Source organism: Phoca vitulina, unplaced genomic scaffold (assembly GCF_004348235.1).
Source record: "Phoca vitulina isolate PV1807 unplaced genomic scaffold, GSC_HSeal_1.0 scaffold23, whole genome shotgun sequence".
Classification (NCBI taxonomy): domain Eukaryota; kingdom Metazoa; phylum Chordata; class Mammalia; order Carnivora; family Phocidae; genus Phoca; species Phoca vitulina.
The window spans coordinates 16,578,040-16,644,284 of record NW_022589726.1 but is presented as its reverse complement, the minus strand read 5'-3'; the positions used below and the strand labels follow the sequence as shown (position 1 = coordinate 16,644,284).

Here is a 66,245-nt window from a genome sequence, read left to right as displayed (position 1 = left end):
TGAATTTTGTTTATTTTGCAAATTCCTCTTTTGAGATCATTTCAAATTTATGGAAGAATTGTCAGGAGAGTAAAGAGAGCTCTGGTACACCTGTCCCATTGGATTTTCAAGTGTTAATATTTTGCTTTATTACACTGCCTTTTTTTTTTTTCTTCAGAAACTTTTGAGAGTAATTTGCAGATGTACGCCCCACTTACCTAAAAACAATGATTTTCACAACCACAGTACAATGATCAAAATTAGGAAATTTAAGATTGATGCAATATTATTATCCAACCTACAGACTTAACTATGATTTCATTATTTTCTTAATAAGGTGTAGAATCACAAAGTGCACATCGTTTTTATGTCTCTTGTCTCCTTTAAGCTGGAGCTGCTCCTCAGCTTTCCTTTCTCTTTCATGGTGCTGACCTTTAAAGAGCACAGTCCTCCTATTTTGTAGACTGTCTCTCACTTTGGTTTGCTTGCAGTTTCACGGAGTTTGATGTGGGTTGGACGATTTAGTCAGGATTCTGTGTGTGCTCTTGTGTCCTCATATCAGGGAGCATGTGGTAGTTCATTTTTCCCATTACTGGTAACATAAGATCCTACTTTCCTTCTCTTTATTTTCACTGTAAAATTACAATTTTTTAAAATTACGAAGCATTTCTAAAGATTTCAGGACTATGTAAATACCCTATTCCTTATTGAACTTTCAATTCTCACCTGCTAGTTTTAGCATTTCATTTTCTTAACAGTGGAGAGTCAAAAATACATTAACACTGGATCGAGTGGGGCAAGATATAATCAGAGCCCTGTTTAGAAATCTCACTCTGGAAGCTGTGTCTATGCACGTGTGTTTGTAGGTGTGTGTGTGATTTCACCGTCTCTAACTCCTGGGCACTGTGTCCTCCTTCTGCCTGGAATTCTGGTACTGGAGTCCAGGAAACCTTTTAACGCTTGAGTCTAGCACATAACAATCTTGGTAGATTGGAGGGCAAAAACGACACCTTTCTTCCAGGCCAATGCAGCGGGGTCTCAGAGCATGCGCCTTGGTTGTATTTGGTTCCCTCGAGGAGGTACCTTTATTCAAGGTCCGGCCAGCACAGCCGTAGCGCAGGGGCCTGTGGGCCTGCAGCCCTGGGTTGGATTTGGGGAACACTGGGAGAGGACAGACACATCTCAAGCTCTCACTAGCCTCTCACCTCTTCTAGGTGTTTCGCTGTCCATCCCCTCACTGAAGCCGATGGCAATCCTTCAAGGCAGGCAATCTTATCCCCAATGTACAGATGAAGGAAATGAGCTCCAGCCGTCTCAGGAGGAGGCCAGGATGTCACGCCTGGTCTGCCGGATTCTGAGACCCATGTCATTGCTGCGGCTTTGTAGCCCCGTTCACGGTGGGGGCTATACTAAGAGCAACCCTGGTCATTGCCTCGGTAACTGACGTTACTGGTTCTTCACAGACATTTTCCTCTCATTCTCACCACTTTGTGGGAAATACAGAGCAGATGTCTTTTGTCTCATTCTATAGAGGAGGATAGTGCCCACACAGCTAGGGGCAAACCCAAGCTTTTTGATGTTCAGCCAAAAGCTCTTTCCAATTAGAGCCTGTGCCTTCTTCTGAGCAGGTTGGGGAGAATTTTGGAGAGCGACAGAGAGGACATGGGGAATCAGAGCTATACGAGGGGAGGATGTCAGGGGGTAAGGAGACCTGTGAGGTCAGGATGCCTCTCCTGGCTTCCTAGACATGGACTGTGGAGCCGCCCAGTGGTGCCCTCAGGCTTCAGGATGCAGGACACACCTGAGCCCCTTTTGGCTCCTTTTGCCAGAGCCCAGGAGATTGGCAGGGACCCTGGAGAAGCCCACTCTTGGGTGCAGGGCAGATGCTGAGCAGCTGAGCAAGCAGGACAGGCCGGCAGGGAGGGCCATCTCCTCTAGCTAACTCTGTTGTCCTGAGGTGAGCAGAGCCTCCCTCCTTTCCTCCTTTGGGAGGAGGAAGCTGGCTTCTCTCCCTTCTTACTCCCAGTGGCTCAGCTCTCCAGGCCCTGGAGGGAAGTCTTTGCCTGGGAAAAGGAGAGCTGAAAGCGTCATGGAACTGAAAGAAAAAGAAGAACCAGGCCTCTCCCCTGTTTGGGTTTGTGTTTTTCTAAGATGAGAGGACAGAACGGTTTTGCAGGTCCTTGCAGGGGACGGAAAAGGCTAAAAGCCACAGGGAAACTTGCCTGCGAGAGTAAAGAAAAAGATCCCTAATACAGTTCTATGTCTTTCCACTCCCTCACATACCAGGCTGAAATGTGATTTGTACTGGCTGAGGCTTGAAATTAAGGAAGAGTTCTGTGAATCCTTGAAGTTTCATGTCACTTCATGAGATGGATAAACCTCTTGGCTCCATCATGGACACAGAGGGAAAGGGGCAATGACAGCTGTTGGAGAGTGTGGCTCACAGGGAGACAGCGATGAAGAGAATGGGCTGTCTGCATTTGAACCCCTGCTTGGTCCTGCGCCAGCCACCTGCATTTGGGCCAGTGGTGTAGCCTGGAAGCCTTTGTCTTCTCGCATAACACAGGATGGTAATAGTGCCCACCTTCAAGTGCTGTAGCAGCGAAATGAGAGGGCACGTCACCCAGGACGCACTACGTGAGCAGAGAACTTCGCAGTTGTTATCACGCTTCTTAGTTCTAGTGACAAAAGCATTGGGTTGAGGGTGAGGAATACAGGCTTTTCTTTCTTTTTAAATTTATTTATTCATTTAGAGAGAGAAGAAAGAGGGAGAGAGAGAGAGAGAGGAGGGGCAGAGGGAGAGAATCCCAAGCAGACTCAATGCTCAGTGTAGAGGCTGACGTGAGACTTGATCCCACAACCCTCAGATCGTGACCTGAGCTGAAATCAAGAGTCGGGCACTCAACGGACTAAGCCACCCAGGAGCCCTTTTTCTGTTTCTTTAATGTATAATGTTCGTATCCTGGCAAATAACATCTTATTCTTTCCCCTACAAGTCCTCTATGCAGAAAGGCAGTATCACCTGAGATCCAAGTTCTATTTCCAATTGTGATACTAACTCACAACTGATGTTAGTTTGTTGCTAGTTAGCAGCATCTCGTCTAGAGTCAGGCAGGCCTGATTTCAATCACCCCTTCCATATTTACTAGCTGAGTGACTGAGGACATCCTATTTGACTTCTCTGAGCCTCAGTTTCCTCAATTGTTAAGTGGGGATTATAATACAAATACCTTGTCAAGCTTTATAAGAACTACTTAATAAAGTATAAACTGCTTAACCCAGAGCCCAGCACAAAGTTAGCTCCCTAGAAATAAAATTAGCAGCTGGTCGATTTTTGGTATGAACGAAATCCACTAAGAAGTATTCTTTTAATCACATTTCTTTGGCCAAAGGCAAAAAGGAGATAATGAGTGTGCAAATTTAAAATCCTTATTCTGCTTTCCCCATTTAGACTGACCCACTGGAAAAGTATGTAAGATTTGTCCAGAATTCAGCCATAACCTGCTCCAACACCCTCTCTCCCATCCCCTCCAAGGTAACCAACAAGGCCATCCATCAACCCTCAGTCTCACCTTTGTCATGCAGAGTGGACTAGCCCCTAGCTACCAAGTCCGGGCCCCCTAAACACACCAACACACACACACATCCCACACACCACATACATAATTTCTCAAAAGCCAAATTAAAGTTGCCATCCATCCACTGACAGAAGCCTATTCCCTATTCCCTTCTCCCAGGGGAATCCTCACTCCCTCTTGACATAACCCCCCCCCCCCCAACAGGCACAAAATGGTCACCGTCCCACCTCTCCTCCCCTTCTCTATTGCTCCGTAATTATATTCTCCGCCTCCCAGTGTCATGCTAATACAGGCCCCTGGCACAGCTGCCCAGATTAAATTAGAGCCCAAACCAGCAGGCTGACTAATTCTATTTTCTGGCCCCGGATTCTCTTCCCCCACCTTTGGGGTACAGGGCCAGTGAAGAGTAAATGAGCACTGCCAATATTTGCTGAGGATATTTGACTCCTCTTGCCTGGGTGGTTTTGTCTTCCCCAACCAATCTGGGCCCCTCGAATTAGATTAAACTAGAATGAAAGAAGACTGTTTTACTCAAAGGGACCTTCCTAAATCCCATCCACTCTGCCGCCTGGCTCCTCTGTGCCTGGCCACCATCATCAGGCTGAGGGAAGAAGAACGGCATGGAACTATTCGTTCTCAAGAATGAGATTCTGCTGTTATCTCTACTGGTCCTTCCATTCTTCCCAACTCCAAGGTCTTTCTTGCAAATACTCATTGTCACTTGTCCTGCCATATTGTTGCTGAATTCTTTTAGTTCTGTTGCATGAGGAAAAGAATGCTACTCCCCTTAGGGAGTCCTGTTTCATAACCTCTCTCCATTGCTTTTCTTCCCTTATTCATGCTTGCAACATAATAAATGTTGCGATTTGCCCAGGACACAGTTTACCTGGGCTTCATGTTTTATTCCACTAACACGCTTTTTAGTGAGATGGATGTTAAAGAAGTAAAGACATAATTTCTGTTTTCAAGAAGAGAAGGACCTCATAATTGGTCTAAATATATGTAGATGTGCAGATAGGTCTTTCAAGAGATCTGTACAGTGTGCAGTGCTGGTGCAAGAGGCTTGGGATAGGAGTCAGAAAAGGCATCATTAAAGAGGTCTCTCGAGGGAAGCTTTGAAAATTTGCACAGAAACTACAACAGGATGAGAAGAAGCAAGCAGGTATAGAGCAGTTTTGCGACCTGCAAGCGTACTGGATAAGACAAAAAGGAGTAGCCAGGAGGGTGAGTCTTGGGAAGTAGAGGAATGTTTTATTTCTAGATCTTTCTGGGCCCTGAATTCATGTCTTCTTCACTCAGGGAGAACAACTCTGTTTCTCAAAGACCTGAGCTGCTCTAGTTAGGGCACCTGCCTTTGTATTAACTTTCCTCTTCAAATTTGCATGCAATAATCCCTCCCGCCATAACTATCCCATTCTTTTTTTTTTTTCTAAAGATTTTATTTATTTATTTGACAGAGAGAGACAAGAGAGGACGAGTAGGGAGAGTGGCAGAGGGAGAGGGAGAAGCAGGCTCCCCGCTAATCAGGGAGCCCAATTTGGGGTTTGATCCTAAGACCATGGCATCATGTCCTGAGCCGAAGGCAGTCGCTTAACCGACTGAGCCACCCAGGTGCCCCAACTATCCCATTCTTGATGACTAGCTCCTTTGGCTATGCATTTAAGGAAGAAGCTAAGATTTCCAAAGATTTGAATGGGAAAATTCTGGCAGCAGGGTTGCTAAAAATAAAAAGAAAACAAAACAAATACCTTGGACTGACCTTCCACATCTTCTCATATAGTCACCAATCTCCTTTTCCTCTTCATTCATTTACATGCTGATTCAGCACATATGTTTTTAGTCCTTTTCTGTATCAAGCACTATTCTAGAGATGGTAAGTAAGGGAATCTTTCCCTTGAGGAATTCAGTCTAGAGGAAGATAGACTCAGATAAATAAAAAGAGGATATTGTGAAAGTGTGGAGGAAGAACATCATATTTGTTTTCTAGGGCTGCCATAACCAAGTACCAAAACCTGGGTGGCTTAACACAACAGATTTTTATTGTCTTAAGGTGCTGGAGGCCAGAAGTCCAATATCAAGATGTCGGTCAGGCCATGCTCCCCCTGATGCCAGGAGGGGAATCCATTTTTCCTCTTCTTACCTTTGGTGGTTTGCTAGCAATCATTGGCATTCCTTGGTCTATACATGCATCACTTCCATACTCTGTGTTCACATGACATTCTCCCTGTGTGTCTCTGTCTTCAGATGGTCTTCTTATAAGGACACCAGTCATATTGGGTAGGGGCCCACCTGCTTCCAGTATGAGCTCATATTAACTAATTACTTATTCTCTAAGAAGATCACATTCTGAGGGGGTTAAGATGTCAACGCATCTTTTTTTGAAGGGAGCACAGTCAGCTTGCATCAGGTACCTAACTCCTCCTAGGTGTATCAAGAAGTTTCCTAGAGGTGGGAGTGATTGAACTGTTTTGATTCTGGACAATCAGATAAGATTCTGCCAAATGGGTGATTTGGGGGAAGATATTCTTTTGGAAGAAGTAACATTGGAAGACACATGAAGCCATCGAAACGGCATGAACAAACCAGGAAAGGAGACACAAAGCAGTGAATGGTGGGCATGAGAAGTGTGCTTGGGTCACAGAGTGATGGGCACTAAGAAGTGCACACTTTATCCTGGTGCCAGCAAGACGCTGTGTCTTACTTATGGACTTGGACTTACTGCTCTGACCACAGAAAAATGGGAGCCTGAACTGCTAGTAAGTGGGATATGGGAGAAGTGATGGATGGCTCTTCCTCAGTGGTTGAAATGGCCCTCCTAGCACGGGCATCATTTTTCTAGACCTCCCAATGAGATATCAATTCCACAGGAAAGAGACTCTGTCCTGTTCATCACCATATTCCCAGGTCTTTGCACAGCAGCTGATACAGCGTGCATGCTGGATTTAGATGGCTTGAATGAATAGGTAGATAGCAAGGTATATTAAGTGCATCCAAAACCCTTAGCAGGTCCTGTTGGCCAAGTAAACCACCTCGGCTCATGCCATTTACTGATCCTGGTGTCCACTTCACTCCTCTCTGCTATCTTTAAAGTTGCTTCAGGGAAGGTCTTGCGGATTGTAAGGAAAGACTCAGAAATCTTTCAAAATCCAGGTTTACTACCAGGCTACCAGGGGGAAGTAAAGCAGCATGACAGCACATGACAGTGGCCCAATTATTCTGAGTCCCAGGAATGCCAGGATACTGATGCACAGGGAGGGAGACTGGGACAATTAAGGACAAAGTTGAGCTCTCTTTCCTCACCTTCTGTGTGAACCTAAGTTTGCACTTCCCGGGAGAGGATCTGATTAGGTCTTCTCACCAACATCTGAAATGACATTTTCCTACTGGGGTGTTGGCCCAGGCCTCTTCAGAGGGGCTCAGCGTCCCTCACATATAACCTACCCAAGGTCTGCCTCTGACCGCTGGTCCATTCAGCTTCATTTTTAGATGAAGGCTGAATTATAACTTTAAGGAGGATGAACCACTATTCCCAGAAAGGCACAGGAGCCAAGCAGACACTTGTTTTTAATACCCTTCCTTAGAAGAAGCAATTGACTGTATCAGAATGATCTGGGTCTGCAAGTCCCCAACCCCTGAGGATTCACTACCTCCTCAGCATGTACCTTGTACGGGCTTCTTCTCATTTTATATGCTGCCTTTCATACTCTTCTTCACACATGAGCCTTATTTATTTTCCCAACCTCTCTGGGCAATCAAAAGATTATGAACTTTTCAGTCAGGCAAATGTGGGTTGGAGTCCTGTTGTGACACTTAATAGGTATGCACTGTCATTTGGTTATTTACTTTCCTCTTAATTCATAGTCTTTATTTGCAAAAGAGGAAATAATGTTTGTTCACAATTTCTTTTGAATATTCTTTCAGTCAGAGTTCTCCAGAGAAACAAACCAAGAGGAGATCTGTCATCTATCTATTATCTATCTATTATCTATCTATCTATCTATCTATCTATCTATCTATCTATCTATCTCTATCTATCATCTATCTACCTATCTATATCTATCTATCTATCATCTATCTATCTATCTATCTATCTATCTATCATCTATCTATCTATCATCTATCTATCATCTATCATCTATCTATCTATCTATCATCTATCTATCTATCTATCATAGGAATTGGCTCATTTCACCTCCTACTCTACATCTTACTTCCCTGTTTTAAGCCATTCTGCTTTCTCCTTTTTGCATTCTAAACTAACTCCCTGGATGGATTTGTTCACACCTCACTTTACTATTTTCTCTTGGGATGCACAGATACATTTTGTAACACATTTAATTCAATTGCTTATACAGTGTTTTAAGCATTTTAAAGTCATAAGCTCCTTGAGGCCTGTAACAAAATATTTCTCTTGAGTTAAGAATTTTCAACAAGAACCTCTCACTGGGAAAGAGAGATAGTATTTCTCTCCTAGCAGGAGGAATCTAGACAGGTTGAAACCAAGGTAGAACATTCTGACTTCAAACATCAGGAGATTATTCCTGAGAAGCACTTAAGAAATTAAATTTTCTAGTTTCTATTTAAGCATAAATAATATCATGTAATTGGAAAGAAACTTGTCAGTTGAATTCTCCACTAGTGCCTGGAACAGTGTCTGGCAATCACATGGGCTTAGGAAGAATTTATGCAAAGATGTCATGTTGTCCCACCAGCAGGGCAGTTGTCTCCAGACAACTTCTCACAGTTCAGGTTCAACAAATGTAGTAACTGTGTTGTGTTCTGTGCCGCAGAGATTCATTGAAAACTAAGCCACGTTTCAATGTGAGGAGAACATAAATTCTGTGGGAGAAATGTACAAACAGCATGGATTATGATAACACAGCATATCTTGATAAGTGTTATGGTAGAGATAAAAAAAAGTGCTTCTTTCACTTATTGGAAGGGCAGGCTGATTCTGTCTTGGAAGGAAAATCATTGAGGAGGTGGCATTCACTAGAATAATAAATGGGCTTTCAATAAATAGAGGCCAAAACTATTTATTGGGAGGCAGAATAATCTAATCTGAATATAATTTGGGGTATAATAGGGTGGTAGGAGATGAGGGTGGGAGCACAGGAAGATTGGGGTCTTTTTTTTTTTTTTTTTTTTAAAGATTTTATTTATTTATTTGAGAGAGAGAATGAGAGAGAGCACATGAGAGCGGGGAGGGTCAGAGGGAGAAGCAGACTCCCTGCCGAGCAGGGAGCCTGATGCGGGACTCGATCCAGGGACTCCAGGATCATGACCTGAGCCGACGGCAGTCGCTTAACCAACTGAGCCACCCAGGCGCCCAAGATTGGGGTCTTTGAGGAATAGCAGAGAAGCTGGTGATTCTGGAGAATGGACAAAAAAAAAAAAGAGGATACGAGATCAGGTCATAGAGGTTGTAGGATGGGGAGCAGTGAAGAATGTGTAGAGAGTTGTAGGTCATTGTAAGGATTTTGTGAGTAAAGTGTGAAGCTAATAGAAGTTTTTGAGCAAAAATAATAATTAATTCTCACTGAGAACAGAGAATAAAGATCAGAGATGCAAACAAGGAGACCAGTCAGGAAACTGTGACAATAATCCAGATGAAAGATGATGATGATTCAGACCAGGGTAGTAGGGTACTAGCAGAACCAGTGAGATTCTGAATAAATTTTGAAATTAGGGCCAAAAAAATTGGTTGCTGGACTGGAAGTGTAAGAGAAAGAGAGTATGCAGGAATGATGGTGAGTTTTTTGCCAGAGTCCTTGGAAAGAGGGGTTCTGCCAGTAGTAACTGAGGTGTGAAGGCTTGGAGGAGAAGATCTGGGGAGAGGAGTTGCTCAGCCCTAAACATGTTAAGTTTGTGATGTCTCTGAATCATAACTTGGTGATATCAAGTTGCAGTCGGATATATGGGTCTGAAGTCCAGGGGCAGCCTGATGTATCATCACTAGTGCAAAGATGTCTTTAAAGTATTATCATATAGAGTTAGATGTAGGAGATTAGTACTAATAGAGTTAGTACAGAGTCAGAAAAGGGAATTATAAAAGGAAGATAGAAAGCATTGAGATTTCAAAGTCTGTGCTATGAACCACCATCATGTTGGATTGTTTTCAAATGATTTTATGTTCTCTGTGCCTTAATGCTGTGGAATGCATTTCAAGAAACCTGCAGAGGGGCACATGGGTGGCTCAGTCAGTTAAGCGTCCGATTCTTGATTTCGGCTCAGGTCGTGATCTCATGGGTTGTGAGATTGAGCCCTGCTTTGGATTCCATGCTCAGTGGGGAGTCTGCTTGAGATTCTCTCCCTCTCCCTCTGTCCCTCCCCCACTTGCATGCATGCTCTCTCTCTCAAATAAATAAATAAATCTTTTAAAAAAGAGAAACCTGCAGAGACTTCATGATATTTATACATTTGACTAATAATTTATTTTAAACTTGCAAAACATACCTTTTTTTACTATAAAAAATAAAGAAAAAAATCAAGCATAGCTTACTGCTTAAGTGATAATGATTGTTAAAAATCTTTGTATTTCTTTCTTGCTTTTTTTCTTTGAATATTCAAAAATGCTGGATTTCTCAAATTTTACCAATATAAATTGCTTATAAGACAAAGTTTGTTTCTTGCTTTCCACAGCAAGGGAGATCACTATCTTGTCAGAGTCCCAAGAGTGTTTTTTCTTTTCTTTTCTTTTTTTTTTTTTTTGAGTCAAAAGGGGATCAGGTTATTTATAAGATGGAAGTATAATTTAAGAAGGTTCTTCCAATGTGACAAGTAAATATAATTGGGTAAAGATAATAGAATAATTTAGGATTGAGAAAGAAAGCAAGAATTATGAGATGAGAATTTTATTTTATTTTATTTTATGATTTTATTTATTTGTCGGACAGAGAGTATAAGCAGGGGGAGCTGTAGGCAGAGGGAGAAGCAGGCTCCTTGCCAAGCAAGGAGCCCAATGAAGCACTTGATCCCAGGACCCTGGGATCATGACCTGAGCCAAAGGCAGACACTTAACTGACTGAGCCACCCAGGCATCCCAAGATGAGAATTTTAAAGTCTTGATGGTAAACAGTCATTAGATATACTATCATTCAATGTTCATTTCGATGGTTTTGTTTCCGCAAAATTCCTGAAATAAACAGTAAAATTATTTGAAAGCTTTTTCCTCCTAGAACTTCTAGAATAGGGAAGCCAGGTTAATGTAGACAGTAAGATGCATAGGTGTAGAAAAGGTTCAGTTCTTAATATACATTATAGGTAATTGAGATCATGTTGTATACACAATTTTATATATTATATTCTTCTTATTTACTTTATGCCATTTTTCTATGTCTTAGAAATCTGCTGTAAACACCCAGGAAAAGCAGCAAAGTTTTTATCTCATGGACTCACCTAACTTGAATTAACTATTCTATTGAGCCCATTTCAGTTATCTCCTATGTTAACTCATCTAAATAATGCAGGGATGAATCTACTTACACATGAGGCTATTTCTTATTTGAGATTGTTTCCACTAGCTAGATCATTTGAGGTGAAATTTTGGAATCAAAGGATTTGGTCACATCTTAACACTAAAGTGGCGATAAGTGGTTTTGGTTGTTTCCAGACAAGTTTCAGTCACTGAGACAAGCCCTCTCCATGGGTAACCTCATTCAAGCCACTCTCCTTGTAGGCATTTTACCTTTTCCTTTTTTCCCATTGACAAAATAATTCAGACTTTCTGCCCAAGGGAGTTAAAACTAACTTTAACTTAGCAGATATTTAGAGCTCTCTGCAAATAGGGGCTTGCTTTTATTCTCCATGGCTCCAAACTGTCAGAATCTTAAAAGCTAGCGCTATCGTGCAACACATCTCCCAGAAAATAAGTTATTGAATTATCAACCCTAGCCAAAAATCTGTGGATTTTCTTTAGCACTCACAAGCAAAACAGAACACAGAGACAGAACACCCTAGGGTTTTCACCTTAAACAAACTGCCTCAAGTTTGCTTATACAGAGTATTTAAAATAGATTACTGTGGTGCTTTAAAGAAAAACGCACATAAATGCCTGGTTCCCACTTGGTGCTGAGTTGATGGGAGTACATCTGTTCAAGGCACAGCTCGAGTTTCACCTCCTTGCTGGGACCATTCCCTGAGCCTTGAGGTATCTTCTCCAAGAGTCCTGGAGTGCATTTTCCACTCATCACTATTTTCCTCGATTAAAGTTATTTGCATATGTGAATAGCTTCCATTAGACTGTGAATCCTTGGCCTCCTTGGAGTGTTTCCTGTTTTATTCAAGTTTGTGTCCCCAGCACCTCCCAGGATTGACAAATAGATATTTGTTAAGTGGGATATAATTTTGGATTATCTGCAGTTTGGGATTTTCTGCACCATTGCCCCCTATCGTCAGTGTGCCTAATCCTGAATTTACTGAGAACCCGATGTACTGTTAGACCAGCAAGTCTTAATTATATGGCATCAGGCGTCCCAGTAGGGGAGAGGGCGCAAAGCAACTTCACCAGACTGTACTTTCTCACTGACTTTTGTGGCTTCAAAGGCTTTCCTTGCAGGGACAGCAGGAATCAAGCTGAGTGAGGATGGGTGAGAGCAGGGGAAAGGAAACCAAGTGAGAGCTGAGGTGGGAAGAAGTGGGATAAGGGAAGTTTGCTTAAATCTTCCCCGGCTCTCTTAGAAACTGCCCACGGGAAGGGAAGGGGAGGGAGGGGCGATGGCTGGGGGCCAGGGAGGGAAGGCTAAAGGCTGACAGATGGAGTGCTCCCTCTGAGGGCTCTCTAAGGACCGACCGTTGCAAAGCCACACAATGTACAGAAGTAAATCAAATTGAGGAACATGTGCACTAAGGAAGGGGAAGGATGGGAGGGGGAAGAGGACACACAGTGGGGTGGGGGTGGAGAGAATGGGATGGAGCCCCCTCGGAACCTGAGGAGGAGAGAGCAGAGGGAATTGGGGAGAGAAAAGGACACCACGTCTTGGGAGGCTGGCATTTTTCTGGAACAGTTAGGAAGTAAGGGGAAAGATAGGACAGGGAGGGTTGGAGAGTCATAATTCCCAAGGCCTCAGGGAACTTGGAGGAGCATTTCAATGACTCTCAAATCTAGGAGAGACTAAATTCTCAATACTGCTGATAAATAACTGTCTGGGAGGGAAAAGCACTATCTAGGGAAAGACTTCACCAGCACCATGAATAACAGGCGGCAACCCTCCCCACGAATTATTACAGGAGTTTCCTGGAAGATAGTGCAGTGGTTTTAGCCTGGCCTCAGCTGGTACCCAGGGAAAATATTCAGAGACTTGATTTAGCCTTTAAAGACGTCAAATCCCTTCTAGCCTGGGGGAATAAACGGCTCCCACCCTTAAAGCTGGATTTGGGCTTCTAACTCTTGGCTTCAGCTGGGTGCCGGCAGAAGGAGTGGGGGCTGAATATCAAGAGCTGGCCTGGGGGTGTTCCCCCCCCCCCCGGGGTCACTGGATGGGTTAGAGGGAGGTTTTGTCTTTGTGTCTGCTTTTTAACCTCTTCTCCCACACCTTACCTTCCCCAATTCTCATTTTAATCATCTTCTGCTCATAAAACCCCACCCTGCAATATCTTCACACCCCTCTAGCTCCCTTGATCATGACTCTTTTGAGCCTGGGGGAGGCTCAGCCTTTCCCCCTTTAATGGTGGAGTAAACTAACACAAACAAGGGAGCGCTAAGGTCCTAAAGTCCAGGAACAGGCAAGTCTGGAACTTCAGGGCAGAGTGTGAGTAGGGTGATCATATACTGTACATGAAAGCTGGGATTTCTTAAAGTGAAAGGGGCTCTAAAATAATTAATGGACATTAACTGATCTACAACGGGCACAAACTGACTATACTAAGCAAACCAGAACTTATGGTTATCCTGGATATGAAGAAATGGCATGTAACACAACAGTTGTGTGTTGTTTCTGTGTGAGTGTGTGTGTGCGTGCGCACGCGTGTGTTTGGGAGGACGGGTGGGGATGTGGAGACTGTTTAACCTGTCATAGAGAATCCCTTTTTGTGATAACTACTTGCCTTCATTTGACTAATGTGACTCTTTGGATGAGGTGGGAGTATTGGTTTTCATTCAAATCTATCCTCCCAGTGCTTAAGGATTAAAAGAATAGAATAATAATCAGAATAAATAAACGGGGGGTGCCTGGGTGGCTCAGTTGTTAAGCATCTGCCTTCAGCTCAGGTCATGATCCCAGGGTCCTGGGATGGAACCCCGCATCGGGCTCCCTGCTCCACGGGGAGTCTGCTTCTCCCTCTCCCACTCCCCCTGCTTGTGTTCCCTCTCTTGCTGTATCTCTCTTTGTCAAATAAATAAATAAAATCTTAAAAAAAAAGAATAAATAAAAAGGGACACACCAATAAACAGGCTTTCAAAGTATAGCCTTCATTTCCTGGCTGTGTGATCTTGGGCAAGTCACTTGTCCTTCCTATTTTGTTTGCTGATATATCCCCAGTGTTCACTGCACATAGGAAGCAGTCAAATATTTACTGAATGCATGGATTTATGGACCTCATTCTCCTAATCTGTTAAAAAAAAGGTGATAATACTAGTCCCCATCCCAAAGAGTTGTTGCTGCAATTAAATGAATTCATGTTGGTAAATCTCTCGGATAAATGTAAAAATTCACAGAATGCTGGTTGTATTTCTAAAAGAGATGATATATGCAGATTACTGATGCAGCAACTGTATGGTGTAGACACATTGCAAATGTCAGTTTCCTGCTTTATCCCTACCCTTTCCCACACTAGAATTCTGGGATCTTAAAATACTCACCTTTGAACCCCAAAGGGCCGGCATAGCTTTATATTCTCTGTGTTGCCTGATCCCCTGCCTTCCTAACATACCAGGAATTAAAATGTCTAAAAATGAAAGCAGTTCCAGCTGAGAGAATGGGTGAGCAGGGAGAAGGGAAAAATGTCTGAGAAATTCAGACCTCTGTGGTTGAAAAATCATTTATTGCAGAAGCAGAACACCAGAGTTTGGGAACCGGGCTATGTGGATATTTCATGTATTTTTTTGGTACATTTGTTCTCTTAAAATTAGTGGGAGAAAGGAAAAACCCCATCTGGAAGAGGAGTCTCAGGCTGGTGAACAGTATATGGCCTGCTTCTATAGCTAGCTCCCACAATGGTCTTTCAATACTCTGCTTGGCTCAAATCCTAAAGGGTTTTACATTTTATTTTCATAAGAGAGGTCATTCTCTCTGCTCTGGATTCATAAAATACTGTCTCAGAGCATGAGATCTGGGGTAGATCGGGGCTCAGGAGGCCAGATGAGTGGGGAGTAGCTCTCCTACTGTAGGAGCTTCTAGATACCAAGATGCTACCATCTCTCCATATTGCAGTATCAGTTGTAGAGGTAAAAAGTCTCCTGAAATTGAATCTCAGACTAGTATATTATGGGCAAAACATGATTCTTCTAAACATACCCTGGACAGCAAGGGAACCAGATGAGGATGCCATCCTGCCAGGCACTGCTAATCATTTTACTTTCAGTATCCCTATTGGGGCATCCAGGGAATAGATTTTAGATGTAAAGTTAACTAGCAGTTACCTGCTTTAGGAAGGCAATATCACATAGTAGAGGTAGACTATTTGTATCCAAATTCCAGGACCATCATTTAAGACACCATCACTTCCTGTGTGGCCTTGGGCGAGTGATTCACACTCTCTGTATTGGTTCAATTTACCTGTAAAACAGAGATGACACTACTATTATTACCTACCTACCTACCTACCTACCTACCTACCTACCTACCTCATAAGGCTCTTGTGATGATTAAATAAATTAATACATGAAAAGCACTTAAAACAGCATCTAACATATGGCATATATCCTATAAGGGTTAGCTATGAATTATTACTGTTAGTAATCAGTTTCTTCTTATTGGCTTCTACCTCACTCAATTCATGAATGCTTAGGAGAAGTGATGGGATTAGAGCACTGGCCTAATGAAGCAGACCACTGAAAGCTACCACAGATGCAGGGAGATGGCCTCCATGATGGCGTAGTGTCCACTTGGAGGAGTGGAGCTTTGGCTGTGATGGGACAGTGCCAAGGGCAGTGCTCTGCTTGGCCTTCCCAGAAGACTTGGTTTTATTCATCTCTTTATCCTCATCTTTTTCCAGTGGCATAAATTAAGGCTGGATTCTTAGAAAATCCCTATTGCCTTCTACCAGATATTTCTCAGGGCTTAAGAATCACTGATGATTGAAGCCTCTTAAATTCAACATGAAGTTTGCTCCTAAGACTTGGCAAATGCTCTTGGGGCTGAGGGTATGAGGGCAGAGTTGGTGGGAGCTATTATGGTGGTCTTGTCATGGAAGAGGCATATTGCCATATACCTAGTGTTTGGGGTTGGGGGGTACTATCAGATCCTTCCTGAAAATAAGGTTGGCTATGAGTGGGAAATAAGATTTTTAAAATAGCATATATTAATTATTAATATCAATTTTGCTTTCAGAGGTTATATATGAATTCATTACTCTTGCACAAAAAGAAAACAATCTCCTTTGATAACTACCTAATCTCAACCTACTTAATCTTAGGAAGGAGATCTCTTGAGGAAAAGACTCACTGTTATCAGTTTGCAGGTGTGTGTGTGTACAATATCTATTATTTAACACATACATTCAAAAAATTAAATGTATCATGTGGAACCTATATTTCTATATGTTGCTTTACATTTCCTCCCACAGCATGTTAAAACATATAGTACACTTCTTGTTAGTATATATAGGCCAGGTCATGCAAATTAAGTAATAGTCTATTGGTTGGCTAAACCATTGGTTACTTAATGTATTGATAATGTACTTTCTCACTATTAAAAACAATACTGCAATGAACATCTCTGTTCTGTACGTGGCTCCTGGGGCACATATGTAATTGTATTAGAAAGACACTGAGAAATGGAGTTTTTGATTTATATACTTACATAATTTGGTTCTCTGCCTCTGCCACTATACTGAAAGTTGGTTAAGAATGAGGAATCTTATGTCCATCGACAGATGAATGGATAAAGAAGATGTGGTATATATATATACAATGGAATATTATGCAGCCATCGGAAGGAATGAAATCTTGCCATTTGCAACGATGTGGATGGAACTGGAGAGTGTTATGCTGAGCGAAATAAGTCAATCAGAGAAAGACATGTATCATATGACCTCACTGATATGAGGAATTCTTAATCTCAGGAAACGAACTGAGGGTTGCTGGAGTGGTGGGGAGTGGGAGGGATGGGGTGACTGGGTGATAGACATTGGGGAGGGTATGTGCTATGGTGAGCGCTGTGAATTGTGCAAGACTGTTGAATCACAGATCTGTACCTCTGAAACAAATAATACATTATATGTTAAAAAAAAAAAAAGAAGAAGATAGCAGGAGGGGAATAATGAAGGGGGGGAAATCAGTGAGGGAGATGAACCATGAGAGACGATGGACTCTGAAAAACAAACTGAGCGTTCTAGAGGGGAAGGGGGTGGGAGGATGGGTTAGCCTGGTGATGGGTATTAAAGAGGGCACATTCTGCATGGAGCACTGGGTGTTATACGCAAACAATGTATCATGGAACACTACATCAAAAACTAATGATGTAGGGGCGCCTGGGTGGCTCAGATGGTTAAGCGTCTGCTTTCGGCTCAGGTCATGATCTCAGGGTCCTGGGATCGAGCCCCGCATCGGGCTCCCTGCTCAGCGGGAGGCCTGCTTCTCTCTCTCCCTCTACTACTCCTCCCTGCTTGTACTCTCTCACTCTCTCTGTCAAATAAATAAATAAAATCTTTAAAACAAAAACAAAAACAAAAAAAAAACTAATGATGTAATGTATGGGGATTAACATAACAATAAAAAATAAAAGTAAAATAAATAAATAAATAAAAAAACGAATGATGTACTGTATGATGATTAACATAACATAATAATAAAAAAATAAATAAATAAAGAGAAAAAAAAAGAATGAGGGATCTTATTCAGCTCTGTATTCCCAGAATCTTACACACTACCTAGGGTTTTATATGTACATAAAACTCACTTCTTGGACAAATGAATATAGTACGGTCATTATTATAAAAAAGGAATACTTATATAGAGATAGGAGCACAGAGATAGGAACTCTATATGAAGATCCTGACATTAGTTTTTCCTTGATTGCTAAGAGATGAAAAATCAGATTTAAATGTTTAAGACAAAATACCAATAACAACTACAATTTATTGAACACCTGCAAAGTACCAGTCTCTATACTAGGTACTTTGCATACATTGTCTCATATTTAATGAGATATATACTCCTCAGGGCAGGTTTATTGGATAAACATTATTACCTTCAATTGACAGATGAAGAAATTGAGGCCCAGAGAGATAAATAACTTCCCTGAAGCGGCATGATTAGTAAAAGGCCATGTTAGGTTTCAAATGAGTGCAGGAGGACTTCGCTCGTAGAAATTGGGTTATTGCAAGTGCAGAGAAGGGCGCTGAAGGCAGGTGGTAGAGCTCCCCAAGGTTCAGAAGGTTCCCAATAGATTTTAACAAATGCAGGTCATTATTTTGTTGCTGGAGTGAGTCACTCTGTGTGCCCTGTGAATGCCCAAATGAATAGGACTTGAATGAATGGGGTGGGAGAAGGTTTAGTCTAAGTGTCCTTCCCAAAAGAGACCAGCAATCTGGGTGGAGAGAGGACACCCATGTCTACTACCTGTTTTCTAAACCCACTTTTGTCATTAACCTGGTTATTCAAACCTGGGGACTCAGATTGTATACTTTCGAAGGGCTAGTGTTATTCACTCTCAAAGGGGGAATTGTAACATTGAACTATGTCATCATCACTACATGTGAGAGCTGGAAGGAACCTAAGAGGTCATGATCCAACCCGATCATTGACTGATGATGTGAGGCAGAGAGCTCATATCACTCATCATGGTCCCACAGTTATAGGCAGACCACGGTTTAGAACACAGGTTTCCTCACTCCTAAGCTTTTTTTTCACCCCACTATATCTGAGAGTTTTGTAAAAGAATGAAGGAGTTTACAATTTTAAGGGAGGGTTGTGAACCTCCCAGATGCCAGTCTGTTCAGAAACTCAGCTGACACCTCTGTTCCACTGCAGTCTTTATTCGGGAGAGATTCATGTCACAAATCACTTTGTTTCAACCTGTTTCACGATTATTTTTGACCCCGTGTCATTGCCCTACCGGAGCTTCTTGAGGTCAGGGACTGTGCTTCTTTTACCTTCTGCCCCCATCCTCACCCTACTCCAACCCTGTCCTAATCCTTGGAGAGCAGCTTTAGGATCTGTTCAAGTTTCATCCTAAATATGGGCAGCCTGAACCCTCGCTTTCTACCATCCCTGATTTATGGCTCTGGACTCCATTTGTTGGTAGTATAGGTTTCAATTCAGCAAAAGCTAGCTGTGTCCCGAGGGAAGGTGAGAAGGAGGGACATCTGGGGACCTTAACAACAGGGTCTGTGGCATGTAGCTGAGCACCCTGGGGCCTATGTCAGGCATTGGTCCAGGGTCTTCAGTGTCTGGTTGAAGAAGGCAGTTTCTAGCCCCCTCAGGGGCCCATGGGCCAGTCTCCTTTGGGGGTCAGGATTACTGGGAATACTAATTAATTCATTAGTGGGGTTGATGGATTATCAAGCTGTCTCCTGGCAGAGGGGCCTGGGGTGGGGGGAACAGATTGCTGCCCATAAATCTGCCTGTTGCCTCCCTGTTCTCTGCTTCAATGGCTCTCGGCCTGTGGGCCGGCAACTGAGCGCTGGTTGCATTTTCCCCACCCAGCAGATGGTTCTAACAGGTTAGCTCGAGCTTTACAAAAAGCACGGAGAAAGAAGGAAGGCCTGGGGATTGGCCCTCTGGCCCAGAAACCATGTGGGGGGAGGAGAATGAATGTAAATGCTCTGCAGGCAGTCACCGCCCCCTTTCCTCTGCTGACTGCACACACCCCTCCCGCCCCTTCTTGCTCTCTGAGTTCAATGGCCAACTGTCTGTATAACCTTCGAGTAGCTGTGATGAGGGTGACCCTGATGAAATAGATTCCATCCCTCCCTCTGCAAAAGGCAGCTCTTAAAGAAAATTCAGTGTCCTCCTCAATGCCCTCTTCAGGCTGCACACACGGGCACACACACATATACACAACTGAACGTGTTTTGGGAGCTAATCCTATTGTGTTTAGTTTCTTACATCTGTCAGAGAAAGCCAGGAGCCCCACAGAATGTTCTGTCCCCACCCTCATCTTTGTCTCAATATGTTCACCTTTCTGCTAATCCACTACTCTCGCCTGCACTCTGAGCATTGCATAGGCAGGATACTAACATCACCAATATCCCGAACTGTCAAATATCCATGGACATGGCTTCGAAGACACAAAGCAGGGGATCAATCCATTCTATACATGCTCATTGCAGCTCTCTCCTAAGCACAAATTACTCCATAGATAAATTTCCTCTGGCTGAAGAGGGGAATCTGATTTGTTTTTCAGAAATCCACCTTTCCTAGCATGTGTAATTTAATTCTTCTGAAAATGAAGTTTATTTTGCTGAGCAGATATTTCCTGAAGAGGAACACAAGACAGATTAGTAAGAGCTTTAAGATTTGCTGAAGATGAACAATTTCCTATAAAAATTGAAAAAAAAGTTAATTTTTATTCTGTGTGTGTGTGTGTGTATGTGTGTGTGTGTAAAGGACAAGAGTCATAGGACACCTATATCAGAGTTTTTAAAAAATGAACTATTTCAAACCTAAGATATGCCTTTCAGCATTATTGACAGTAAACCCATCTTTTGTTTTAAACTTCTGCACCTTTCCTTGCACATAAGGCATTCTTATAGCTCTTCATTTCTATTAGACATGTGCCCATTACATTGGCAGAGCAGGCGATTTCCAAAAACCTGGGGGATTCCTTTCAATTCAATTTCAAAAAGAGGTTGAGCTTGGACTCAGAATTCTATCTTGCTACTAATGGGAAAAACTTATCAGATCCTTTTACAGATGTGAAAATTGATACTGTAAGTGAAGTTGAATTACTGAATATCAGTCAGCCAGTAGCTTGATCCAAGCACCCTTCCTTTTCCTCCCCAGAGCCACTAGAAGGTTACAAAACCCTTTATATCTTAAAATGAAGATTCTACGCTTTGCCTTGGTAGCTCTCTGTAATAAAGCATATCCACATATTTTCTTTAAATCTTTCCAGCTGTAGTTTTCTTTTTCTGTTCTAGCCAATTAATATTACTTCAAAATACCACAGGGATTTTAAAAATTGTAGGAACTTTCTTTTCTTCTAAGTCCACTGCTGCTCAGGTGGACTTTTTCTAACTGAATGCTTAACAATATATTTGGATATATTTTTGAAAAACAATAGTGGATCCCAATTTGTGATTTGAAGAGCTAAGTGTCCTTAGAATGAAAGATTTCATTCATTTACTTTATATTTTTATAAATTTCAAGCAAACAGAAAAGGTGAAAGAACAATACAACAAATAGAGATGTGGCTTTGTCTATATTCACTAATTACAATAAAAAGATTTTAAATGGAAATAAGTTTGACATGTGGAAAAGAAGGGAGAGGAAGATACTTTTTCCTTCTACTTTTAGAATTCTGAAGTTTCAAAACTAAAGACGCCAATCTACAAGCATAAGGTTAACAGTCAATGATGCTGTGTTCTGGGCCTGTATCTTTCTCATTTTTTGACTCTTCAGACGTGGGCCACCCTTCTTACTTCTCTCTCCAAGTCTACCTAAATTTTCTTTCACCTTATTTCTTACCTTCTTAACCACAAAGATTTCCAGTCCTCTTTTTCTTTACCTCTCAAATTCAGCAACTCTCCCCTCATATTCTCCTTCTACTAACTTCTATCCCTATTTAAACAAACAAGCAAATAAACAAACAAAACAAATGAATGGTAAGCTGGACCTGGCCAGAGGAGCCTCTGAAGTAGGTGTGTCTTTCGGCTGGGGAAGGGGAGGAGCTAGACCCCGGGCAGCATCACCCCGCCCTGGTCAGCTGGGAAAGCAATCAAAACTGCGGCAACTCAGAGGCTCCAGCCAGAAAGCGGGAGCTGCCCAGAGGCTGTGGTCCTGAAAACTCCACTCCGGGGAACTAACCACGCAGAGGAGGTACTGAAGACCAGCTACAACGGGGGCATCAGCCCCAAGGCGTCCTGGAGGAGCATACCGAACTCCAAGGAAGGAGTAGAACAAGACGCAATCAGAAAAAGCAGATTTGGTGGCATTTCTAAGAGGCAGTGGCCGGTTTAACATGGATCGCTAAAAGCACCTCTTTCTCCTATGGTCTGGATGGTCAGGGAGACCTGGGTTCTCTGAGTCTCCTCCAGGACGCAGATTCACAGAGTTCATACCAGGGACTGCCATTGACAGAGGTGAGCCCTTGGATGGGTTGGTATGGGACTATTAAAGTTTCTGTGGGAAGTTCCCACAGACCTAGAGGAGCAGTTGGGTTGAGGTAAGGCTCTTCTGGGCTAGGAGAGAAGAGGGTAGGACTTAGGAAACTTGAACAGAGAGGCAGAGAGAGAACACTATTAACACAGTGTTAATAGTTAAATTATTAAAGTTTTAATAATTTCACTAATTCCCATAGCACCTGCTACCCGAAGTGAAACTCATACTCCCAATCATTTTTATAAAGTAGAGATTACAAATTATCTTCCCCCTTTCCTGTCAAACCCAGCCTTCCATTTTATTAATGCAGGAGAAACAGTGTCCAAAAAGTTTAACTGCTTTTCTGAGGTGGCTCAGCAAGTAGGTTGCAAGAATTGACCCAATCTGCCCCTCTGCTCACAGCATTTTAGGACTGTGTGGAGAGTGGATGGGGAAGAAGAGGAATGGCAATAGAATAAGGAATGGGAGAAGATGTTGGAAAGCCAGGGAAAGCCAGGGGGTATATTCTTACCATTGCCCCCATTTGGTCTGCTAAAAATTCTTAGATACTTGTAACAAAGTGGGGAAACTCCTTTTCCTCATTCTTTCAGCTAAGAAATCAAAAAAGAAAGATTGTTCATGTATATTTTTGTCTCCTCTGCCTCTCACTCATTCACCACCCCAAAAATGTACTAAGAACAATACCAATAAATGTAAAATGCTTCCCTTGTTTTTTGACAGAGGGACCAAAGATGAAATGTTCAAGAACAAGGCAGGGAAACTGAAAGATTGAGTAATTTCTGTTTGCAAAGTTTGCCATTTGAATCTGAGGCTATGAAAACTGAAGTATGACACAGCTATGTTGGATAAGATGTGCCTGTGTATGTGTGTGTGTATAGGTATTAACCAAGAGGGAAAGTGGTAGAGTATAAGAAGTTGCATAGGAAGAGCACAAAACAGCTCCACTGGATGTTTCTAGGTAGTGCAACTTGTGAGCACCCTGGTCTGTATTCTGTCTTCAGTAGGAAGACTCTGCAACTCTGAGCAAGGCATTTAACCTGTCTGGGGCTTAGATTCCCTAGAAACTGAGCTGAATAGTCCCCTCTCTGTTGTATTTAGGATTTAGTCATAGGATCAGGAAGTGAAGTGAGTACAATCAACTTCCAAGAGGAGACACTGTCTAATCACCACACACACACATCCAAGTACTCCTTGCTCACTTATTCATAAATTGAAACTTCTCCACAACAAATAAAAAATTAGTAAAATGTCAGATGAGTTCCAGCACAGATCCATGTAATAGTCATGCTTAATGACCTCAGCCCCAGGAATTAAAGTATTGGGTAGTCACAGTCATTGCTTAAGCAAGCATTTTGCTAGAACAGGTTCAAAAAAAGAGTGAGAGACAATTTCAAATTTGAGAGAATGGGCTAAATGTGAAATTTAGGAAAGACCCTAAAGAAAAGGGAAAATTTTGTCATAACATGTAGATATGTAAGGATGTCCAAATTCTAAGATCAAAGAATAAAATGGGCTTTAGAGAATTAGAATGCATTTGAGGGTGGAGTCGGGAAAGCTGTATTCTACCTCCAGAGCCAGTATTCATCGATTTTTGCCACACTGGAGTCAGCTTCATGTATATTTTGAGAGCTAATTTCTTTTGTAAAAATTGGGGAAACTTAAAATGGTGTATCACAATACTCTGTGTAGAGCTTTTCCCATACTGCTTCTATCAAACAATTGCCAGCCTTTACGTTTGCCTAATAACTTTACAAAGTCTAAGTTCTTTTGCTTGATTTCCTTGTTTTTCATAAAAGCTTCTAAATGAGATATGGAAGACAAAAATATTATTTCCACTTTGCCCTAAGGGTAAAAAAATGAAAATGATTTCTCTGTACTCATTTAATAGGTAAGTAATAAATGAGTGAAGAAGGTCTCAGTTTCATGATTCTTTCAATACACCTCTGAGCTAGTTCATTAACAGGCTAAAGCCATGGTAGAATCAGATACTTGTTCTGGAGAGAACCAAGTTGCTTTCCTTGATCAGAACTCAGAACTATACCACACACATTTTCAATTCTCAAGTCTAAAACTGGATGTTCATCATCTTTTTCCCTCTGCTAACTTTTTGATGCATTGGAGATATTTAGGTGGAAAAAGTCAAAGGCAAAGCAATTTTTTTTTTTTAATCTTTGAGGAGTCCTGGCTTTTACTTCTATTTGAGAGACACTTTATTTTTTTCCTCAGAGCTTTGGCACTTGATTCTGGTAAGAAAGTCTTATCCCCAATAGTGTTTAATCAAAGACAAAAGGAAAAATGTCCAGGGGCCAAGAGTTGTCTGTATTCCACCAGAAACTTCATGAACCTAAAAATTCATGTAACTGAGTAGGAGTGTTCAGCAAATTGCTGTCTCCCAATTATAAAACAGAATGAAAGAGGCTAACTTCCTCCTTGAATATGGTGAAGAGTTTTAGTCAATCTGGTAGAGGCAGCTGATAGAACACCGTGTCCTCACCTCTTGCACCAGGATAGAAGCTTTGTTATTTAGTTTTAGTAGGAAGTTGGAGGAGGGGGTTTGTCAAACATTTTTGAAAATGGTTGTTGAGATGCAGCCATTGGCTTTTGTTGGCATAAAATCAGTAGTAAGCACAGATTGCAATTATACTTATTTTTTTCCATGTGGCCAGAAAAAGTCATGATGAATTTTAAGAACAATAGTACCTAACACTTACATGGCATTTATGATGTCTGACACTATTCAAAGTCTTTAGATATATTAGCTCATTATGCTCACAATAATCCTATGAGGTAGGACTATTATTATTCCTATTTTAAAGAGAGGGGATGAGGCACAGAAAGGTTATGAAACTTGGGTAAGGTCATCCATCTAGTAAGTAATTGAACTGAAACTTAATCTCAAGTAATCTGACTCCAGAGTCTGCTGTCCAGCCTCACTGGGAAAACTGGCGGGCTATTGGACAATTGTCAGATTATCTTTTGAGCCAATCAGAGGAGGTTCCCTCAAGATAATAAGAGGCACAGTAGTTAGTAAAATCTACTTTTACTATTCAACTGTGAGAAACAATTTTTATTTTTGAATATGCAAATGTGTAAATAGATTAGATAAGAGAATTCAAGAATAAACACAAGATCAATATATGGATAATGTTTTATAGCATTTAAAGTCTAAAAAATCTTTTATTTTTATTTATCTTGCACGAACCATCTTGAATATACCTTATTCTTATTTTATCAAAGAGGAAATGGAAGATCAGAGAGTCATGTAATATGTTTGAGATCAGCAACCAGGAATCAGAACAGTTGGGCCTAGAGTGTGTGTATTCCAGCTTCCAAGATTTCAAAGCCATACTATATACCCATGGGATTCTCTTAGAGCTAAGGGACCAGAATCTAGGGAAAAGAGAGAGTTAAACTGGAGTCATCTATCCTTTCCATGGTTGGAAATTGTTTGCCCTTTTCATTGTTTTAGGCAAAGCCATTTGGTTGTTTTCCTTCATACCTGCTGATAATCTGATTTGAAAGCAGCTCTTTGACTCTTACAGGACCATTAAGTTATGTTGAAGGCAAAGGATAGTCTAACTCTATTCTCCTAATCCCACTTCTTGATAACGGTGAGGATTGACAGAACTTGGCTAGTGTCCAGAGGTGGGAGGTGGGGATAATAATAATAATAATAATAATAATAATAATAATTGATAATAAAATAATGTCAATTACAGAGGCTAGGATGGTATTCAATTTCAGGGGTAATTCAGGAGACTCTGCTTTCCTCTCTTGCATCTTCCTTTTCAACTCTCCATGCATGTAAGTATGACCCAGTGATATGATGATAAAGAGGAGACAAGACAAATAAAAGGAAGAGAAAAAAGGAGAAGGGAGCAGAGTAAGAGAAGGTGGGAGAATAAAAGGGTGGAAACAACAAGAAAAAAATTTGGAAGAGGAAGGAATCCTGGAATAGGAGAGTTAACACTGCAAAGAACACCTAAACTAGCCCCTCTTTGGATGATGGTCATTTCCTGGTGACTTAGTTCTACTGATCCACATCTCCTGAAGTCAAAGTGCCTCTCTTTCTTCCTGTAGCTATGATGGAAAAAAAAGGTAAAAAACCCATAAAACCTAGGATTTGGAATCAGAAGACCTGGTTTTATGTCCTGCTCTATCAGCTTTACATCTTTGCATTTCCGTCACTTAATCTCTGACCCACAGTGACCTCAACTACAAAACAAGCATAAATCCCTATTTCCCTCAAAGGTTGGTTATAAGGCTACACAAACATTATTATAATTACGTGTGGAACATTGCGTTTCCCAAGCCTACTCCATCCTCTTTGGCCTCGGAGTGCACCTGCCTCAGAAAGGTCTGTGTTACTTTAACAGAAAGTTAATTAGGTCCTTCACCCTCCCTCTGGATATCTGGCTGAGTTAGAAGTGCGGCTCAGCACACAAGCTCCATCATCCATATTAAAAGTGGGATTTTCTAACTTGGCCTGGGCAGCCAGTTGACCAATAGATTCCAACGTGTGTTTTCAATAAAGCTGCTTACCCAGGAAGCCTTATTAAGTGAGTAAGTCAAGCTGACATGATTTCTGTGCTGATTAACATGAAACCTAGGCTGTTTTTGCAATGTGGTAACATTAATTATTTATAGGAGGTAAATGAGGTTACAAGGAAAACAAGTTCAAATTACCAGAAACAAATCAAATCATATATTTATATTTTTAAAATCTATGTACTAAATCCTGCTTTCATTGATTGAGGCCCAAGCTTTAAGGATCAAAAAACATTTATCATGCTCTCTCCTTTCTGATATACAAAAGTGATGGAAGGTTTAACATTTCAAAGACTAAGCTGGTAAACAGGGATGCCCCAGTTGAGCTTCTCAGATACTTTTATTTGGTAAATTATATACCTACAAATTGATCAGCAAATCTCAAAACAATTCACTCCTCCAGAATTGAACACAAAATGTTTACTAAACCACCGGTGTCTTCTGGTTTTCAAACTGCAATATTGTCAAAGAAAATTCTGATTAAACACTATCTGTTAGGCAAGTGAATTAAAGTAGTCAGGCTATTTCAATGTTTGCAGCTACTATGTTCTGTTAAGTTTAGCATTTGTTCCAGATTTTTCATTTTTAATGAAGTATTATTATAATAGTTGCACTAAAATAATCTTAAATAAGCTTTGTAGACCTCTGGCTTGTAAATCTAGTTGCTCTGCCATAGTCTTGTCTGATGATGTGAGATGCATGTGCAATGAAAGAGTTTTCACTGTAACATATGGGTGAATTTAAAAAAATGGTCAGTGGTAACCCTGCTCTCTTTTCCTGATCCTTTTAGACACCATATCACTAATACCTCTAACACCACTACACTAGACAGACCACAAGGTGCTTGCTGAAAAACAAAATGCTCTTCAGGTGATGGTTAGAGAAATATTTCATGGTCACGTGGGGTACCAGCCAGTTGTGGTATGGTTCTTTCCTAAGATGGCTGAACCTAACAGTTGGTAGAGTCAGTGGGAAACATGGAATGTTATAGGTTAAATGTATGTGGTATGTCTCTAAATAGAGGCTGGGCAGTCCTCTGGAGAGCAAAGTCTGAATGATCCCACCACAGTGTTTCATTTATTTTATAGTGTAAAATACAACAGTTTACTTACTAATATTCTTTTCAAATTTTGTAGTAATTATAATTATTTTATATATATTATATAGTTATAATTACTTTAGCATCCTCTCTTACTTTCAGGAATTTCTCTATTTGGACAATAATTTATATGCCCACCTTATGTACTTCCCTTTATGATCTGGATTCTGGTAAGAAGGAAAAATATGTTTGACTATTATATGTTATTTTTGCATAAAGTATCCATGAGACAAAGCACCAGAGAATAAAAAGAGTAAGGCGCTGGCACTACAATGAATAATCAAGTCAATTTTCATTTTCTTTGGTTGATTTTCTTGTAATATGCCATAGCTACGTTAGTGTTTTGGGCATTTATTTGAGTCTTAGATTACTTATTTAGAATGGTGGACTTGGACTAGATAATCATAAGTTGAATCCTAATACAATTCTTTGCTTTATATCTAAGACATAAAAAGAAAGTTTAGATTTAAATTAAAGCAGATATTCACAGACACTAATCATTGTCATTTCCTTTTCCAGAATCTAGGAATGGCAAAACCTTATGTGAAATCCAAGGAGATGACAGAGTTGGTCAACACACCATCCTGGATGGACAAAGGTCTGGGCTCTCAGAATGAGATGAAGGAGGAGGAGAGAAGACCAGCTGCTTATGGGATGCTTGGCAGCTTAGTTGAAGAGCATGACAGTATTGAGGAGGAGGAAGAGGAGGAAGAGGATGGGGAAAAGCCTAAGAGAAGGGGTCCGAAGAAAAAGAAGATGACAAAAGCTCGCCTTGAGAGATTCAGGGCTCGGAGAGTCAAGGCCAATGCTAGAGAACGGACCCGGATGCACGGCTTGAATGATGCCCTGGACAACCTGAGGAGAGTCATGCCATGTTACTCAAAGACCCAAAAGCTCTCCAAGATAGAGACTCTTAGACTGGCCAGGAACTATATTTGGGCTTTGTCTGAGGTCCTGGAAACTGGACAGACACCTGAAGGGAAGGGCTTTGTGGAGATGCTCTGTAAAGGGCTCTCTCAGCCTACAAGCAATCTGGTGGCTGGATGCCTCCAGCTGGGCCCTCAGTCTGTCCTCCTGGAGAAGCACGAGGAGAAATCTCCTATTTGTGACTCTGCCATTTCTGTCCATAACTTCAACTATCAGTCTCCTGGGCTCCCCAGCCCTCCTTATGGCCATATGGAAACACATCTTATTAATCTCAAACCCCCAGTATTCAAGAGTTTGGGAGAATCATCCTTTGGGAGCCATCCACCTGACTGCAGTACACCACCTTATGAGGGTCCACTCACTCCACCCTTGAGCATCAGTGGGAACTTCTCCTTGAAGCAAGACGGCTCTCCTGACCTGGATAAATCCTACAGCTTCATGCCACATTACCCCTCTGCAAGTCTAAGCTCAGGGCATGTGCATTCAACTCCCTTTCAGGCTGGTACCCCTCGCTATGATGTTCCCATAGATATGTCCTATGATTCCTACCCCCACCATGGCATTGGGGCCCAACTTAATACAATCTTTACTGATTAGGGCAGTAAGACAAACATTACAGAGGATAACGTGGGAATGTTTTCCATAATTCAAGTCATTGAACTGAAGATTCAATGACCTTAAAGGAACCCTATAGATATATTTCAGACACAATAGCCCCAGTCCATTTGGGCCCTCCTGCACCTGACACACTCTTTTCTCATCAGCTTCCCATATTGTATTGATTCCTCTAGTTAGGGTTCTCAAGTGAAATTATTGGACTGTTTACAATCATGTGGAAATAAAATAGAAGCCCTGGGCCCTATTCTAATGATGCCAAAAACTCATTGAATGATCTATGTCAATTAATTTTCCATTGCTGGCCTCTGTTTACTTACTGGTAAAATCGGACAATTGTTTTAAGTCTAGATGATTTCTAAAGTCCTTCACAGCTCTGAAATTCAATAACTTTGGTGATCATGCCTATAAACTTCTTGAAACTGAAAGGATTGAAGAATAATAGGAAATGGACAGTATGTGTGGAATGATTAGATGGAGTTGCCAAAGGAGGACAAGATGCATTTTTCTCTGGGACTTGGTAGGACTTTTTTGCATCTATCTAAAAATAGCCTCCAAAGGCTAAAATCCTAACTTGGCTTTCACTGTGAATAACAGAGCATGTTCTTTAAGAGATTAGCTCTATTTCTTATTGGCTGAAAGCTGAACATCCCTTCCTTAGTAATTTGAGAACCATAATAGAGATCTCATATCAACTTGATTCTTGATAATACTTCAAAAACACTTCCTTAGTACTAGAGGTGGGGCAAGAAAGTCACTGTAACCCCAGACTCTTATGACCAATGGGACTCAGAGAAGTCATCTAGACCATTTCATAGCCTCAATAACTCAAAGGCTCTGGAAATTCTGAAGATGCTCAGGTGCAGCTATTGGAATCAACCAACAACCCAGGTCATATTCAAGAGCAATAAAATGGCTATTGGTTATACCAAATAACCATAGTTTGGGGACTTTCTATCTCACACCTGCCCATAGGAAAACCAAATTTTCTCTGGCAAGATAAATTGCATTTGGTTACAGAAAACATGGTTGAAACCGCTGACCTCTGTCCATACCAATTATTATTATATTTTCTAGAAGGATAAGCACCAGTGAATTTATTGACCAAACTTGAATTCTTCCAATGCATATACAATTCTTTATCTCCTCCCCCACTAATTGTTACCTCTTCCTCACTTCAAAAACATAATATGTTGTTACATATTGTAGATAACTTCCCAAGTGAGCAGACATAGGGATGCAGAAATCAAATCCAAGGTCAGTGAATGCTTTTCCCAATTTATGTTTTCATCACAAGTTTATCCTGATTTGCAGGATGTTTATTTTTCTTCATGCAACTCTTCTTTCTTTTATATCAGCACTAATTTTGTCAATTTTTTTTCCAGAGAAATGTGATCTGAGAAATTTCACTGGCCTGTTCAATCTGCCAGGACAATTATTTAAAACAAACTAAAAGCCTAAATGGTTTACATGATAGTGGATCTCATCCTGTTCCTGCCAGAGAGGATAAGTTTAGGATGTAGGGTACACAAATAGGGCCAATGAATAAAATTGATAAGGCAGATTAGTTTGCTGTTTTCTACAGCTCAGCTATCCCCTAAAACCTGCCAAACTATCTGTGTATCTTGAATTTTTAACCCTCTTATTTATTATCTCCTTACAGTCTAAGTTACCCTCTTTCCATTTTGCTTGCAGTGCTAGCCCTGCTGTATTTTGTACCCTTGGTTCGTAAACTCCCTTGAAAATATCCTTGCAGAGAGATCTTAAATCCCACCAGCTACCAAAGTGGTTCCCCTCACCACACTGTTCTAGAGGCAAAAGGCAAGTAAACTGTTTACAAAGCCATCCTTTCTGAGGCTATACTGGCATTTACCTTTGTGAGATGCTGTGCGGGATCTAGCATTTTCTGGCATTTAAGTTTGTAGATAATGAATGTTGTTGGAGTTATTTATTAGATATTATTTATTTAATTTATTTCTCCCTTCCTTTCATGCAAATTTTTTGGGCTCCGTACATGTGCTTGCAAACCCTCCCTAAGGCTTTGTTTGGAAAGTAGCTCATAATTTTTCTAGGAATTCCTGAGTTTGGGGTGAGGCGAAAGGAGGAAGTTAGTGCAGAGTTACCTGTAATGATTTTATAAAAAGCAGCAATAATTTGAATGGCTATGCAAGTTAATATTCTTAGATTCCCACCCCCCCCTTCATTCTAAGACGAGCCAGTTATTTTTTGGGAATCTGTTGTTTATGCTTTTGAGGAATATGATACCCATGAAACAGGCTTCCCTGGGATTGTTCAGAGAGACTTTCTAATTGAATTAAAATTTGGGAGTGCAGTATGATTGGAAAGAGCCTACTCTCTTACCCAAGGTGGTTTCATTCTTCCGTGGACTTTATCAAATAAAAAAAACCCAATTGTTTAAACTTTTTGTAAACAAAACAAAACACAAAACCCAGACTGTTTCTCTTCTCTTTTTTCTAGCAGAAATAAAACTGTGAGTTTTATTAGAAATTGTGTTGCCTCGTCTGTCTTCAAAGTTTTTCTTCACTCTTGTCTATCATTTTTCTTGGACTCTATGTCCTGTGAGCAGTCAGCAAGAGCACAGGCCAGTCTGTCAGGAGGATTTACATCCCATATTTCAACTCATCTTGCCAGAAGATTTGAAAGGCCTAAACTAAGTAGTCAGAAGCCTAGAAGCACTGATCTCTGCCACACACATAATCAACTATGTAATCGGCAGTTGAGAAAAAAGGATCTTCCCATTTACAGAAATCTAGGGCAATAGGCATCCTAAGACATTGAACCACAGAGAGGTGGACAGCAGGAAGATGCACTATTATCCAGAACTGGGCCTACCAACTTTTCAAAATTTATGAAGTGTGTTTTTTGGCAACTGCTTTTTAACATCTCTTCTCTTGACTTTTTTCTTTCAGGGTCTCTTCTTACATGACTAAAATTCTGATGATAAAAGAAATAATAACGATGATAATAAAACATAGTTGGTTAGTCAAGGGAAAGAGTTGATTTAAAATATGGAAAGAAAGTCATCCTTTCACTGCTCTCCTCATCTGCCCAGGACCCACTCTCCAACTTGAAACCACTTTTTAAGCTTTAGTTTATTAGGTACCAAAGATCTATCATGCATGTAAGAAGATATTAAGTACATTAGGAACAAATATGAAGTTACATTATTTTCCCCTTTTCCCATCAGTGGTATAATATAACAGTTTGCATATTGCATTTTATTTACTTTGACACACACCATGGAGCATTTTCTTATGTCATAAAAAGTTTCTTAATCCTTTCTTATAGCTGGCAAGCATTCCATGTTAAAATACCACAATTTATGAAATCAAATTACATAATTTATATTTTTCCAATCTTTCATGATATTGAGTGACTAATCATGTACCTATGTCATCTGACACTTATTAAGAGAATCTTTACAAATAATATTCTGGAGGTATAAAGATAAACTGACAGATATCAACAATCACATCTAGCAGTTATTGGATGCTTACTATGTACTGTTGCTTTTCTAAGCTATTTATATGTATTAATTCATTCAATCTTAAAACCATCCCTACAAGGGAGACACCACTGTTATTTTCATTTTACAAACTAGGAAGCTAAGGCATAGAGTAATCTGTTCAAGCCCACACTGCTAGTTAGTGGTGGAACCAGGACTGGAACTAGTTGGTTTATCCAAAAGGTTTGAAATGATTCTTTGTGGTTATTTGCCTGGTAGGTACACAAGGATGTCATATCTGCAAGAAGCCAGAGCTGATGGAACTTTCTGACACCAGCTGTGCTTTACATATGACATCCTGTTGTATCTATGACCCAGGCTGGCCCATACCCAAGCTCTGCAATAGAATCTGAGAAGACTTTCCTTCCTCTGACAAAAGCTCAGCTTTGTATTGTATGTTGCCTATGTAGATATAGGCTAGCTCACAGAGCAATGCTTTGTTGCTTGAAAGTATCTTTCAGAGGGCTAAAATCTATTTCCCTGCTGTCATGTCCTAGATCTTTAGAGTTTTAGAAAAAAATTTTAGCGGGGAATTACAGAAATGAAAATTGCAAAATCTTCTATTGACAGAGGAGCAGCCTAGCTTCAAGATTATTTTTGTCTGGCTATATAACTTTGAAGTAAAGTTTGTCATTTTGATCGCAAACATTGGCTTTAGGATCGAATAAATGATATTTTATTTATGCAACTTCCTGGTTGAATAACCTCTGTTAAGTTGATTAATCTTGTAAATCCTCAGATCCGTCAAATTTAAAATGGCAATAATAGTAATGGTTATGTCACAGGGTTAGTATGACGGGCCAATTGAGATTATACACCCAGAGCACAAAGTAAGTATCTAATAAGTGGTAATTACTACCACCCATGTTACCATTCATTATTCTTTCATTATATTTATGTTAACTTCTCTCTTTGCCTCCAATACATGACTGAGGGAGTGTTGATGGTGACTGCAGCAGGCCTAGGGCACCCGTGGAATTCTTAGTTAAGAGGGTTGGATCAGGTGTGAAACTAATTAGTTGATAGTCCTGGACAATTTATTGAACATCTCTATGCCTCAGTTTCCTTCTGTCTAAAAAAGACATAACAATTCCACCAATCCATGGAGTTGATACGAGAATTAAAAGTAATGATAATGCCAGTGAAGGGTTTGTCTCAGCTTCTGGCACAAAGGCAGCAATCAACCATTATTATTTTTATTATTATCATCAGAGAGAAGATGAGGGAATCGAGAACAAAAGGACAGAGCAGATCCTTTGCATTTATACAATAAATCGTAGCCAACATCAAAATCCAAACCTTTTGACCTACGGTCCATACATTGGAATATACCGTTTTTTAACTCATCACAGGGACATGTTAAACAGAAATCCCCAGAAGCAAATTTCCTGAATTGGGGAAATAGGAAACACCGTATTTTTCTTTTTTTTCTAGAAATTAGTATAGAGTAAAAAGAGCCTTGTGGTAGCTTTTTGCTGTCATCTGTCCCGAAGCCATGTAGAAAAAGAATACTATTACCTCACAAATACATAGTATTATATACTTCATTTCAATTTAATTTTATAAACAGTTATCGAACATTTCCTGTGGGCCAGGCATTAAGCCAAATGCTGGGAATACAGAAATAAATATATGACCTTGCTTTGTAGGTTTATAGTCTGGCAGAGTATAAAATAATAGAGCATTTTTACACAATTATTCAATATTAAGAGCAATGTGAGGCCAGTAGTTCAAGTATTATAGACACTGCCTGATAGAGGAAGAAACTGACAGAGATATTACTGATTAGCTAGGTCATGCAATCAGCTAGAAGTTAAGTTAGAGATGATCTGATTACAATGTTGTATGTTTGTTTATTTGTTTTAGATAAGTGAAGGTCTGCTGCATTTGGGGTTAACTAAAACACATATTCTGAAATAAGGTTAATGGATGATTATGACAATTTTGGATAACTTACTTGGTTAAATTAAGTAACCCCTCAAAGCCTCAGTTGCTTTGCTAAACTTGCTAAAGTTAATCACTACGAATATTACATAAAGCAAAGAAAATTGTGGCCCAGGCTAGGTGCAGATGCATAGTAACCAGAGAGGTAGTCAATCATAAAAATTAAAGGAATCCCATCAGGGCTGTCCTAACACACGTGAAAATAAAATGTTTGATCAGTACCTCATATGTGTGTAAGTAAGTAAACTTACTAAATGTGAATTGGAGAAAATATTAGAAAACAATAAAGACTCAAGGAAAGGAAGAGGAAATTGCTGTTTGCTGAGCATCCACAGCAGGTATAAAGTCACAAAGCTCAGTTCTTAATATTGAATCAGTCTTCAAAATAAACCACTGAAAGGGTTCCAGATATTGTAGAAACGTATGTAGAAATGTGAAAGAAAATATGAGGACATGGCAAGGCATGGAAGCTGTCTGAGCTTCTGTTTTCTCATTTATAAAATGATCGTGTCATTAGATGCCTGAAGTTTCTCCCAGCTTCATATGCTTATGGTTCCATGAGGGACCAGTGTCCATTCTCTCTGACAGAAAAAATTGATAAGATAAGATAAAAGTTGATTAAGTCAAAGCTAATAGGTAAAGCAAAAACGGACTACAAAACATTAAAATGAAGGTTGGGGTTCTTGTGTGGTTTTATCATTACCAGGCAGCTATTTTGAGGAACTGGGGTGCTTTCAGTTTGTTATCAACTTAGAGGGCAGTTTCCTAGCAATGAACTCACCCTCCACAGATGATGACAGAAGTAGGTTTGGCACCCGAAAGGCCCATAAGCTACAGAGAGCCAAAATAATCAAAAATCAAATCAAGAAATTGCCTTATTCCTAGAATTGTGGCCCTTTCACTCCCTTAAATGGGAAAGGATAGGACGATGTTGACTATGTTATTTACTTGGTTACAAATGCAGCATGTTTTCAGTTATCCATATGAATAATCCATGCTGGGGATGATTGATGGAAATATTTCACATGAAGCTCATTTCTCTATGCCAGCTGATATGCTTTTGTTGTGTGTATGTGTGTACACACATATGAATGTATCTACATTTAAAAACATACATCAAGTTATATATGTTTCTGTGTGTGTGTGTTTATGGGTGCGCATGTGTGTATTTGAAGGTATGTGTTGGTACATGTTGAACACATACATCCACACATCCACACACACACACACACATACATATATGTATATGTATATGTATGTATTTGGATGAGGTCTAAAGTCAAATGGAAACACTTTTGCATCATTTAATTTTTGGCAAGTCTATATGCTGGGTCCGTTCCTTCGCTAACTCAAGGATGATAACTGAGTTAGAAAGCTAAGCACTGGCAAAGGGAAGTGGAGACAGCGAGCGGGGAAGGAAGTGGGGGAAGATCTTGTGTCTCCCACGGGGCTGGACCTGGAAGGGCAACCGATAATGGTAAGTGCTCTTCCTTGGTCTGAGCCTGTGCAGTCTCCTCTTCTGAGAGCTGGCCTCTGAGCTGAGGCAGATCCAGGGCAGGCAAGCACGTGGCTGCCTCGCCAAGGGCCAGGCACAGCCGCAAGCTGCTCAGGGACTCCTGGAGCAGACGCTCCCCTGGCTCCTGCTCAGCCCACTGTTGCCAGCCGTCAGCTTCCCTCCTGCCAGACCGCTGGGCATGCTGATGGGAATGGCACAATTACCTAATCCCTGCCCAGGGAGATCTAGGACACATGCAGACAGATGGAGGACCAGGGGAATTCAGAACTGTTCAGTATTGTAGGAGCAAAGGAGACAAGCTTGGGAGAGGTTTGGTTAATGGGCTAGGTTTGAAAGGAGGTTCTAAAGTCTCCTTTTCTCCAAGAGGCTCCCAGGCAAGCTGTTTTTCTCACCTGAACAGAAGCTCTGGAAGAAAGACTTCAGACCTCCCCCTGGCTGCTGCCAAATAATCTGAGAAAGAGCATTCACTGACCGTCAGAGTCTGGGTTTCCACAAGGAAGAGAAAGTCACAGAAGGGAAGTGAGAGAAACAGAAGTCATTCAGAGAGCCAAGAGGGCCCATACAGAGAGGGTGACAGAGAGTCAGAAACACAGAGATCAAAAGAGCACATGTGCACACCTGCCATGTTCGTTACCTTTCTTTATTTCTCACTGTTCACCCATGCAGTCTCGCCTTCACGCAGCTGCCCCGGTTCAGACCCTCAGGATCTCTGTGTTTGGATTCACGCAACAGTGTTTTTTTAAACCTCCAATCTTTTTGCATTCCATGTCTCCTCCTTGCCCCAATCCATCCCAACTGATTGTCTTAAAGAAAAGCCAGGACCATGTCATTTCTTTTGTCAAATATCTGCATGCATTCTCCAAGCACTGCAGAATGAAGCCCAAACTTCTAGCCTCTCGTTTAATCTCTGCCCACTACAACAGGTCTTGGTCTAAATTTTCAGGTCTAAATACCACTAATTCTCCCCTCACTGTCATCGGAAGCCGCCCATCCCACTCCCCCACCCTTCTTTGCCACCCCATCTTTTTTTTTTTTTTTTTTTTTTTTTTTAAAGATTTTATTTATTTATTTGACAGAGAGAGACACAGCGAGAGAGGGAACACAAGCAGGGGGAGTGGGAGAGGGAGAAGCAGGCTTCCCGCAGAGCAGGGAGCCCGATGCGGGGCTCGATCCCAGGACCCTGGGATCATGACCTGAGCCGAAGGCAGACGCTTAACGACTGAGCCACCCAGGCGCCCCTGCCACCCCATCTTTATATTTGTGTCGCCTCTCTGGATTATAGTGCCTCTAACCAACGTGAAGTGACATAATTCCCTTTCCTTTGCTCCTGGCGGTACCTTTCGTTGGAGTGCTCTCTCCTCCATCTTCACTTACCAAAATTGTACTTATCCCGCAAATCCTAGCTGAAATTCTTCCTCGATAAACAAAACATCCCTATAATAATTATTGCCTCCTTCTTTATTATTTATTTATATTTATGTTTATTTTACTTATATTTTTGCCTCCTTCTTTCTGTATATTTATTTAATTATTGCCTTCTTCTTTTGCAGTGTACGGAATCATGGAAGTTGACCTTAGAAATAAAGTTCTATTTCCATCTAGGTCTCCTCTACTAGATTATAAGCTCTTGAGATGAGAGGCTGTTTTATTCCCTTGTTATATTAACAGCTCCCAGTGCAGTCCTTCCCATATAGTAAGGAGGAATAAAACAAAATTTTTGAGGTTCATCTAAACATGTGCTCAGGATTGTGATGTTAGGTTAGCACCCCACAAACTCACATACAAGAACATTTCAAGAGAAGTATTCTTTTTCCCCCTATTTTATAGATGACCATAAGGAGTTTCAGATAATGTCCAAGTCTGCTCAACTCATAAGAAGGGAGTGGTGACTTTCTGTCAGGGTGATTTTTGCACCAATATATGTGTGAATGAAAAAGAATGTAAACATCTCATGAGTTTTATCTGCCCAGTGTCCACCATGCCATTAAATATAACAAAAGCTTGACCATAAAAATATTTATTTAGATAAAGTTAGAGAGGCCAGTTGAAATAATATGGAATAAAATACAGAGACAAATTAAAAAGTGTTGAAGAAGTAGGGTTTTAGAAATAAACAAAACCAGGGGTGCCTGGGTGGCTCAGTTGGTTAAGCATCTGACTCTTGATTTCGAGACTAGTGAGATTGAGCCCGGCATCAGGCTCCACGCTCAGCGTGGAGTCTGTTTGAGTTTCTCTCTCTTTCTCCCTGTACCCTTACCCCCGCTCGCAGTGCTCTCTCTCTAATTAAATAAATAAAATCTTAAAAAAAGAGAAATAAACAAAACTGTAGAGACAGAAATAAGCCAACATAAAGGCTGAGTAAGACTGGGAGAGGAGGGAGGGTGAGGGTAGGAAGTTTAAAAGAAGAACAAAGGCAAGATAGGAGTGTGGGTGCACCTTCTTCAAATGGGACAACTCCAGTACTTTTAGATACTGTGTGAGGGCCTTGGGGGTGGGTGAGTGTGAAGTCCACATCAGGAAATGGGCAGTGGCTCCCTCTGCTGTGTCTCAGGCAAGAGCCCTGTGTCTTGATTCCTGCTGCACAAAATGCTGGGTGTCACCGTACTTTCCACCAAGCCTCCTTGAGAAGAGTCCCTGATTATTTGTCTTCAGAGCAACAGAAATATCACCACCATAACTCATTTTGGAGAAGATCAAAGACTATAGGTTTCTAAGTCTTTCCATTTACTGGAAGACTTATGCTACAACATGAAAGTTTTCATTTGGTCACGGATATACCTTCTTTAATGACAAGGTACAGCAAACAAAAAATTGTTTACTGATGAAGTGGATAAATAAATTTCTCCAGCTCACATGGCCATTAAGGTCTAATGATGTTTTGGGTCTGTGAGTCTGACAAACTCTCTGTGATTTCCAGGTTTGACACATACTATCATTGACTTTGGGCAAATTTCATAAACTTCCAGAACTTCAAAATCTTTATCTGCAAAATGACAGTAATACCTTGCAGGATTTTTGTAACTTTAAATATAATTGCTTTAATCCATATATCATGAGACCTGGCACATATTAGTGTTCAGTAATTGGTAGTCTTTGTCATCATCCTCCTCCTCATCATCAACATCATTCCCCCTACTCGGGTGAGATCTCTATCATGTTGGGCAAGAGGAAAGACAGATTAAGGCAGAGGCAGAGGAATGAGACAAGGTGACCCATGAGGGTGCAAGTAGTACTGGATAATGACTAAAACCATCAAATGGAATCACTGGGTTGCAGTCTGGAGCGTGTGAATCAGCTGGAGCGTGAGTACAACGGGTCCCTAAGCAGAAGCATCAGGGACAGACAAGGGGCAGCTGACACTGTGCCCACAGCTGGCATAATCCAACAAGATTTTCAAGGATAAATGAAAAAAAAAAAGTCAGTCCTGAGAGGGAACACCGCTGAACCATGCTGCCCTGTTTTTGAGCAGCAGCTGCAAACAGGGATAGCAGCTGCAGCTGTTTGCAGAAGCCTGGATTCCCAGGGAAAGTGGGCATCAGGCAAATCAAAAGGGAGGCAGAGACAAGCAAGGAGCAATGCCCTGGGTTCCCAGGATGGCAGATTCCACTGCACAGAAATAAGTGCCTGGGCAGGGCAGGAGATGTGTACGGTGGCAAGGAGAGGGTGTTCTGCATGTGAAATGATGCTCAGTAGTGACAGCAGGCTGATGGATCAGTGGAGGAGCTAGCTCAGGGGTCAAGACCTTCTTAGCCCTTTCTGCCCCTAGATTGCTGCATAAACATGAGCAGATAATGATTATAATAGCTAATATTAATTGACTGCCAACCAGATGCCAGGCAATGGTCTTCATTTTTTACATAAATGAAATAATGTAATTCTTACTAAAACACTATGAAATAAAAGCAGTGCTGGTGTTGTCTGTATTTTACAGATAGAAATTTGAGGCACAGAGGAGGAAAGCAGCTCTACCAGGTCACCTAACAAGGAAGTGACAAATCTGAAATTTAACCTGGGCAGTTTGGCACCTCAGCCTGAATTTTTACCCATCATTCTCTAGTAGTTCTGTCCAATAGAACCGTCTGCAATCACAGAAGTGTTCTGTAATGGGTAGCACTTGAAATATGGACAGTGCAACTGAGGAACTGGATCTTTTATTTAACTAAAAATAAGTTAAATTTAAATGGTTGGTTATGACATAATGGATAGCATAGTTTGATACTGTCTCTCTAGGGACAGATCTCTATGGATTAATTTCTATTCCATCTCAAAATTGTGGGTTTGCACACAAGGATGGAAAAAATTTCCACTATTTCCAAATGCCTGCCCCTACATATGTCATTAATCATTCATGACTCTTTCCTACTGGTCGTTCTTCAGAATCCATCATGAGGGAAGATGCTAGGCTGTCGCTATCAAGAACTTAGACTCTCCAACTGAGGAGGAAATGATAGCCATCTGGGGACTCTAGACTATCTAAGGAAGGTGCCAGGCTTGGACATCAGAGGGAAAGGATGCTGTTACAGAAGACAGCTCTTCCAACAGCACTGCTTTTCTTTCTGCACAGTTGTACCCCCACCCAGTTGCTCTTCACCCACATAACATCTCCCCCAACCCCTAAGTCAAAATTGGTGGGGCTCAACCGCTGTATGCTTAAGATTTTAAGTGGTTTTCTCTAAAGGCCCGATCCAAGTCACTTCTGCTGTCTATCCCCTTGTCAGCAAATATGAATGGAAACAAAGGAACATTTTTTTTCCATTCTAAATATATCGCTGAAGAAGCCCTCTAGCAGGATCTATGGTGCATCTTTGCACACAAGGAAGAGTCACAAGCAGTTCAGAGATGGGGAAACGCTATTTTCTGCAAACACAAGAAAAATAACACTTCCCCAGATATTTCTTGAACCAGAATTTTTATTTGAGCCTTCTGACACTTGAATAACTGACCTTTGGCATCAGCCTAAGCCTCTGGAAACTCCAAGGCCTTATTTGACATATGTTTTCCTACTTGGTTCTTAACTAACCTATTCTCTGTCTGTAGAATGACAGACCTTCCAGTTCCCCTGCCTTCCCTTGCTCTTTTGCCTGCCAAACTCCTACCTGGATTTCAAGATTTAGCTCAAAAATCCTTGTCCTGGAAAGATTTTTTGATTCTTCTCCCAATGCACACATCTTCCAGGCTGGGTGAAGTTCCCTTCCTCAGTGAGCTAATGGCTCCTTTGCTCACGCCCCCAAAACATTCCTCCCCCTTCATTCTGCTGTACTGCTATATTCCTAAATCTGTCTCCCCTGAAGACTGTTAGTTCATCAATAGTAGAGAGATAAATTACAGATCTCTGTCCCTAGTACCTTGCAAAGAGCTTGATATATGGCAAGAGTTTAATAAATATTCATTGAATAGAGTGAAGAATAAATGACTGAGCTAGAAACAAGATCAGACTCGTGTGGCAGAGCAGATCACTGTTACTGACAGACCAACCCTAAGGTCAGGAACAAGGGAGCCCGTTCCCTGGCCAAGCTGACCTTTTCTCTTCTGAACAGAATAATCAAGGACAGACTCTCTCCTCCTCATTCCCTGACACCCCCATAAAATTCCAGTCATTCTGATTTTAGCCTCACATTTGTCTTCCCCCCCACCCCCTTCCAACACAGTTCTAACACACTCGGTTTCTCTCTCCCTCTGCCCCAATTGTTTCTCTTTCTATAGCATCGGAATCTCATTGTCATGCCTGCCCTATTCCCTCCTGACCTCTCAACCGCCCATTGTTAGGTGTCAGGAGGGCCTGGGTGGCAGCTGGGCCCCAGCAGGGCAGACCTGGCGTCCCCAGGACATCCCAGGCAGGTGCTGGAATACTCAACAGCTGGGCCTGATATCGCACCCTCAACCCCTTCTACAGGTTCCTTTCCCCCTCCCACAGGTTCCAGTCCCTTTCTCAGGGGCTGTTAGGGCCTGAATGATCATCAGCATGGCTGGTGTAGGCTTAACTAGAGAAAACAGTTTGACCTTTCCTCTGAAAAAGTTCAGGTCTCTCCTCCTGGCTATTTGCGCTCCTGTGCAAATCTCTTCTCAGTCAGGCGTCCTATGTGCTATTAGCCTATGAACTATTAGCTGAAAGCATCCCTAAATACCAAATTCCAACTCTGAATTTTTGGGTTACCTGTCTCTGCAAAACTCTCACTACCCCATCATCTGAGATGATGGAATGATCCAATTATTCAAAGCTATACTCAACACTACCTCCACAAGACAGCCTCTCTCAATTCCAGCATCTCAGTTGACCTTCATAATTTCATTTCATTTGATCCTCATAATAACTTATTGCAGGGGTATATATCACGCCCATTTTACAGATTAGGAAACTGTGACTCCGTGTTTATTATTTGCTCAACAGGTGGAAGAGCTGAGGCTTGATTTTTATGGCTTTATGTTACATGATCTTTCTAATAAATTTCATTACATATCTAATTAAATCTTATTAATGGAATTGTTCAAGTCTGATGATAACACAGATGTCAGGGACACAGAGTGAATGGAAGAATAGAGAGGTTTAGATTTTAGGAAGAATTTTTCCAATTCTGATAGGGATCACTATCTCCATATGGATAAGGTCAAGGGGAAGAAGAGGGGAAATTATCTACTTAACTGAATTCTGAGCCAGGACAAGGAAACCCTTAATTATATGGGGTTGAGTTAAGTGGAGATCTAAGTAGGGAGAAGGATGTATAGAAAGATCAATTTTTTTATTCCCTCACTTCCTCATTCTAATTCTTCATAACCATGTTTTATCCTTACCTCCAATGACACCAGTACTAATGCCAAGTAATAAGTAATCCTCCTCATCCTTAGAGGAAGAACTTTTCCATTAAATGGAAAGTTTACGCACTTCATTTTGTCCTAACTTCATCTTAGCCCTTAATCCTGCACTATGAAGCCCATAGGTCGTTTTACTTGGCAAAGCTGATACCAAAATGGGTTCAATTCCTGAAATAGGTCTGGTTTATAAGCTCTTAACTCTGAGCCTCTTCAAAGTACTGATTGATGCATATGATTAAGATTGTTAGTCAGGATTCAACCCTTAACTTTGAGTCTTGAGTGGAGACTTAGCATCTTTTTCCTCACCTCTGTTTGTCACCACAGGGTCCTGCGCAATTTTTCGGGGTGTGAGGGATGTGGGAAAAGGAGGTACAGTGAACACCTTACTTTTTTTCTGCTAGAAATCAAGAGGATAGGACATTGAGCATGGGCTCTTGGAACTCTTTTCCAGGTCCCAGCAGAGGATTGTGGGGTCTCCATCCCCCCTGTATATTCATGTTGGCTTGAGGAGACAGCCAAGCAACTAATTAGGTAATTCCTCAATAATTTTTCTCTGGGGAGGACTGCTGCCTCACTCAGGGCTTACACAATTAACTATTCAGATTCCACTCTCAGATTTGAATTGTACCCACAGCTGAGAAATAGACAACTTGTGAGTCCCTGGGGCAAGAGAATAGATTTTGTAAAGATTAGATAATAGCTGGAAGGTAGTGATTCTGGGCAGAAGGAAATATATTCCTATTCCTTGCTCCCCCAGCCAATGCCTCACATCTGCCTTCAGTCTGGAAGGACAGTCCTCATCCTAGATACTTCCCATTCTTGTACCAGTGTATTGTAAGTAAGTGTGTGTTTTTAAATCAAGTTGCATTTTAAATAAACAGTTGATGTATCACTTGAATGACTGCTGTATTAGAAAATTTTTTAAATGCAGATTCTTTCAAAGCAAACTCTCCTTATTTTCCTCTTTTTTCCTTTTTAAAAAGAGTGATTATACCTTGAGATTTTCTTCAAATGAGTCAGACCTGTGTATCTGTAATTACTTTAAATGGCTTTCCAATTTTCAAAAATTCAGTTATCAATAATTATTGATATTAATTGTTTGCAGATCATTTTCCTATGACTCAACATGAATTGCTCTTCTTCAGTGCCAAAGAAGATTAGTCCAATAATAATTGTGCATATTTCTAGAGAAATTCAAGGTGGTATTAAAACTGACTTGTAGCACAAATCTGTACGAGTCCACCAACATAATCTGGATTGGAATTTATCTTTCTAAGCTGTTTCAATGAAACAAACAGCAAATTAACATCTTGCCATGGGTACTAGAATGAAGATCACCAACTTCTAGCTCTACTACCTAACTAGCTTTGGGCAACTCATTTCCTGATTCGTTTAGAAAATAAAAGCATTTCATTAGATGACATCCACAGAAGAGAAATCCTAACCAGTGATATTTACATTTTTGTTGTAGCTTTTTTTTTTGTTGTTGTTGAAAGAAAGTTGAGGAAAAAGACAAATGGGTACATTCTTGTTAAAGGCTGGTATATAAATAAGCAGTTCAGCTAACTTACTGGCCTTTACCTTCTCCTGTCCATCCCTACCCTCTTTTGCTGAGGGTACTCCTACAGAACATTTTGAAAACTACCATGGTAGACTCCAAAGGGCTTAGATCAGTGTTTTGGTTTTAAGGAAATGAATAAAAAGGGAGAGTGGCGCAAGGTATAAAATGAAAATCCATGATTTCATACTGATATAAACAAATGATTGATTATATACAAAGGGACAAAAAAAAAAAAGAGAGAGGAAAACCAAGAAACAGACTCTTAACTATAGAGAACAAACTGCTGGTTAGCAGAGGGGGGTTGGGTAGGGGGAAGGGGGAAATAGATGATGGGGATTAAGGAGGGCACTTGTGATGAGCACTGGATGTTGTATGGAAGTGTTGAATCACTATATTGTACACCTGAAATTAATATAATACGTATGTTCACTAACTGGAATTTAAATAAAAACTTAAAAAAAGAATATATGCATACAGACAGACAAGTATACTATGTAGAATAATTCCAAATAATTTATATGGATACTTTGCTCTCAAGGAGGTGGGGAGTCACTCCTTAAGTGTGGACTGTGCATAGTGACTTGCTTTCAAAGAGTCCCTTGTGGAAAGGGTGAAAAAAAAAAGTCATTCTATCAACCTCCCTTTGATGTGATGTGGTGAAAATGGCACTTTATCATTGTGATCTTCCTACAAAAAAAATAACACCAAAAAAATAACGAGATAAACAGAAGACAAATCCCAATTGAGGGACATTCTACAAAATACCTGGCCAAGGGGCACCTGGGTGGCTCAATCCGTTAAGCATCTGCCTTTGCATGTCAGGTCATGATCCCAGGGCCCTGGGATGGAGCCTGGAGTTGGGAATCCTTGCTCAGCGGGGAGTCTGCTTCTTCCTCTCCCTCTGCCCTTCCCCCTTCCCCTGCTCCTGGTCTCTCTCTCTCACTCTCATGCTCTCTCTCTCAAATAAATTAATAAAATCTTTTAAAAAAACGCCTGGACAAGACTGTGCAAAATAGTCAAAGTGATCATGAATGAGGAACACCTGAGAAACTGTTACAACCAAGAGGAGCTTACAGAGCTATGATGACTAAATATAATGTGGACTCTAGATGAGATTTTAGAACAGAAAAAGGGCAGTATGTGAGAACTGAGGACATCCAAATAAGGTATGGACTGTAGTTGATAATAGTGTATTAATAGGGATGCCTGGGTGGCTCAGTCAGTTAAGCGTCTGCCTTTGGTTCAGTTCATGATCCTGGGGTCCTGGGATCAAGCCCTGCATCAGGCTCCTTGCTCAGTGGGGAGCATCCTTCTCCCTCTGCCTGCTGCACCCCCTGCTTGTGTGCTATCTCTCTCTCTGACAAACAAATAAAATTTAAAAAATCTAAAAACAATAATAATGTATTAATATTGGTTGATTGTGACAAATGTACCATATAATCATAAAAAATGTAAGATTGTTGTAAGATGTTAATAAAAGGAGAAACTGGGTGTGCGATATCTGGAAACTTTTTATACTATCTTCACAATTTTTCTGCAGATTTAAACTTTTGAAATTAGAAGTTTATTTTAAAAAATTAAAAGGAGAGTGGTGAATAATAAAGATTATGGAAACCCAGAAAGTTGTCTGCTCAGGGCAAGGAGCCCTATGCTAGTCTTCCCATCACTGAACGTTTATTACAAGAGGCTGACTCACTGTGCAGCGCCTCCACGGGGAACAATTTGAACGGGGATGTCTTTCCATTATAGGAGGAGGATTTAAGTCAGAGTCATGGAATAACTTCTTAGTTGAAACACCTGAGATATCTTCACCTGAAGACCCCCCTCCAGAGGAGGGATCACTATCTCCATATGGATAAGGTCAAGGGGAAGAATGGGACAAAACTGCTCTTGTAGGTAGTCAGGGAACGATCAGTATTCCAGGGATGGGCAGCTAGTTATACTGGGGTAAATATCCAAGGTTCAAAGAAAAGATTGTAATGCAGTTTCCAGCTGCTTCTTTGCTTCTAAATAACTACTTGCCTGTATCAATAATATCAATTACAGTTTGACTTCTAGCATGCAAGAGATTGCTTCAAATTATCCATGTTAATTAGTATGTAACAAAAACTAATAACAGTGTTTGGTCCTACCAAGCATCTTCGTAGTATTTGGCATTTAGTAGGTGTGCAATGAATACCTGTTGAGTAAATGATAGATTGTAGGGTTAATTTTTAGTTCCATTTGAATATAGTTTTTACTGATGCAGTCCATTCTATTTTCATTTATTTGATGCAATCATCCTCTCTTTCTATTTATTTTATCCTTGTAACAACTCTGAAAGATACGCAATGGAAATGAACATTGAGACCACTATCATCTCTGAGTTCTCCCTGGCACCTGATTTGTCTGGCACATGTCTAACTCTTTTCTGCCCCGGAAGGCAGAGTTTAGTGTATAAGCTGACCAAACCAATAAAATCACTCAAGTGTCAGCTTTTTCTTCCCTTTAAAGATCTTCTTTTTCTAGGACATATAGAAAATGAAGGTAGAAGGTATTACTTCATGTTCTTCTATAATCATCTTCCTGGCAATTATCCCTTAGGATTATATTCTCTCTTCAGTTCATCCCAGTTTTGCAGTGGGCTTCTCTCATTTCATGGCTTGGGACTCATGGACATTACCTGATGCTATTCCTCCAGATTGATATCAGAAAATATACAAATGTGTCACAGACTACACCTTCTGTTACTCATAAACACATTTCTTCTAAAGCCTTAGAGATTTAGGCAAATTAAGAAAACTATAATATTTAAGGAGAAAAAAAGAAATTATCCACTATAAATGAGTGCTCTCATAGGCCATGGAAAGAGTACTTCAAAGCACTTCAACAAATGCTCCTTCTCAATGTTCCTAGTTTCTAAACTTGTTCCTTGCTCTGCTTCTGTCTATGACAGTGCATTATTTTCTTACTTCCCTGCTAGTCCTCTTCCTATCTCAGTAAGGACCTATCTCCTTCACCTACAAGTATACCTTTCCAATTCTATTTTACTGAACCTAGAATAATACCCTTAAGTTTCCATCAAGTAAATTTGTGGAAGTCTTTGATAGTATTCAGGGTAGCACAAGCACTCCAGAGCAAGAATCCTTTGTTTTTCCAGGAGTGTGTATTATGATACACATTTTAATTATTCAGGTTGTCAGCAATTAACTGTTGGATAAGTATGTTATAAGTTGCATATGTATGCAAACGTACACACACACACACACACACACACACACATTTCCTAAGACAAACAAGAATTCTCAGAAAGAGTAGAGGCCGATATCATAAAGAAGAGAATCCATATGTTTTCTGTTTTGAACTGCACTTTCCTGTTTAGATTATCATTAGTTTATCTTGTTTCACCTTCTCAACAAACACAAGACATTTTCAAAGTATACTCTTTTAAGGTCTCCTAGGACTAAGAGGCAGGCCCAATTCTGGATCACATACCTATTAATGGTCTTACTTTAGCTTCAGAATAAAAGATTTTTACAGCTTGTAATGGCTCAGTAAAGTACTTAGCCATGAGTAATCTGCCTTCAACTTGGAGGGCTGGGAGTTGGTGGAATGAGGAATAGGGTTTGGAGTGTCATTCTCCTAGTTGAACATGATTGGTAAGAAAAATCCTGCTGTGTGCCTTTGGATTTTACTTTCTAACTTTGTTGTTATGTGATCTTGGGAAAATTGACTTAATATCTCTGGGTTTTGGTTTCTTAATTATAGAATAAGGATAACAACAATCTTTCAGAACTTTTATGAAAATTAAAAACGATAATGTATTTAGATTAACATGTTTTGTGGGTATAGAAAATGTTTCCCCTGTTTGCTTTCTCCCCATTCTCTTCTCTTCTCTCAGTTAAGACATTGTGGGGAAGGACTAGTTTGTTCACGTAAACAGTTGTGGACAAGTGGGAAATTTATGTTCTTTTTTTTTATTCTGCTACAGTTTTTTTTTTTTCAATTCCCTGTTAGTTTTTTTTTTAAGATTTTATTTATTTATTTGACAGAGACACACAATGAGAGAGGGAACACAAGCAGAGGGAGTGGGAGAGGGAGAAGTAGGCTCCCCGCAGAGCAGGGAGCCCTATGCGGGGCTCAATCCCGGGACCCTGGGATCATGACCTGAGCTGAAGGCAGATGCTTAACAACTGAGCCACCCAGGTGCCCCTCCCTGTTAGTTCTTTTTTTAAAAAATTTTTTATTGTTATGTTATCACCATACGTTACATCATTAGTTTTTGATGTAGTGTTGCATGATTCATTGTTTGTGCATAACACCTAGTGCTCCATGCACAACGTGCTCTCTTTAATACCCATCACCAGGCTATCTCATCCTCCCACCCCCCTCCCCTCAAGAACCCTCAGTTTGTTTTTCGGAGTCCATCGTCTCTCATGGTTCGTCTCCCCCTCCGATTTACCCCCCTTCATTCTACCCCTCCTGCTATCTTTTTTTTTTCTCTTAACATATATTGCATTATTTGTTTCAGAGGTACAGATCTGTGATTCAACAGTTTTGCACAATTCACAGCACTCACCATAGCACATACCCTCTCCAGTGTCTATCACCCAGCCATCCCATCCCTCCCACCCCACCCTCCACTCCAGCAACCCTCAGTTTGTTTCCCGAGATTAAGAATTTCTCATATCAGCGAGGTCATATGATACATGTCTTTCTCTAATTGACTTATTTCGCTTAGCATAACACCCTCCAGTTCTAACCACGTCGTTGCAAATGGTAAGATCTCATTCCTTTTGATGGCTGCATAATATTCCATTGTATATATATACCACTTCTTCTTTATCCATTCATCTGTCGATGGACATCTTGGCTCTTTCCATAGTTTGGCTATAGTGGATATTGCTGCTATAAACATCGGGGTGCACGTACCCCTTCAGATCCCTACATTTGTATCTTTGGGGTAAATACCCAGTAGTGCAATTGCTGGATCATAGGGTAGCTCTATTTTCAACTTTTTGAGGAACCTCCATACTGTTTTGCAGAGTGGCTGCACCAGCTTGCATTCCCACCAACAGTGTAGGAGGGTTCCCCTTTCTCCACATCCCCGCCAACATCTGTCATTTCCTGATTTTTAATTTTAGCCATTCTGACTGGTGTGAGGTGGTATCTCATTAGGTTTTGATTTGGATTTCCCTGATGTCAAGCGATTTTGAGCACTTTTTCATGTGTCTGTTGGCCACTTGGATGTCTTCTTTGGAAAAATGTCTGTTCATGTCTTCTGCCCATTTCTTGATTGGATCATTTGTTCTTTGGGTGTTGAGTTTGATAAGTTCTTTATAGATTTTGGCTACTAGCCCTTTATCTGATATGTCATTTGCAAATATCTTCTCCCATTCTGTCGGTTGTCTTTTGGTTTTGTGGACTGTTTCTTTTGCTGTGCAAAAGCTTTTTATCTTGATGAGATCCCAATAGTTCATTTTTGCCCTTGCTTCCCTTGCCTTTGGCGATGTTTCTAGGAAGAAGTTGCTGTGGCTGAGGTCGAAGAGGTTGCTGCCTGTGTTCTCCTTTAGGATTTTGATGGATCCTGTCTCACATTTAGGTCTTTCAACCATTTGGAGACTATTTTTGTGTGTGGTGTAAGGAAATGCTCCCGTTTCATTCTTCTACATGTGGCTGTCCAATTTTCCCAGCACCATTTGTTCAAGAGACTGTCTTTTTTCCATTGGACATTCTTCCCTGCTTTGTCAAAGATTAGTTGACCATAGAGTTGAGGGTCCATTTAGGGGCTCTCTATTCTGTTCCATTGATCTATGTGTCTGTTTTTGTGCCAGTACCATACTGTCTTGATGATGACAGCTTTGTAATAGAGCTGGAAATCCAGAATTGTGATGCCACCAGCTTTGCTTTTCTTTTTCAACATTCCTCTGGCTATTCGGGGTCTTTTCTGGTTCCATACTAATTTTAGGATTATTTGTTCCATTTCTTTGAAAAAAGTGGATGGTATTTTGATGGGGATTGCATTGAATGTGTAGATTGATCTAGGTAGCATTGACATCTTCACAATATTTGTTCTTCCAATCCATGAGCATGGAACGTTTTTCCATCTCTTTGTGTCTTCCTCAATTTCTTTCATGAATATTTTATAGTTTTCTGAGTACAGATCATTTGCCTCTTTGGTTAGATTTATTCCTAGGTATCTTATGGTTTTGGGTGCAACTGTAAATGGGATTGACTTCTTAATTTCTCTTTCTTCTGTCTTGTTGTTGGTGTATAGGAATGCCACTGATTCCTGTGCATTGATTTTATATCCTGCCACTTTACTGAATTCCTGTATGAGTTCTAGCAGTTTTGGGGTGGAGTCTTTGGGTTTTCCACATAAAGTATCATGTCCTCTGCAAAGAGTGAGAGTTTGACTTCTTCTTCACCGTTTTGGATGCCTTTCATTTCTTTTTGTTGTCTGATTGCTGTGGCTAGGACTTCTAATACTATGTTGAATAACAGTGGTGATAGTGGACATCCCTGCCGCATTCCTGACCTGGGGGAAAGCTCTCAGTTTTTCCCCACTGAGAATGATATTCGCTGTAGGTTTTTCATAGATGGCTTTTATGATATTGAGGTATGTACCCCCTATCCCTATACTCTGAAGAGTTTTGATCAAGAAAGGATGCTGTACTCTGTCAAATGCGTTTTCTGCATCTATTGAGAGGATCATATGATTCTTGTTCTTTTTTTTGTTAATGTATTGTATCACGTTGATTGATTTGCGGATGTTGAACCAACCTTGCAGCCCAGGGATAAATCCCACTTGGTCGTGGTGAATAATCTTTTTAAAGTACTGATGGATCCTATTGGCTAGTATTTTGGTGAGAATTTTTGCATCCATGTTCATCAATGATATTGGTCTGTAATTCTCCTTTTTGATGGGGTCTTTGTCTGGTTTGGGGATCAAGGAAATGTGGCCTCGTAAAACGAGTTTGGAAGTTGTCCTTCCGTTTCTATTTTTTGGAACAGTTTCAGAAGAATAGGTATTAATTCTTCTTGAAATGTTTGGTAGAATTCCCCTGGGAAGCCATCTGGCCCTGGGCTTTGGTTTGTTGGGAGATTTTTGATAACTGCTTCAATTTCCTTAGTGGTTATAGATCTGTTCAGGTTTTCTATTTCTTCCTGGTTCAGTTTTGGTAGTTGATACATCTCTAGGAATGCATCCATTTCTTCCAGGTTATCTAATTTGCTGGCATATAGTTGCTCATAATATGTTCTTATAATTGTTTGTATTTCTTTGGTGTTGGTTGTGATCTCTCCTCTTTCATTCATGATTTTGTTGATTTGGGTCTTTTCTCTTTTCTTTTTGATAAGTCTGGCCAGGGGTTTATCAATCTTGTTAATTCTTTCAAAGAACCAGCTCCTAGTTTCGTTGTTCTGTTCTACTGTTCTTTTGGTTTCTATTTCATTGATTTCTGCTCTGATCTTTATTATTTTTTCTTCTCCTGCTGGGTTTAGGCTTTATTTGCTGTTCTTTCTCTAGCTCCTTTAGGTGTAGGGTTAGGTTGTGTACTTGAGACCTTTCTTGTTTCTTGAGAAAGGCTTGTATTGCTATATACTTTCCTCTTAGGACTGCCTTTGCTGCATCCCAAAGATTTGAAAAGTTGTGTTTTCATTTCCATTGGTTTCCATGAATTTTTTAAATTCTTCTTTAATTTCCTGGTTGACCCATTTGCCGAGTCCAGCTCCAGCCGGGTGGGTCTCTCATAGGAAAGGACGGCGTCGGCGAATGAGGAGATACAGACACAGGGTCAGGTTGCAAGCATCTCCTCCTGACAGCCTCAGAGGAACTTTATTTATATGTTAGGATATTTTTGTTTTTCCAAATCTTAGGTCATTTTCTGGATTACAGCCATAACCTTCTTTCATTTTTCCTTTGTAATATTAACATGACCTTTATTGATTTCTGCTTATTGGCTTTCGCTAAAACTAAAAAACAGTATGCAAAGAGAAAGGTGCTAGACAGAGCGTGACCGTCTTGTTATTTTGTTCTATAGAAACTAATTCTTCGTGGAATTAGTTTCATTATGATTGCTTAGATAGGCGTAACTAAGATGAGTAGTCACTTTATCATGAAACCCCAAAAATATTCCCACAATTATAAAGATTGCCATAAATAAAATGAAAAAGAATAGCAGGAGCCAGCCCAGAAATATTCCCACAATTATAAAGATTTCCATAAACAAAATGAAAGAGAATAGCAGGAGCCAGCTGTGGAGTCTCCTGTTTTCAGGATCGTCCCCCATACTTGGACTTTGTCAAACAGCATGAGTAGCTTGGCTCGCGCCACCCATTCATTCTTTAGTAGGATGCTCTTTAGCCTCCATGTATTTGAGTTCTTTCTGACTTTGCTCTTGTGATTGAGTTCTAGTTTCAAAGCATTGTGGTCTGAAAATAGGCAGGGAATGATCCCAATCTTTTGGTACCGGTTGAGACCTGATTTGTGACCTAGGATGTGATCTACTCTGGAGAATGTTCCATGGGTACTAGAGAAGAATGTGTATTCTGTTGCTTTGGGATGGAATGTTCTGAATGTGTCTGTGAAGTCCATTTGGTCCAGTGTGTCATTTAAAGTCTTTATTTCCTTGTTGATCTTTTGCTTAGATGATCTGTCCATTTCAGTGAGGGGGTTGTTAAAGTCCCCCACTATTACTGTATTGTTGTCAATGTGTTTCTTTGCTTTTGTTATTAATTGCCTTATATAATTGGCTGCTCCCATGTGAGGGGCATAGATATTTACAATTGTTAGATCTTCTTGTTGGATAGACCCTTTAAGTAGGATATAGTGTCCTTCCTCACCTCTTATTACAGTCTTTGGTTTAAAATCTAATTTGTCTGATATAAGGATTGCCACCCCAGCTTTCTTTTGGTGTCCATTAGCATGGTGAATGGTTTTCCACCCCCTCACTTTCAATCTGGGGGTGTCTTTGGGTCTAAAATGAGTCTCTTGCAGACAGCATATCGATGGGTCTTGTTTTTTAATCCAATCCGATAGCCTGTGTCTTTCGATTGGGGCATTTAGCCCATTTACATTCAGGGTAACTATTGAAAGATATGAATTTAGTGCCCTTGTATTGCCTGTAAGGTGACTGTTACTGTATATTGTCTGTGTTCCTTTCTGGTCTTTGTTGCATTTAGGCTCTCTCTTTGCTTAGCGGACCCCTTTCAATATTTCTTGTAGGGCTGGTTTCGTGTTTGCAAATTCCTTTAGTTTTTGTTTGTCCTGGAAGCTTTTTATCTCTCCTTCTATTTTCAATGACAGCTTAGCTGCATATAGTATTCTTGGCTGCATATTTTTCTCATTTAGTGCTCTGAATAGATCATGCCAGTCCTTTCTGGCCTTCCAGGTCTCTGTGGATAGGTCTGTTGCCAATCTAATGTTTCTACCATTGTAGGTTACATATCTCTTCTCCCGAGCTGCTTTCAGGATTTTCTCTTTGTCTCTGAGACTTGTAAGTTTTCCTATTAGATTTTGGGGTGTTGACCTAATTTTATTGATTTTGAGAGGGGTTCTCTGTGCTTCCTGGATTTTGATGCCTGTTTCCTTCCCCAAATTAGGGAAGTTCTCTGCTATAATTTGCTCCAATATACCTTCTGCCCCTCTCTCTCTTCTTTCTGGGATCCCAATTATTCTAATGTTGTTTCGTCTTATGGTATTGCTTATCTCTCGAATTCTGCCCTCGTGATCCAGTAGTTGTTTATCTCTCTTTTTCTCAGCTTCTTTATCTTCCATCATTTGGTCTTCTATATCACTGATTCTCTCTTCTGCCTCATTTATCCTAGCAGTTAGCACCCCCATATTTGATTGCACCTCATTAATAGCCTTTTTGAATTCGACTTGGTTAGATTTTAGTTCTTTTATTTCTCCAGAAAGGGTTTCTCTAATAACTTCCATGATTTTTCAAGCCCAGCTAGTATCTTTAAAGTGATGATTCTGACCTCTAGATCTGACATCGTACTAATGTCCGTATTGAGTAGGTCCCTGGCAGTCGGTACTACCTCTTGTTCTTTTTGTTGAGGTGATTTTTTCCGTCTTGTCATTTTGTCCAGAAGAGAATAGATTAATGAGAGAACAAAATGCTAACAGGGTAACAACGTCCCCAGAAAATATACTCTAAACAAATCAGAAAAGACCTGAAGCCAGGGGAAAAGAAAGGGAATGAAAGGAAAAAGAAAAAGAAAAAAAGAAAAAGAAAAAGATAAAAACAAACAAAAACAGAACAAAACAAAAAAAAAAACAGAATATGATCAAATGTGATCAGGCTGGTGCATAGATCAGTGCCACACACTATATTTTAGGTGTATTTTGGTCTGTTAGAAGAAAGTGCCTCCCAAAATTTAAAGAAAGAAAAACTTATATATGTACAAAAATAAGGGTTGATATGATGAAGGGATGGAATATGACTGTAAAGATGAAAATTATAAAAAATTTTATAAAAGGAATTGATAAGAAGTTGTTTGAAAAAAGAAAGAAGAGGATTTAAAAAAAAAAGAAAAAAAAGGGAGAGAATGTGATCAGTCAGGAGAGTAGAACAAAACCATACACTAGAGATTTAGTGTATGTTTTGATCTGTTAGAAGAAACTATCTAAAATTTTAAAGAGAGAACAACTTATATATATATGCCAAAAATAAGGGTAACTACTATGAAGGGATAGAATATGACTCTAAAAATGAAAAATAAAAATGTTTTTTAAAAAGGGACTGACAAGATGTTGGTTGAAAAAGGGAATAAGAAAAATTAAAAAAAAAGACAGTTAAAAAAAATTAACTTTGAAAGACTAAAGAATCATGGTAAAAAAGCTATGGATTCTACATGCATTATTCCCCTAGCGCTGGCGTTCTGCCGTTCTCATTGATCGGTAAACTTGGTCTCGGCTGGCTGTTCTCGCTGATCTTCTGGGGGAGGGGCCTGTTGCCATGGTTCCCAAATGTCTTTGCTGGAGGCAGAATTGCCCTGCCCTTGTCCGGTCCGGGCTAAGTAATCTGCTCTGGTTTGCTCTCGGGAGCTTTTGTTCCCTGCAAGCTTTCTGTACAGCTTTGGAGGATGATAGTGAAAGTGGCGGCCCCCCAGTCTCCAACCCGGAGGAGCTGAGAACTCGGGGCCCCGCTCCTCAGTGAGCCCCCAGAGAAAAGCCGTCAGTCACTCCCATCTCCCGCCTCCGGCCACACTCCGTGCTCACCCGGCCTGTGACCCAGCGTTTCTCTCTGGCACCCGACCCCGTGTGGAGTCTCCAAACCCAGCAGATCCCTGCGGTGCGCTCCGCACTGCTCCTCCCAGGGGAGGAAGGGGAGTCTCCCCGGATCTGCCGCTTGTTGGGTCCCTGCTGGAGGAGCAGTGGCCCGACTGTGCCGCGGATCACGGTTTATGGCAACCCCGAGCTGAGAGCCCGGGCCTCGGCTCCGTCTCTGCAGCCGGCTTCCCCGCTCCAAAACCTGGGAGCTCTGCCGCACTCAGGCACCCCCGGTCTTTCTGTGACCCCGAGGGTCCCGAGACCACACTGTCCCATGAGGGTTCCACCCCCCCCCCACTTAGCCACTGGAGCGACGTCCCTCAGCGGAGCCAACTTCTAAAAGTTCCGATTTTGTGCTCCGCGGCTCTATCACTTGCCAGAAGCGGCGGATGGAGGCCCCCTCCCCTGCCGCTTATCCTCCTGAATATCACCTCGGATTCACTTCTCCACACATCCTACCTTCCAGAAAGTGGTCGCTTTTCTGTTCAGAGAGTTGTTGCTATTCTTTTCTTCGATCTCCTGTTGAGTTTGTAGGTGTTCAGAATGGTTTGATCCCTATCCAGCTGAATTCCTGAGACCAGATGAAATCCAGGTCTCCTACTCCTCCGCCATCTTGCTCCCCCCTCCCTGTTAGTTCTGAAGGATTTCAGTAAACATAGCTAAAGCTAAAGCTTGGGCCCTCAATCTTTACCCTGGCATCATGGTATTCTATACCCTGTTCCTGGGAATGATTTCCAATTTAAAGGATCTCCTCCCTTCCATGCTTTGTGCAGAGTTCTGAGACAGAACGAATACCTAGAAGCTCTTCTGTTACCAATTACCAACATCACCTTAGAGTGATTTTCAATCTTGATGAGAGACATTAAAAAACTAAATTTTATAAATTATTGTCTAACATGAATGACTTCTAAAATTTATGCTATAGAATCCAATCATAAAAAGTTTATACATAATTGGCTGAATTGAAATTCAGCTGACTGGGCTCTGACTCCTAGATCATGAATTGAGGGGCTCTAGGTAAGGAAATGGCACTGGGAAAGGAGAGAGGTGGCTGCCTTCCTGGCCCCAGGCAAAGGGAGAGAACATGGTGATCTTTAGTTTGTTAACTACAATTTAGTTTGTTAACTACAATGCCAATTGACCACACTACTCTCTGGAGAACTTTGCTACTGATTTGTTTTGCAGAGCTTTTATAGAGTTTATTACACACGACATAAACTATTTCCTATACACTTTTTTGTAGTGGGGGTGGTAATAAATGAGAAGCTTGGGGAAGCATCTAGGTAAGGATGAAAAAAACCCCAATTTTTTAATGAAAGAGCTATAGGCTGCATCTGCCTTCTCAAAGCCAAAAGAAATTCTCTTTCCCTAACTGCTTTGGCAAGGATAGATTCTATTCTTCAGACAGATCTTAAAACTCCTGAGTCTGCAAGTGTGATTTTTTTTTCCCTTGAAGCATATATCAAAACTTGCTCTTTATTTTTATTTTTTAATTTTAATTCCAGCATAGTTAACATGCAGTGTTATATTAGTTTCAGGTGTACAATATAGTGGTTCTGCTCTTTATTTTTAAATCAGCCACTGACTGAATGCTGTAGGCTTTAAGTATACACAAATAACGATCAGTTTCATGATACTAATGAACCATTATCCCCTCTGGCCTACTTCTTCTCTAATTCCCAATAATCCAAATGTCTTACACCTGGTAGGTCTTCATCAAATATTGTTGCTAGGATGATCATGAGATAGCCGGCACAGGTCTAAGCACTATGTTCTCTACAATTCCCCACAAAAGCTGGAAAGAAAGGGGGTGTGGGTGGGGAACAGTGTTCTTTATTTTCCTTTCTTCTTTTAATTAGAAAAAAATTCCAGGAATCGACCTAGCAGAATTCCTTTTATGTTTCATTGGCTAATTTCATTGGATAATCTGCTGGTCCCTGGGCTGGAAGAGAGACTCATTCCTTGTATTTCTACTGTGTCCCCTGAGGCAGCCTCACATGATTAAGAACAAGGGAAATGGGAATTACAACTGGATAGGCACCCAACTACGTCTGCCAGAGTCATAATCAAAATTATGGATAAACTACTGCCTCATAGTTCTGATATGACAGTAATTTCCCCCGGTTAATAATACCCTATCTCCCATAATCATGGGTTTTCCCATGGAGGAACATACTGTTTAGGATCAGGGGACATTTTAGGAGTGAAGAAACAGACACAGAAAAGTTTAGATTATTTGTCAAAGGTTATAGATCTTATGAGTGGGAGAGCTGGGTGTAGACTGAAGGTTCCAGGACTCATCCCATGCAGTCTCTGCGGAGCTTGAGCATCTGTGGGCAGAAGGCAAAAGTCAACAGCAGCAGGAAGGATGCACCAGTTACGAATGGGAGCCTGTAAACTAGGTGTCTTCTCTCAGGTTTACCCGTCTTTTGTTCTCATACTTTGACCGGAATATTTTAATTTGGTAATTTCAATTTGCTTTCCTAGAACATTTATTTCCCTTAAAAAAAGGGTGTGTGTGTGTGTTTATGTGTATGTACATGTGTGCATTTCATGGCAAGAAGTAGGATAAAATGAGAAAGCAAGTAAGCTTTGTACTCCAACAAGTAGTACCATATAAGACATAAATCTAACAGGTCACAAGAGGAGGTGATATCAGGTGTGATTGCTGCTACTGTGAAGCTACATATGTTAAAGTAGGAAGTCTTAAACTTGTTGTTGTGAATATTTTCTGCCAATTAACTGCATCCATTCTATAAAATCAGAAAATTAGATGGGAGTGGTGGTCATTTCTATAGGATCGACTTTGGAGTCCTGTCATCGGATCTAGCATTAGAACCCCAGGGTCTGAATCCTAAATCTGTCATTTACAATTTTTTTTTTAATCTTAAGCATTTTATTTAATACTTCTGGGATTCAGTTTTCTCATCTGTAAAATAGGTACAATAATAGTACCTCCCTCAAACAGCTATTATGATGCTTAAATAGACGAATGTATGTAACAGATAGTTGGTGGTGATGAGCGAAGTAAAGGAGAATTTCTCCTGATTCTACTGGAATCTTAGAAAGTCATTATAAAATCCTTTATTTTGACTCAATTTGGAACTTAGCTAGTGTGTGTATGTGTATATACATCATGCTTGTTCTTTCTGTTGTAAAATGAATAATCTTTTGAAGTCTACCCTATGGTCATACACGTATTCCTACTTACTGGTCCCTAAATAAGCAGTCCTGCATACCTTCCATGGTCTTACCTTTACCTTCACTTAATCTTATAGGTCTTTCTGGATTCTTAGCCATTTTTTCCCACTAATCTGATACTTTCTCTGGATTTTTTTATATCAAGTTACAAAATCTCATGCTCTTTCTACCCCTCATATGTAGAAGATGGAAACCTACAGCATTGATGCGAGTTTTAGGGATAACTTGGGGAACCTGGTATTCTCATTTAGGATTATACAATGGTGTTTCTTTAAGACCCTCCTGATCCTTGTTTATTTCTTTATTTTGTTTGTTTTTCTGTTCTTATAATATTTAGCACTTTGAAACATTTGTATTTGGAAATATTCTCATTTCCTGTCTCCTTTCCTGTATATTTGAAGTTTAATAGACTAACACAGCCTTTGTATACATAGATATCTAATGGAGTTACAAAATTCTCCTCCCACATTCTCCTAAAATTAAATTCCTCTCAGTCACTTGGAAACCCAATGGAGAGGGAAAGTTGGATCATCCAAAGGAACTAGATTAGGGAAAACAGAACAGAAGGCTGCATACTCATATTGCCTTTAGACTCCAACATCATGCCTACGCCTTCAGCTGGGAGGCAGCAGCATGGACATCAACAATTGTGCTTCCCAGGGCCTCCAGCTTCCACAGAACAAAGTCATTGATAAAGGAGGGCATCCCCTACTCCTGCGCACTGTGCCCATTTTATACTCAGGACTCCTTCAGCTTATTTCCAAATCTTAGTCTAGCATCTGAACTCTCTGTGAGGCAAACAACTTGATGTCTATTCAAGACTGCATTTAATATTTTAATTTTGTGTGTGTGTATGCTCTGTCCTCACCAAACCCTTAGTGATCAGGGTTTGGAACAGCTTGTGTACATAGGTCCCTCCACTTGTAGAATGAAATTCACTCTGCAAGATAGTAATGAGGAGTTGTTGTGACCTATTTAGCATTTAATCTCTTTCCTTGGATTAAAGTGAAGGCAGACATATGATTTATTATTATTATTTTTTATATCTCTGTATCTCTCTGGGTTTAGCACAAAGTCTGGTGCAGAGAAATAATATGTAGTTTTTGAGTTCAGTAGATGATTGGTTAAGTGGGCTCTTAGGCATTGCCCATGTAGGCTAAGTGGAGAAACTTGGCCTAAATTCTAAAAATTCTGTCATAGTTTATACCCGCTATAACTTATGCAACACTGTATTTTAATGGAAAATAGCCAAGCCAGGACTTAAGTCGATGCCTGATGGATAGTAGATATTTAATAAATATTTGTTCAGTAAATGAAAAACTTCAACTTCAATCAGTCCCAAAACTTCAATCAATCACTAGTTTGGTTTGCACAACGAATTATAAACCCAAAGTAGGGGAAATGAAGTGAGCTGCAGCAAATGTGCTGAGGAGGTTGTCAAAGCAAAAACTGCATTAGACTGAATTAAAGACAAGGAAGATTTTATCCAAGGCTATTGCAGTAGAGGAGAGATGCCAGACCGCCACCTGAACTAAGGTGGGAGGATTTTTTAAGACAAAGGGTGGGAGGGTTTTTTAAACACTGGAGTGATTTAGTAGAAAAGTATGGGCAGGCATTAAGCAAATCATCTGTTTGCTAATTAGCTTTATCCATAGTAAAAATAAGCTTCTCATATCCCTAAGAAAGTAGGTAGTTTTGCAACTTGGAGCAAGCAAGGTTCCCATTGAAGTTAGGCTCCTACTTTCCTACAGAAACTGGGAAATAGAGGTGTTATCTTCCTTGATGACTACATTTCAAAGAGATGGTCCCCACATCCTTAAGAAATATAGTTCTAAATTGTAAAACTAGGCCTTCAAACATATTTACATCTCAAAGGGCAGAGAAAGAATTTATGATTACAAGTTTTCTAAAGGAAATGCTCTAAGTAATGGGAGATCAAGGACCTAGAGTCAGGAAGAAGCCTGTCTAAACTTTAGCTAAGCTGAAGGGAACATTAATGCCATCCTGGTCAAGGCCTCAGATAACCCATGACTTAGTGGAATTTGCCCTGTTTTGAGTGTCTGTCCTGCTGGCTTTTAGACACAGCTCCTTTTTGTAGTCATTTGTAGCTCTGGCCATGTCATTTACCCTTTCTAAGCATCCTTTAGCACAGACAAAATAATCGTCACTGTTCCGGCTCCTTCACAGATCTATTGTGAGGATCTAATCTCACCAGATCAGAGCATACTTTGTAAATTAAGGTGTTACCATGTTATACTGGGAGAATTATTCTATTTTCTTAAGATTTGGGAACTCTGTGGCTCTATCTCAGACCCTTCAAGTGCATTTTCTGCATCCTGGGAGCTTCTATCTGAACCTTTGCCTGTGTCACTCATGAATCAGAGAAGTCACCTTGAGATCTCCTTGTCCAGCCTCATAATTTTATATGAGGAGACCAAGTTCTTTCATAAGGAAGGAACTTGCCCTTGGCCATACCTAAGTCAGTGGCAGAACCTAGGACTCCTGACCCTATTCCCTACACAATAATGCATAAAATATTCACTGAAAAACCAAGTCTTCCCCCTGAGGAGCAGCTCTGAATGTCCCCTGTCCAGGGAGCCACCTTTAAGAGTTCTATTTATATTACCCTCCACTCTTCCTCTGATTGCTGCTTTGACAGAACTGTGTTGAATTGTTTCTGTTGCCAATTATCCAAGGTTCTCTTTTCTATGTCTCTGTGTCCTCTGGGGCCTTGGACATCCAGACACAGGGCAGATTGTCTGGCCACACAGAAAAGGGATTGCTTTTCTGGGCTCTTTGTACACTGATCTCTGCTTACCTGCCATGGTTTTTCCCTTCATCTCACAGATAAGAGTGAAGATTTGATGATTTGGAGGCCCTGCTGAGAGAACTGTAGCAATCTGGGCAGGGTGACCCCGAACTTGATCCCGATAGGCCCCTCAGGCTAATCCCTACCTCGTCTTTCCCCAGCCCCCCTCTCAGGAGGTCAGGCAGTGAGGTTGCTGACGTTGGTGTGGGGGTGGGAGCAGGATTTTGAGCTCCCCTCTCTGTCAGCTGGTGTCTGTTTTCACGACAGATGGTGGGTGGTGACGTGGCTCTATTGTCCTCCCTTGCCTGCCCTGGAGGGAGATTTCCTTTGCCAGCAAACGTGTTATACTTCCAGAGGAAATAGCATCTGCTTCTGAGGACAGGTCCAGAAGGCATCACTACTCTCTCTCTTGCATCCTTTGGCCTGAAAGCAACTCTTTACTCCTTTAAATCCCAAAGAGTAACCTGTTGTTCTCAGTCAGTTCTAAGGGCTACAGCCTAGGAACAATCTTTTTAAAACTTCCAAAGCAGTCACTAAAGTTAGATACGAGGATGAACATTTTTTATGTAAGCGTTTGTAGATATGATTTGATGAGCTCAAAAAGTTGAAATTGGTTGATAATGAAACCATGCTCATCTTTTCTGAAATCCTCTCTTCTCTGTTCTAATACTGTGATAATTTCTCCTAAGATTGTTCAGTAGCATTTTTAATTTTAGATAGTAGAAAATGGGTAATACTTTATGGATGGCTTCAGAGAGCTCAGGGGTGCTTCAATTTTAGCATACATAAGAACTGCTTGATTTGTGCTTGTATTGGGGATGAGGGGAAGGATGGGAGAGCTTGCTAAGATGCAGATTTTAGGGCTATATCAGTGGATTCTCATTTAGTAAGCATGGCTACTCTTGAATATGCATTTTTTGGTAAGAACTCCAGTGATGGTAAACTCAAAAAATATTTCCTAGGGTTTCAGACTGAGGCTATTCATTTAGCAGACTAAAAAATATTTGCAGGGAGAATAAAATGGACAGAATTTTGGAAGACTTGTTAATGGAGGACCGAGGAAGGAGGGAAGAATCACATAGTTAAATGAGAGAAGAAAGGGAGGGATTTTGTGAATTGAAGAGCTCAACTACTTGTGAAAAAAGGAAGTCCTGCAGACCCCAAGGTGAAGGATGAGGCAGAGGAACTTGGCAGTCCTCATCTAATGGGACAGTACCTAGGATACAAAGTCACGTCAAAATAATATTATTAAATTTTTCTTTGGATTGAACTGAAACAAAATGAAAACACTCATCTGGTTTATGGAAGCTGTTGAACTTAGAGCCTAAAATGTGAAAGTCTACTTGAGGACCATGTAGGTTGAAGGGCTTTGTGATACCTCTGCTCATATGCAGCTATGGAATAACATTAGTAATAGTAATAATTTATATTTATAGAGTAGCATAGTAGTTAGAATAACAGTTTAGTTACTATAGCAAATAAATTCTAAATAGTTGTGGCTTAAACAAGATAAAAGTTTATTTCTTGCTTATAACAAGTCTAGAAAGTATGACCAGGAGTAGTAGGGTAACTACGCAGTTATCAGGGACTAAGGATCCTTTTTTTTTTTTTTCTGTCCTAAACATGCAGTTTTTATTGATCTCTAAGATGGTTGCTCTTGCTTCCACCAACAGTCACATTCCAGCCAGAAGGAAGGATAGTGATGGGGGGAGGTGGGTGTGGGTAAAGAGAGGAAAAAGTGGGCACAGGATTTCTCTTAAAGAATATGATCTGTAAATTACCATATAGTGATGACTGAACTTAGTCACATAGCCATTAATAGCTGTGAGGGATGCTGAGAAACCGTATGCTCAACTTCACCTTATATTCTAGGTGAGAGCAGAAAAACACATGCTGATGAATCTCAATGGTCTTTTCTACAAACAGGTTACAGTTCAAAGCCTAACACATGAATCATATCTTATTCTCAGTTTTCCTTTACAGATGAGAAAACTAGACATTATGAGGCACAAATGGCCAACCTTGACTTTGAACTCAGGTCTTTTGAGTACAAATTTCCTATTCTTTCTACTATGTTGGGAAGTTTTCCATTAAAACAATGTGAAGATGGAACTCTCCTCATCTTTCTGATTATATCCAGTAACTAAATACAACTCATGTCCCTCCAGACACATTCTAATTTAGGCAACCCGCTTTTACTCTCCTCCCACCATGCCCCATACCGACATCTCTCTAGACATGCTTGGAGAGAGATTTCTAGGTCTCTCACTTTGAGCTCAACAGCTGCCAGGGACCAGAGCCTATATTTTGTGGTTATTTTAATACAGGTTCTGGGAGCAGCCTCTCAGTTTAATCCTTGGCAGATAAACTCACAGTAGAGAGATTGGGAGTTATTTACGAAGACTTGCTGGCTGTAGGAGATTGGGCAGTTGTTAATCTTTTCAGCTGAGGTTGAGGGAGCCCATTTTAATCAGAATTTGTACAGGAATAATCCTTTCTTTAAATTCTGGCCCAATCCCTCCAGTAATTGCAATCAGGACAGTGCTCTTTGGAAGACAGTGCGTTAATATGCAGTTTAAAGGGATGAAATGGGCAGACTGAAATAGCCCCAGAAAAGGACCCAACAAGAATTCTGAACAACACTCTCGCATAACATAAGTCTTTCATAGATGTCCTTCCATCTGTGTCTAGGGAAGACTTATTTGAAGTTATCCCACATGTGACCCTGGGAAATAACAAAATAAAGACTATCGTGACTCTAGAAAATTTTACTCTAAGAAACAACATATAAAAGAAGCAAAGATGATTTTTAAACAAGTTTATAGAGGGGACTTCTTATGATAGAACCACTGAGTAAATACATAATTATGTTTGTGTGGGGAAGAGGGTATCACTCAACTGTAAGGCAAGAGACCGTGTATGTTAGTTTGGGATCCTTGAGAAGCAGATGCCAAGATATGATTAAACAAGAAAAAGATTTTGAAGGGAGAAATGCCTATGAAGGATAAAGGAGAGGGAACATGAGGAGGAAGGGGAATTCCTCAGACCAGGGAAAGAGAGGGGAAAGAAGTAGGATCGTGCAGGAAGAGATTCAGACTGCAGCACAGTCCAGGACCAGTTTCGGCCATGTCAGTGGTAAGTCTCTGAGCCAAAATTGTCTGTTGGAGGAGTCCTGCACATTGTAGGACTTGTGCTGTGCTTAGTCATTAACTGGGAGCACCACAGAGATGTCGCAGGCACAGTGGTGGATCTAGAGGGGTGAAAGCTGGGGCTGTTAGTCAACTGTGCTCCTTGCAGTAGGCTCTCCTCCAGAAGATCTCAGTTAGCGCATATCCGTGGCCATGATACCTGGGTTCTCCGTTACTTGACTTTGGGGAATATCTTTTTTTTCCCTGTGCTTTGGTTTTCTCATTTATAAAACAAAATGGCTATGGCTAGATGATCTCTAGGTTCTGTGCATCTCTTTCAATCTCTGATTTTACAGTCTCAGCCTTTAATCCCTAAAGGGCGGATGTGCGTGTGTTGGACAGGGGCATGAGTCAGGGGAAGACTGGAGGGGAGAGAAATGTGTTAGCGGCTGGGAAGAAAAACAGGTCATTCAGTCAGGTGCCTTCTTCCTGTTCAAGCCCTCCTCCTTTTCTGTTCTCTGTGCTCCAACCTGGGCCGATGGCTGGCCTGGCCACAGCTTCAGCCTAATCTAATCTAATCTATCAGAGAGGTAATGAACTATAAAAGTGTGGATTCAATTACAATTAGAGGGGAGTTTTGTGTTGGCTGGAGTCTGGTGCTAGCCAGAGAATAGAGAAACTCACGCTAGGTTGAAAGGCCCCATCTGTGCTAGCAATGTCTGCTGTTAGGGGCCCGGCAAAACCTTACTGAACACAATGTGGAAAGAACAGTACCCATACCAATGATTTTTTCTTTTTTTTCAGAAAAAAAGTATTCGCTTTTTAGATTTCGTCTTTTTTTTTCAGGACTGGGCCAAAGGGAAGATATTTTTCTTTGATTTTCTTACCCTCATTTCTTGGGTAAAGCCCAGGTGTCCCCAGAGTCTTTACGACTCTGACTTTTTCTTCTCTATCCAAGACTCCTGAATCCTCACCTTTCAACCCTCCTCCCTTCTCTTCCTAAAGGGTACAGACTTAGTCAATGGAGTAGCCTGTCCTTTGGATTTCAAGAAAGAGTGTTCTGTTGGAACCCCTACAAATTCTGCCAAAGAGCTTCAGGACTTTCTTTCTTCTTTTATCCCTGTGGTCCAAAATTGTACCAATCTTTCCAAGTCCAGCTTTCTGGCACTTCCTAAGAATGCACCCTCAGAAGACTCAGAGAGATATGATCTGTTTTTCTCTCCTAAACCTCCATTATACTTTGTAACTCTCCCAGGGAAATCTGTCATGTTTTGCCTTGCATTAGAGACATTTGCACACATGTTTTCTGCTCATGTTTCTTATCTT

General features: G+C 40.7%; 1 protein-coding gene across 1 annotated transcript; it reads left to right on the top strand.

The window, feature by feature from the left end:
• Positions 1 to 28,153: 28,153 nt before the first annotated feature.
• Positions 28,154 to 29,361, top strand: NEUROD4 (neuronal differentiation 4). Its single transcript, XM_032420228.1, has one exon. The coding sequence runs from the start codon at positions 28,154 to 28,156 to the stop codon at positions 29,147 to 29,149; it is 996 nt and encodes a 331-aa protein (XP_032276119.1). The 3' UTR covers positions 29,150 to 29,361.
• Positions 29,362 to 66,245: the final 36,884 nt, after the last annotated feature.

Bases quoted from the DNA above. Each gene is read 5' to 3' on its own strand.
- NEUROD4 (XM_032420228.1), top strand. From the start codon at position 28,154: ATGGCAAAACCTTATGTGAAATCCAAGGAGATGACAGAGTTGGTCAAC.